The 62471-nt window shown below is 58.1% G+C and overlaps 7 protein-coding genes across 7 annotated transcripts; 3 read left to right on the plus strand and 4 right to left on the minus strand.

Annotated features, from left to right (window-relative positions):
- Nucleotides 1–3086: 3086 nt before the first annotated feature.
- On the minus strand, nt 3087–4172 carry LOC309410317 (chemerin-like receptor 1; the record flags this gene model as incomplete). The annotated part of the gene is made up of 1 exon (XM_082006696.1): nt 3087–4172. The coding sequence occupies one exon, from the start codon at nt 4170–4172 to the stop codon at nt 3087–3089; it is 1086 nt and encodes a 361-aa protein (XP_081862822.1).
- Nucleotides 4173–7287: 3115 nt separating this feature from the next.
- SHMT1 (serine hydroxymethyltransferase 1) lies at nt 7288–11463 on the plus strand (the record flags this gene model as incomplete). The annotated part of the gene is made up of 11 exons (XM_082006898.1): nt 7288–7389; nt 7934–8079; nt 8373–8488; nt 8572–8732; nt 8893–8974; nt 9209–9421; nt 9665–9781; nt 10126–10248; nt 10367–10483; nt 10658–10768; nt 11282–11463. The coding sequence occupies 11 exons, from the start codon at nt 7288–7290 to the stop codon at nt 11449–11451; spliced, it is 1458 nt and encodes a 485-aa protein (XP_081863024.1). The 3' UTR covers nt 11452–11463.
- A 5216-nt stretch (nt 11464–16679) lies between these two features.
- On the minus strand, nt 16680–21702 carry SMCR8 (SMCR8-C9orf72 complex subunit; the record flags this gene model as incomplete). The annotated part of the gene is made up of 2 exons (XM_082006623.1): nt 16680–17133; nt 19349–21702. 2 exons carry the CDS (start codon nt 21700–21702, stop codon nt 16680–16682), a joined length of 2808 nt encoding a protein of 935 aa, XP_081862749.1.
- Nucleotides 21703–22721: 1019 nt separating this feature from the next.
- Nucleotides 22722–34093, plus strand: TOP3A (DNA topoisomerase III alpha; the record flags this gene model as incomplete). The annotated part of the gene is made up of 19 exons (XM_082006698.1): nt 22722–22907; nt 24089–24148; nt 24570–24643; nt 25251–25326; nt 25870–25978; nt 26289–26432; nt 27920–28090; nt 28318–28418; nt 28553–28627; nt 28744–28826; nt 28946–29153; nt 29328–29513; nt 29952–30081; nt 30494–30607; nt 30688–30853; nt 31281–31424; nt 31701–31823; nt 32130–32860; nt 33915–34093. The coding sequence occupies 19 exons, from the start codon at nt 22722–22724 to the stop codon at nt 34091–34093; spliced, it is 3060 nt and encodes a 1019-aa protein (XP_081862824.1).
- Nucleotides 34094–37300: 3207 nt separating this feature from the next.
- On the minus strand, nt 37301–40031 carry MIEF2 (mitochondrial elongation factor 2; the record flags this gene model as incomplete). Its single annotated transcript, XM_082006851.1, has 3 exons — nt 37301–38355; nt 39228–39405; nt 39885–40031. The coding sequence occupies 3 exons, from the start codon at nt 40029–40031 to the stop codon at nt 37301–37303; spliced, it is 1380 nt and encodes a 459-aa protein (XP_081862977.1).
- Nucleotides 40032–40678: 647 nt separating this feature from the next.
- FLII (FLII actin remodeling protein) lies at nt 40679–50123 on the plus strand (the record flags this gene model as incomplete). The annotated part of the gene is made up of 30 exons (XM_082006922.1): nt 40679–40741; nt 41238–41348; nt 42519–42590; nt 42762–42842; nt 43350–43435; nt 43589–43750; nt 43856–43959; nt 44053–44228; nt 44315–44472; nt 44588–44672; nt 44975–45122; nt 45265–45398; nt 45514–45726; nt 45808–45987; nt 46062–46144; nt 46224–46298; nt 46560–46643; nt 46710–46881; nt 46965–47069; nt 47286–47477; nt 47611–47799; nt 47901–48040; nt 48139–48364; nt 48539–48693; nt 48822–48882; nt 48965–49093; nt 49170–49276; nt 49536–49641; nt 49753–49818; nt 49989–50123. 30 exons carry the CDS (start codon nt 40679–40681, stop codon nt 50121–50123), a joined length of 3798 nt encoding a protein of 1265 aa, XP_081863048.1.
- Nucleotides 50124–52238: 2115 nt separating this feature from the next.
- On the minus strand, nt 52239–60524 carry LLGL1 (LLGL scribble cell polarity complex component 1; the record flags this gene model as incomplete). Its single annotated transcript, XM_082006745.1, has 21 exons — nt 52239–52317; nt 52413–52536; nt 52649–52743; nt 52850–52964; nt 53075–53339; nt 53626–53909; nt 54005–54158; nt 54237–54390; nt 54475–54767; nt 54986–55090; nt 55447–55600; nt 55921–55988; nt 56092–56309; nt 56391–56548; nt 56706–56760; nt 56841–56976; nt 57070–57232; nt 57312–57470; nt 57872–58002; nt 58083–58164; nt 60349–60524. The coding sequence occupies 21 exons, from the start codon at nt 60522–60524 to the stop codon at nt 52239–52241; spliced, it is 3168 nt and encodes a 1055-aa protein (XP_081862871.1).
- Nucleotides 60525–62471: the final 1947 nt, after the last annotated feature.

The raw sequence follows: 62471 nt of genomic DNA on the forward strand, positions 1-62471 counted from the left end.
AAGTATCTGAGAGAATGAACAGCCTGCCTCCTAGTTGGGAATGAGGGACTATCACAATTATCACTGTGATAATGAGACACTCTGAACATGAGGGAACTCGATACAACAGGAGATTTCTCTTGGAACCAGTCCCTTGGCAGCCTGAGCAGGTATTGATATCAGCACGGCTTCTCATCACACAAAGGCTAGGGATCAGACCCGGGATGACAGACCCATCTCTCTCTCAAGCGCATCCTGTAATACAGCAATGGCTGTTACCATCGATAAAACATTCGCTTCTCCCTTTTTTCTCCTAACAGTTTTTTGGCAAGTGTTCTCAGGAATGGCTGTCTGAAAGCTTCCTCAGCCCCTTCCCCATCATGCGGGGAGATGTACAGCTTTGTAAATTTTGCTTAGGTGTAATAATGTGCTGCTTAAAGTGGAATCAGCTTCTGGGAGGGTTATTGCAAGAGAGAGAGCAAGCAGCTTGGTTTCGGGTCCAGAGTCGAAGGGAGTGAGCCGATGGAACAGAGCAAAAGGCACATTGGGCTTGGCTGGGATGCCAGGGAGGAGATGGTGCTCTGGAGGTTAGTCACAGTGGTAATTCCTTAGATCACCCAGACACTCTGCTTCAGTTAAATCATATTGTCCCCTGAGAACCCTGTACCCACCTTGGATGTCCAAATGACCCAGAAAATTGCTTTCTTTCCTACCACAAACCAGGTCAATACTTTAAGACATGACCTTCAAGGGTGCCGGGGTGAGGAGAGAAGCGTGACAAGAGTCCGAGGCCTTGGTCCAACACTCTCAGAGACTCTTGTCACAAGGAATTACGTGGGCTCTGCAAACAGATAAGGAAAACCAGAAAGAGCAAACGCTGGTCTGCACAACCTTGACACTGCAATCAATGCTGTAGTTTACCACCAGGAGCAAGTAAATAGCCCTGGAGTTGCATGCTGCATAGCAAACATTGCAGTTTTATCAGGATGACAGACAGCAATTTGTGGCAAAGGGTAAATCTCTGTTCACTCATGCTTGACATATGGATGGTCTTGTCACATTCCCTGTTCTCAGCAGGTTTATGCATGAATTTAAGGTTAAGTACATGCATGCCTGTAGGATCACAACCTTCATTTAATATTGCATGGCCCAGCAGACCCATAATTAATCCCTAACATGTTCAAGTGACAGCTCTCACTTGGTAATGTCATCCGCGCAGAATAGTGAGATATGGGTAAATTCGTAAGTTTAGGCTGGGAGTCAGAGATTTTCCAGCCATCGGAGCAGTGAGCCTCCAGGGCAGGTTTCTGGCAGGATGATCGGGACAAATGGTAGCTTGGGCCATTTTGCAGGCAGATTGGGCAGGCCAGGAGAGGGAGGTGTGATACAGTCACCTGCTTGTTCAGCTTCCTAGGGTGGGGTGGGAATGACAAGTACCTCAATGCTGCAGTTCCCTTTTACATGACCAACATTTTTTACTTATGAAAATTAAAAGCTTTTCAGAGGCTGATCAAGCCTGGGAAGAAAACCCCCACCATCTTCATCCTGAGCAGTTTGCAAATGTGAAACTTGACCCAGCTCAGCCACGCTTACTCTTCTTTCTTCTCCAAACCAATGGTTTTCAAATGTACCAAAAGGTCTGAAAACCAACGGTAAGCCAGAACTGTGAGTTGGCATCAGATTCACGTGGACAGAGTGCCCTGGGCAACTCCTCACACCCAGGTCGAGTCCTGTCTACTTCAGTTATGAGAGTTGGTGCTAATGCCAGCGGTTTCCAAATTCTGAAAATTTAATCTTTTTATCTAGTTGTTCTATTACCAAAGATGAGGATGCTCAGTCAGGTTGGATCAACAAGTGTTTTGTCACGCAGGCAACAAAACAGGCTGGGTACATTTTACTTAAGTTTAATGGGGTTTAATATTCATTCACCAATAGTACAAAATGTCAGATCTTCGCTATTTAAGGGCCAGAAACATTTGAAAGACACACAAAGACAAGCATTGCTCAGAAATAGCTACGCTGTACATCATACCTGAGTAACTGGAGCACAACCAATAATTTGTCCTGCCACACATCTAGGGAGAGAAAAGATGAGTGTCTTACTAGCTAGTCCATACCCTACAAAAATTTAATTTTTGTACGAAAAATGGCTTGCTTTTGTAAGCCACTTCATTTAACCCTAATTCTTTAAAAGATGCCTGTGTAGGAGTGCCTCTGGATGGATCCCACTGCATGTTCAAGCGGCTTTTTAAAAATTATTTTCTTCTTAAGCTTTAGCAGCCCATACGTCACACTGGAATGATACATGGAAAAGGATCTTTGTATTTTCTGTACTGATTAACTTACAAGGGACTTATGGAATAGCTCTCCCCTCTTTCCTCTTCTCCTCTGGACAGCCGAAATGACAGCGCAGCCATACACCTCTGACGCAGCCCTACACCTCTGGCACACCATACACCGCCGGTGCAGCTGCACCTGATTTTGTCCCCTGGTGGAACCTCAGCAAAGATGAGCTGCCAGGAAAGTCTGGCGAGGGCAGGGAACAAAATCTCTCAGTAGCTGGCCCTGTGCAAATGCATTGCAAGCAGGTGAACCCAACAGAGATGCAAACAGGATTTGTCCCCGACTGCCTCCTCCAGGCGCATACAAGGTGACCCTGGGCTGGGCTAGGCAGCAGCTAGCTGCCTGGAGCCCCAGGAGGAGAGGAAATTAAAGGCAGCTCTGCCAGCGGAGTCCCAAAGTCAGCAAACTTTATAAAACTCAGGCTGTGGTTGCCTTCTTGGCACGGCCAGCCAGGGAGACATTTTGCCAGTTATGATGGACCATAGGGGATGGAAAAGGTACAGGGAAACAAGGCAGCCAAGGAAGAGGCACACGGAGTAAAATGCTGCTGCTTGGACCCACCCTGCCACAGCTGCAGAGATTTGTTTAATTTCCATAGTGTATGAAGTCATAGTAGGTTTGAGATACCTCCAAAACATCAAATCACACTTCGTTAGCATGCACGGCCCTTTGCAGCCCCCAGTTCTGCGATCCCAGCTCTGAAATTGCAAAGAAAAGAACTGCCGCCTCCAACGGTGCCAGCAATGCAGCACACCGGCACCCGCTCAGACTCTTGGGACCTCCGCTTCCGAAGCAGACCTGGACTTTCGGCGGCTGGTCAGACTGCCCAGGACCGACTCCTCACTGAAGGCCCCTTCAAAGGTCGACAGGATGGATTGGCGAAACTTCTCCTTGAAGTCAGGCCCCACAAATACGTACAGGATGGGGTTGATGCAGCTGTTGAAGAAAGCAAGGCTGGAAACCAAGGGGATCCCTATGTAAAGGGCCATTTTCATCTCGTGACTGGAAGAGTTTTTGGATATTTCCAGCAAGGAGAAGACGTGATAGGGGAAATAACAGAGGAAAAAGGAGACTGTGACAGCAATGATAATTCTGTACGGCTTCGCAGAGTTGGCTAACTGCCGCCTTTTCAGCTTGAGAGCGACGATGCTGTAGCAGATGAGAATCACCAAAAAAGGGATGAGGAACCCACATAAGAATCGTGTTATGATCATTGCTTTATGCCGCATCCTCCACAGCCTCCGCGTTGCCTCGGATGTGTAATCATCGGACAGTGCAAAATTATTATAGCAGCTGGTGATGTTCCTGGAACTGACCACGGTGTCCCGAAAGACGAGGTATGGGGAGCTGAGGAGGAGAGCCAGGACCCACGTCCCCAGCGCGATCCTGACTGCCAGCTCTGGACTCCTGCGGTTGTGAGACCAGACGGGAAAGGCCACAGAGACGCAGCGGTCCATGCTGATGACCGTCAGGAGGAATACACTGGCGAACATGTTGAGGAACGCGATGGTGCTGTTCAGCTTGCACAGGAGCTTCCCAAACGGCCAGTGGAAGCCCAGGGCGGTGTAGGCGATGCTGAGGGGTAGAAAAAAGGTGAAGATGAAGTCAGCAACGGCCAGGTTGAGGAACCAGATGGAGTTCACCGTTTTCTTCATCTTGAAGCCTGCAATCCAGATGACAAGGCCGTTCCCTGTCACCCCCAGCAAACAGGCGATGCTGTACACCACCATGGAGAGGATGTGCATGCTCTTCTGGAGGCCAGAGTAGTAGTCGTAGGCAGTGGCGTTCTCAGACTGCACAGTGGGGGAACTGGCAGAGAAGGGTGAAGGGGAAGAAGAGACACTCTCCATCATCAGCAAGCCGGAGTCCTGAAATCATAACAGCACACACCACTATTATCTGCAGCTCCTGCACCTCAAGGGAGGTGAAAAACTTTGTTAGCAACTGTACACAAAACGTATATGCAAAGCCAGATTATATGACTTAATATATAATTAATATAAAGTCTTTCTCCATATCATCTGCATCTGCATGTCACAGAAACCACCATGACCGGAGAAACCGACCCAGGTTTTGCTGTTGGTCTTGGTGCTGTCAGAATACCATCTCCATAAACGGCCTACAACAGCAATCCGACATGGGCCAGCCGCAGAACCGAATCCCTCAGCTGTGACAAGTCCTGTATGGATGACTGACAACAAATTAAGGTAGCAAAAAACATCTAGACTGATAAAGATTAAGTTATAAGAGTGTTCCTTCAACATGTACCTTCCAGGGAGATGCAGTCTAGTAGGCAGAACGGTACCCACGGTGTATTCTGGTGGAACCGTCGGCCCTTCAGCCGCAAACCACCCTCCTGCCAGCCCACGATTCTCCTCACCCCTCCGGCTCACCCAGCACCCGCCCCGGCAGATGCCAGCAGGACTCAGCGCCGCACTGCCGTGCTCCTTCGCCGGCCTGCCCGCAGCGGGTGGTCTCGCCTCCTGGTCGACTCCCCTTTGAGACGCTGCTCCTTTCTGGAGAGTGATTCACGCTGCCTCATTCCATTTTCCCATGGCTTGGGGTCACGAGGAATTTAGTAGGATCCCTTATTCCCTCATCTTGTTCCTCAATTTGTGGTGTGCTGATTTAACCCCTGAAGCCCCGGTGGTCACAGGCTCCCTTGGGACACTGGGCCAAGCCCAGCCCACCATCTTGGACTGGAAGCAACAAAAAAACGTGGCCCCTCTCCTGCCTGTGACTCTCAGCCCAAGGCAGCTGCCTTCCCCCCAAGCACTGGGCTGCCCCACCAGGCACCGGGGCTGCCCCGCTGCGGTTTTGGGGGGACAGATGGGGCAGGCTCCGCTCCCCACAGCAGCGGTGCCACGCCGGGTGCTGCCAACCCTGGCACGCCTGCTCGCCTTGAGACATGGCTTTGGCCCGCAGCCCGGCCGGGCGGCCTCGCCGAGCGGCTGGAAGTGCTCCCTGCCTGGTGCAGGGTGGTGGGGTCTCCCCTCCTCTGGCTTATGGGGGAGGCGCGAGGCGCCCCCGAATCGCTGGGAACACCCCAGGGCTGGGGGAGAGGCGCCGGGCCTGCGCGGTGACGGCAGAGGGGTGACGGCAGAGGAGGAGTGACAGCAGGGGGGAGTGACGGCGGGGGAAGGGGGTGACGGCAGAGGGGTGACGGCGGCGGAGCCCCACCCCTCCGGCCCCGGCCAAGGTCACCCTCGCCCCGGCCGCCACGTGCTGGCAGCGCCGCTAACCCCGCCTCGGCGCGGGCCAATAGGACGCGGGGAGGTGGAGGAGGGCGGCGCTGATTGGCCCATACACTTCCGGTCCTCCCCGCCGCCGGCCTACCGGGGCGGAGCGAGGCGTTGATTGGTCGAGGCGCGGAGGGGCGTGTCTGAGCGGTCTAACCTAGACGCGCGGGCTCCCGCGCGGCGGCGGAGCGGCATCGGGATCGGGATCGGGATCGGGATCGGGATCGGGATCGGGATCGGGATCCGGTGCGGCACTGCGGGCGGGGAGGGGCCGTGCGGGGGCAGGGCACGGCGCTGCGGGGTGGGAGGCGGGCAGGCAGCGCTGTTCCCCACCCCCCGCGTCAGGGCAGCGGGGCAGCGACAGCATCTCAGGGATGCGGGAGGTGATGGAGCCGGGATACGGGGGGTGCGAAGCCAAGTGGGGATGGAGCCTCAGGGCTGGGGTTCAGCCCTGCAGCAGGTGAATGGCCAGGGCTGGGCTGGCGTCCTGCCACGAGGGTGGAAATGGGGAGTCATCCTGGATGGGGAGGGGGGAAGCTCTGTTCCCCCCGAGCTTTCTGCAGGTCCGGGAGAGCATTGGATGTGAATGCCGCTGTGACCTGTGCTGGAGCGACATGCTGGACCCGGCTGTCCTGCTCAAAGCCAGAGCGTTGCAACCTGCCCTTTCCCTCACAGCCTTTTTCCCATCCCAGTCCCGCTTTTCTGACAGTGGGGATTCCCTCCCTGCCAGTGAAGCCCTGGGCTCAGAGAGGAGGGCAGCCGAGCATCCCTGCCCAGCAAAGGCAGCGCGCAGCAGGCCCGCACTGGACTGACATCAGCAGCTTGGCACAAGCAAACTAAACGCAATTGCTTAATAACCTGCTCACAGCCCTTCGCTGGCCTTGCAGGGTTAATGGGTAAAAAGATGGATTGTTTGCAGCCAAGACAGAAGCTGATCTGTCACGCCTGCCCAGGAGCTTGTGCTCTGCATTATAATGCTAGCAGCAGTCATACCGATGGGGCTGGAGGGCTGCCGCCAGGCTTGGGCATCACGCGCGCCGCAGAGTCCAGCTGAGACAGCGCTGTTGCCTCTTGGGGCCCATCTCCATGAGCTGTGCTTGCTTCAGCTAGGGCCTGGGGCAGGACTCTGACCTGCTGGGGGTTTGCCCTCACAGCCCTTTCACACAAGGGAAAGTGGATGAGAGGTTTAAACATGCTGGGGAATGCAACGTGCGTTGAAATTGAGGTCTGTGAATATGAGCATCTCACTGCGCTTGAAATTGAACAGCAGTTTTAATAAGATACCCTTGTGTCTCTGAAGGCATTTGCTAGCATTTCCTAGAAGCATGAAGACTCATGGATATACAGGAGCAAGAGGGAAAGGCATTGCTCGTGTTGCTGATACGGTTTGGTCCATGCACAGCTTCACCACGTCCCCAAGCGTCTGGCCAGGCGCTGCAGAGCTGGGTGGGGGGAGCCCAGGCACAGCAGCGATGGGAGAGTATCAGAAATGATCAAAGCACTAGAATTAATGAACTGGTCTTAAATCAGTGAGAGAATCCTGAGAGCACTTGGTGTTTTCCTCTCCCAGAGGGCCCCAGCCCATGGCTGGTCCCTCTGTGTTTCCAGGGAAGACGCAGGATGGGAGCAGGCAGCACGCAGGGATGCAGCGCCGAGGCACCCAGCCCCGCTGCCATCCCACGAAGTCCCCTCTCCGCAGGCAGGTGACCTCGGACCCAGCAGGAAGATGGCAAACTCAATGCAGGGCAATGGGGGCCTCCCCAGTGCAGAGCTCTGGGCCTCCCACAACAGGATGGTAATGGAGCCGCTCGACAGCAACGACCCAGAGGTGAGAGGCCCTTCCCGGCCCCTGCCCAGCAGCCGCTTCATTCATCCCTCAGGCAGCCACGGGGATGCTGACTTCCTCGAGCCAGAGATGTGGCAGGGAGACGGTCCAATGCTAAGCTGGTGGGACCCATCCACCCTTTGTGCCCTCTCTGCCTGCAGCAGGAGGTGGAGAGGGAGGTGCCTGTAACACGGTTATAACTTTGCATCTATTGCTCATACCCCTCTGCTTGAACCTGTAATGCCCACACCAGAGCAGCCGGCCCACCAGCCCACGTGGCAGTTGCCCTTGACTCTCTAGCCCAAATGACAGCTGAATTATCTGGCAGCTTCCAGATAGGTAGAAACCCAAAACATGGCCTGTGACTGGATATATGAACTGTTTGGGATCAGCTGTGCTGAGAAGGGATCTCGTCTCCCTTCTCCAGTACCTTTCCAGGCTACTCTCCATGCCCTGTCCCCTCTGAGGGTGCATCCCCTATGGTGGAGCATCCAAGTCTCTGTGCAGAGCTGGCACGGGTTGAAGCTGTTTCTCTCCCCTCCCAAAGGTATACAGCATCATCAAGAAGGAGAAGCAGCGACAGAGGCTGGGGCTGGAGTTAATTGCATCAGAGAACTTTGCGAGCCGAGCAGTCCTGGAGGCCCTGGGATCCTGCATGAACAACAAATACTCCGAGGGCTACCCAGGACAGAGGTACAGGGCTGGCGCAGAGTCCCACCCAACCCAAACCCTCGCAGGGCAGGAGAGGAAGCACCCACGCTGCCAGACCTCACCTCTGGAGAGGGAGCAACGTCCTTGCGCTGGCAGCCAAGCTCCTCCAGGGCAGGATCTGACCCTCTCGGCTTCTGTCCTTGGCCACGCATGAGACAATCTCAGCAGGGTCACGTCGGCTGCAGCTGCTCTCCTGGTGGCTGCCACATCACCCCAGTTCTCCACGGCTTGGTCACAGGATTTGGTTTAACCCCTGCCTTGGCCTTTACTGGCAGGTACTATGGTGGGACGGAGTTTGTAGACGAGCTGGAAAGGCTGTGCCAGAAGCGAGCCCTGCAGGCGTACCGGCTCGACCCTCAGAAGTGGGGTGTCAATGTCCAGCCTTACTCAGGTAACTGGGCACTCGGGAGAGCCAGGCTGGCTGCACCGGCACACCCCGGCACCCATAACCGGCCTGGTGTGCTCTCGCTGCAGGGTCACCTGCAAACTTTGCGGTGTATACGGCCCTGGTGGAGCCCCACGGCAGGATCATGGGGCTGGACCTGCCCGACGGGGGCCACCTCACCCACGGGTTCATGACAGACAAGAAGAAGATCTCTGCCACTTCTGTCTTCTTCGAGTCCATGCCCTACAAGGTACAGAGAGCTGCTCCAGCGGGAGCCAGGATGCGGTCATCAGAAGTGTTGGTGCCTCTTAAAAGTACAAGTGTCAGGCTCCCGGCACCTCCTGCAGGATGGTGCTGTGGCCAATCTTCACCCATACCAAGGTGGCTGAACCCTCCTCTTCCTCTCTCAGGTCAACCCCAAGACTGGTTACATCGACTATGACCGTCTGGAGGAGAACGCCCGTCTCTTCCATCCCAAGCTGATCATAGCAGGTAAGGATCAAACCCTTACCAACCTCCCTGGTGACACACCCTGGCTGGGGGTGGCTCCCCAAAGCCAGTAACACCCTGGCGAGCTCATGGTTATTGCAGTGCCAGGAGGAGACCTCTAACACATCCATGCTGGCAGGAGCTTGTGTGCTGTCCCCAATGTAGGGCTGGACCTGGAGCTGTCCCAAGGTCCTCGAGCATCTGCTCCTGTCCCCTCCACATCCTGTCTTCCTGCAGGTGTGAGCTGCTACTCGCGCAACCTGGACTACGCCCGCATGCGCAAGATCGCCGACGCCAACGGTGCCTATCTCATGGCCGACATGGCCCACATCAGCGGGCTGGTGGCTGCTGGCGTGGTGCCTTCCCCTTTTGACCACTGTGATGTCGTCTCCACCACGACCCACAAGACCTTGAGGGGCTGCAGGGCCGGCATGATCTTCTACCGCAAAGGTGCCTGACCTGGCCAGGGAGCCAGGAGAAGCGCTCCCCCCAGGCTGGGGAGGCTGCAAGTTAAAGCTCCTTCCTGCTCTGGCTGGGAAGGAGGGAGGGCAGGAAGGTCCGGGGCCTCCTGGGAGCATCTGAGGAGCTTCCCAGGGCCAACCACGGCCCAGATTTGAAGAGGAACAACCACAATCCTTGAGTGGCCAGGAGGTGAAAGCAGCTCGTGAGTGACCCTGCCCTCCCCTCCCACAGGCACCCGCAGTGTGGACCCCAAAACAGGCAAGGAAACACTCTACAACCTGGAGAGCCTCATCAACCAAGCAGTCTTCCCCGGGCTGCAGGGAGGCCCACACAACCACGCCATCGCAGGTACGCACCCTGGCTGCCAGCTCTGGGAATTGGAGATGGCAAAGATGTCCTGGCTGGGCTCTCACCCCCAGCAGCAGCGCGGGTGGCTCCAGCTGCCCCGAGGGGCTCGCAGCCTGGAGAGAATGCGGCAAGGTGCAGCCAGCTTCATCCATCATTGCCCGAGGAGCAACTGGGCAGCAATCCTGCCTTTTGGCTCGTGGCAATATCACCAGCCTGGTTAGGGGAAGGGACTGTCCATCAGTTTGCTTAGCTTCCACAATGACTTCTGCTGGCAGTGCCACACGTCCCCACCACTCTCCTGGTGGGAGGCCCCAAGGACTCACCTGGTCTGCCTTCCTCCCCAGGGATCGCCGTCGCGCTGCAGCAGGCCATGACGCCCGAGTTCAAGGCCTACCAGCAGCAGGTGGTTGCGAACTGCAAGGCGCTCTCAGCGGCGCTGATGGAGCTGGGCTACGACATCGTCACGGGTGAGGACAGGTCTCAGCATCAGCCCTGGTGCAAGCCCAAGCCTTTTTTGCTGCAGTCTCGCGTGGGAGCAGCGTTTACCCCGATCCCACGTCCCCCACCAAACCCCTCTCTTTGCAGGGGGCTCTGACAACCACCTGATTCTGCTGGACCTGCGCAGCAGAGGCACAGACGGCGGCCGGGCTGAGAGGGTGCTGGAGATTTGCTCTATTGCCTGCAACAAGAACACGTGCCCTGGTGAGGGATCCTTGCAAGCTCTGCCATGTTGCTGGGGATGTCCCGTGGTCTGTGCAGAGCTTCCTGCAGGGCTCCCAGCTCCCAGTCCACCCTAGACACTGGGAACCAGGCTGAAATCCCGTGCATGGTGATTTCGGTACCGGCTTTGGTCACGCATGACATGTTCTGGTGCAGGCGATGTCAGCGCCCTGCGCCCCAGTGGCCTACGATTCGGGACACCAGCTCTCACCTCCCGTGGCTTCCGGCAGGATGACTTCCGAATGGTGGCTAAGTACATCCACAGAGGTGAGGCCAGGCCCAGGCTCATGGGTGGGGACACACGGGGCCGAGTCTCATCTCCAGCAGCTCCTGCAGATGAGGAGGCACCGACTGAGCCAAGCTGGGTGGCTTCCCCACCAACTGGCAAGAGAGCACACACACAAGTGAGGAGTAACTGTCCCCCCTGCACATCTGGATGTGGGAGAAGACATCTGGCCACAGCTGGGACCACCCAAGCCCTCCCCACTGCATAGGCAACGGGCTGAAAGCCTGCGCCTTTCGCAGTGTTGTTCCAGCAGCCCTCGGGGGTCCCATGCTGGTTTCCCGGGGCAGCAAGTCCCTTGCAGCCCTGTTCCTATTCTCCCACCTCTCTCGGGGAGCAGCCGCAGCCCAGCTGCGGGGTCTGCAGGGCTGAGCCCGCAGCCCAGCCTCGCGAGCTCCCTGCAGCAGGGCTGGGAGAGCTGCGGGATGCAGGAGCCGGCCACTGAGTGCAGGCAGGGGTTGCGGCTGGGAGGGCTGACACATCTCCCACCCCGGCAGGGATCGAGCTGACGCTGCGTGTGCAGAAGGACCTGAGCCCCAAGGCCACGTTGAAGGAATTCAAGGAGAAACTGGAGGAGGAGAAATACCAAGGGGAGCTGAAGGCACTGAAGGAAGAGGTGGAAGCCTTTGCAGCGACCTTCCCGCTCCCAGGGCTGCCTGTCCTGTAAGGGGAGGCACACGCGCCCGTTCCTGGAGCCATGGAACTACCCAGGACGGCGGCACACTCGCACCCCCAGCCCGAGACAAACGCCCCAGTGCCTTCTCCCAGCACCTCCTTGCTGGCAGGGGCTGTGCTGCAGCAGCGGCAACTTGTTTGGCTCTTCACCTCTCCCCTCCCACCTAGGGCACAGGACCCCCCTGAACACAGCCCCCCCACAAAGAAACCAGCCCTTTCACCGCTCTGGGTTGCACCAGGTAACCCTCAGTCTCACAGCCAAGCTCAGTCCAGTGCTTGCTGGCTGTGGGAGCAGCAGATGAGGTTTAGGCAGGCCTGCCCACGTCCACCCAGACACCCCTGCCCACAGCAGCCGGGAGGGACGGGGGGTCCACCTCTGCAGGAGCCCCACGCCCGCAGCCAGGCGTGCTGCGCTCAGCTGTGCGAGGGACTTCGCCGCTGTAAAAGACTCCCTGGTTTCAGTCTTCACCTTGTGTGCCTTCCAGCCTTCGCAGGCCTTGGCAAGGCCAAGCCTTGTCCCAAACCCACCAGAACAGCCCTCCCGGGATCGCTATCCCATCCCAGCCCGTGTCTCCGGTATTTTCTCAGACCTCAGAACACAAAGCTTAGGTAGAACCATTTTTTAATAAGCACGGTAAAATTAAGAATTTAACCACAATGTATGACAAAAATTATAAGCTTTAAAAAATACAACCAATTTTTTTTTGTATTTCAAAAATATCTGAACCCAAATAAATAATTTTTTTTTTAAAAGTACATTTCTCGGACTAGTCATTTGGTGTTAACATCTGTTAAACTCTTGTGCAGTAACACAGCACGACACTAAGACATGCTTCTTGGATTTCTCCCGGTCACACTCGCTCTAACTACTGACGCAAGCATTCGGCACGCACAGGCACACACACGTAACTCAACATGCAGTAAAAGGATACAGTGCTTTAAAATAAGATGAGAATTCATCACAGCCTCCTCGCAGCCCTAGAGGCAGCTCTCAGCCCAGCCCCATCCCCATGCCGGCAGAGAGGCGACCAGCGGGACCAGGTACCCTGTGTTTCTGCTTTCCAGTTAAAACGCGTCTCGGGGGCCAGCATGTGGTGGGTTTGTGGCCCCTCGACACCGGGGTACAGTCTGTTGCTCTGACATTGTGCTGCTAGGGCACCGCGTGGAGCAGGCACTCTCCTTCAGCCCGAGCAAGCTCGCCAAATTTCCCATCGCACCTTTTTACAGGAGCCTTTCCAAAGCGTTGCCCCAAGACCTGGGTCCTGCACAGCTCTCCATGACGCCGAGTCTGCAGCGCAGGCAGTCACCCACCACCAGACCGGGCGGGCTCAGGACCCCCCACACTCGATAAAAACCAAAGAACTGGCCTAGGGGCAAGGAGTCATCAGCTCTCACCCCTCAAGCGCCTCTCCCACCCCTTACAAAATGGCAAATATTGCTAGAATATAGGCAGTATATATCCCTTGTCAAGGCAAGGCAGCTTTGGAGCTGCTTAGAAGTGATTGCTACTGGATGAAAGTAAATCCGAGCACTATTCTCTGAGAAATGAAACCTGTGTAGGGTTAGTATCGCCTACTACTATGGCTGAGCCTCCTCAGGGTGGGATCTGAAAGCTGCGGGCTAGTGTAGAGTAGAGCCGGGGCTGGCAGTTGGAGTCTCCCAACACAGGAAAGCAGAGGAGTAAGAAAGGGAAGCCCTGCCCTCCCAGCCAGGCAGCAGAAGGCCAGGGGAGACTTTTGCTCTGATGAATTCTCGCTCAGGCTTAAAGCCTCCTCTCCCCGACAGCCAGCAGAGAGAGGAGGGAGCCGGAGCCGGCTGTGCGGGAGGCGGGGGCATGCTGGCAGCACTCACGGAAGCAGGCAACAGCCATGCACGGCACCGCTGGCTCTGGCGGCTGGAGGGTTGGTGCAGGAGGGTTGGTGAGTATTGCACTGCGGCTGCGAGGAACCGGCCCTGCTCATGGTGGAAGGATGGCTGGACAGCAGCGGGTGGTGCAAGACGATGAACACACGTGCCAAGATTCATCGCGGGAGCTTTTAGCGCGAAGATCGTAACCTGTTACAAGCCTGCTAATATCAGAAACTAGTGAGGTAACACAGTGAAGATGAGGAAAAAGTCTTAAAGTGCCGATATAGGGATCTTTACTGTACAAGAGCAGAAGGTCAGACAGAGAAATTTCTGAGCAAAGAGGAATTCAGCTCCCGACCCACCAGCTGCACTCGGGCTCTGCCCGATTTCTGCCGCTGCTACGGGTGCCACAAGCCGCGAGGGCAGGCTGGGCTCCGGCTGTGCTGAGCTGCCACAGCCCAATGTAACTCCCCCTCTCCCTGGGTCCGAGCTCAGAGGTTACCCTGCCGTGAGCCAGCTTTAGGAGGACAAGGGCTCCAAGGCCTGTTTCCCCACAGCTCCTGCTTAATAGCAGAGCTGCAGATTGCACAGAGCTCCCCTGGAAAGGCAAAGAAAGCCCTCGGGGCATCCTCCTAAAGCAGAGCTGCTTTGTGGCAGAGACACGAAGCAGGTCAGGCAGGTGGTAGTGCAAGTATTGCTCAACACGGCCTTGAGTACCAGATACTACAGATTGGATAGAGGGACGACAGCGGTGAGTTATTTATCCATTTATGAGCGCAGCTGAACACCACAGGTAGAGACCACTGTGACTGAGATCAGCCAACACTAATCGTTGATCCCGCTCTGCGCTGTCGGCCTGGAGGAAGACATAAGTGAGTCAGCAGGAAAAAAGTTCATCCCTCCCTCCTCAAACCCAAATAACGTCAGGTTCGTTTTCCAGCAGGAAACAAGCTCCGGTGAGGAGCCCTTCTCCAGAGCTGTGGGTTGGGCAGGACATGGAGCTTGGGTCTGCCCGGTGTCACCTGCATCACTCATTTCCTGAGACGCCTCTTCCCCCAAGGAATCTTGCCTCAGCTTCAGTGTGGAAGCTGTCCAGGTACACACGAGTCAACAAGGGGACACCCCAAGTCACTTCAGAAAACAGGCGCTTTCGATGGACACAGAAGCCTTTCACCAGCAGACCAAGTTCACACATGACAGGAGGGCACAGTTAGGAAAGGAAAAGGCCTTTAGACATCCTTTGAAGGTGTGCAGCCCCGCGCACAGGCACGCCGCTCACCTTCAGCAAAGGTGACGCTATCCTGCTTCACAATTGCGACCTGAAAACACCATCACAAGCAACTCCTGACCTCAGAAATCCCTCCAGAGTACCACGAGCTCAGCTTGCCTGGCTGAGCTGGCCTCCCCATTAGCCACCAGAAACAACACCATCATTTAAAATACTCTTCCTGCCCTGTTGGTTTATACCTCCCGCACTACCCCAGAGAGCTCTGGGCGAGAGAAAGAGGTGGCAGCGGTACTGAAGCGTGGATGCTGGTGCCAGACAAGAGCCTCCCCAGGGAGCCTCCTTGCCTTCGGGACACAGGTTTCAGAGCAGCGCGGTTCTCACAGCAAGTTTCAGTGGGGTCTAAGCCATGCTGACGAACCCCAGTCTGTACACAGAAACTTTCCAGGGCACGGAAGGAACATCATGTTCATCTCCAGCACTGCCTCACACCAGCACAATAAATAGAGGTTTTAAAAAAAAAAACAAACCCAAACACAAACCCAAAGCAAACAATGCTTCAGCTCATCTTGTAAGATCTCAGCTGTTCTCACCCTATAATCAGAAGAGCGATATAGAAGAAATAAAACCAAGGTTATCTTTCCTACAGCAAGGCTTTGCTTGCTTAGAAGTATCACGGGGTCTGCTACTGCCACACGGCAGCGGGCAGAGCAGACCACAGCCCGGGACCGGTGGCCAAGGAGCAGCATCTCCTATGAGACTCCAGAGGGAAGCGCTGTGCCCAGGCACAAAGCTTTCAGCACTGACAGGAACAATCTGGGAGTGTCACCACACTGGTGGCACCACCTTTATGGCACAGGCAGCAGGACAGAAGCTTTGAAAGGAAAGTCCTCAGCATCCAGGCTCAGAGAGTGGCCGTTCTGCCCCGTCCAGAGCTACCCAGGAGTGTCCTGGGAGAGGTAGTCGAGACAAAACAAAGGCTCGGCCAGAAGCAGCATGCAGCGATGCTGACCCTGCTTTACCACAAAGCGCAAAAGTCAACTCCCCAACAGAAAAAACCCACCAAAAAACAAAAGAGAAACTATTATGGAAACAACATGGAATCCAGTACATTCATCCCCCATCTTTCCTGAGCACTAGGATCCCACCAGCCAGGCAGCCTGCTCTAACAGCTTGCTGCCTCACAGCATAGCTTCAGCTAAATTGCACTGTTCATTTCCCCATCACAAAAAGCACCTAAAAATCAGTGTGTCCCCCACTCTGTTCAGTTCCCCTTGTTCCTTCAAAGGCCACCCTTGACCTCACATGCTTTCAGGGTTACCAGTGTCCCTCCCACCCTTCTCAGAGGTCACCCAGCAAACAGGGTGTGACAAACTGACAAGGCACAGCGCTCTACATTCACAACAGCGGGTGCCTCGGTGCTTGCTGGTGTTAAGGAGTCCTTCCACGTTCAGATTTTAACAAAGCTACGAGAAACTGGTAAACGCTTTCTGGAAAAAAGGACGTGTGCCTCCACTGCACTCCCAGCCACCCAGGAACAACTTGTCCTGGGAAGTGCTGGGAAACTCAGAATGCAGGAAAGGACACACCATCCGCTACTGCTGCGCACAGACAGGTAATCACAAGCTGCCACCCTGCCAGGGAGCTTCCGAGCTACACTCACATGAGACACTAGTGGATTAAAAAACTTCATGCGGCCTTTACGTCTCCCCTCTGGTTACCACCCTGGCTCCACAGAAGGGACCTACAGCATTTAGGACTCTGGCAGAAGCGTGCGGAGCACTGCGTTATTTTGGGGGCTGCATGCAAGTATTGATCCCCAAGACAGCCCACCTCTCTCTCCATGCCATAATCCCCCTGGGATGCTGCCGTGATACACTTTAAAAGTTAATAGTGCCCCTTCTAACATTTTAAAAACAGAGTGCCTGGTGTTGTATGTGATGGAACATCTACGTTCTTGGCTACAGGAAACCACACAGAAATCTGGTCCCTTGGACACCGATTTCTGTGCAGCAGAGACGCTTGCAAACACATCGGCTTCTTTGCCCCTTCCCGATGTATGAGAGCTACTGCAGACAGCATCAATGTCAAGCACGGATGATCTTTGTCAGACACTGAGTACGCAGGCAGACAGCCCACACACGAGGCTAGATTTTGTACAAAAAGCTGGGAACATAGTCAAATCTGAGCAGAGGGTTCATCCCTTGGCCGGGTTCCTGAATGTACTGCAGTTTCAGCAGCTCAGCTAAATACTGTACAATTTTGATATCTTCATTGGCAAGGCCCAGCTGAAGCTTCAGAAAGTTCATCCTGCGATTCACAACGGATTCCTCTGGTTCCCTTTCACTGATGGGAAGGTGCAAATGGTGGCAGAAGGTGAAGAGGAAGGCTTTTGAACACAGCTGGGTGAGGATACTTTGGACGTGCATATAGTAGGTACTTCCTCGTTTGATCTGCGTGCGGTGGTCTGCCAGCCGCGACACCAAGGTGCCTTTGTAAAGCGGGCAGCGGAGAGTCTTACTGTCGGCGTCCAGAACACTGACGTACCGGCTGTATCGGCTCAGGGCGTGCAGCACGTTCACCCCAGCAGGCGACGCCATCCTGAAACAGCAAGGAGAGAGGTCATGGCTGGAGGGGACCGGATGGTTAAGCAGCAGACTGTGTCCCTGCCCCTATATTGCATGTACTTTCCCTCTAACTCATGAGCTGGTGCAAGAGCCTTTGCAAGCAAATGAAGTCTAAAACGGAAGAGAATGGCCAAATAGTCTCTGCAGCCTGACGGATCCCAAGGAAGTCTCGACTCCCTGGATCCCCACATGCACTGATCCGCACCGCGGGTGCGCTACTTCATAAACCACCGCGCTTTGGGGCAGCTTCCTCCCTCGGTGACATGAGAGAGAATGATAAGACCTCTCTGGTGAACAGAAGCAAATCTTGCAGCAGCTGGTAGCTTCTGGATGTGACAACAAGGACGCAGCAACCCAAACCAGACACTCCCCGCCCAGGCCTTGCCAAGAGCTCCGCTTTCCCCTCACATCGCTGTTTTGGGAGGGAGCTGCTCCATGGTTGTCAAAGCCCTGAGCGGAGCAAAGCCTTCTGCCCTTCCTGCAGAAAGGGAACCATCCTTAAACCAGAATATTCCCTGGCTAAGCCTGGGCATTTTTCACTCAGGTGCAAACCCACAGCACGCTCACAGCATACAATTATCCAACAAGCCTAAATGAATGTTATTTAAATGCAAATTACAAGCCTACGCAAACTCTACCTTCTACTCCTCATTTCTGCATGGTTAAAGTCACTTGGTTGAGATACAGCTCCCAGCCTCAAACCAGGAGCCCCAGCTGGTGGTGTAAGGGCTGCCCCTGTGCCCAGGCAGTGTCTGGCCTTAGGAGCCACAGCACCCTTACCAGAATAATTAATTTAGCTTGCAAGTTGCTTCCCAAAACCCTTGTACAAATGGTTTGCTGAAAGCACCCACATTAAACTCAACACTTAATTAACATTCCACAGAGGACAATTTAAATGATTGACCCAAGTTACAAGCAGTTAAAAAAAAAAAAAAAATTACTTTTGTTTACAAAAATTGCATCTAACCACGAACACTGAGCAACAAGTAAACACTTGGAGCTTTTAAAAACCTCACCGACAGAGAAGTTTGGGAGCAGCTGTGGCAGAGCTGTCATCCTGCCCCACAAGCACAGAAATTAGGGTAAACTCACATCTTAGGATTATTTTGTCATCCACAATGCAATACTCAACAGCCCATAAAACAGATTCCTGCATTTTGATTTTCATGCTGCTCAGAAACAGTCGGTCAGAAGCTATTCCAGCCCGGCTCTAAGCAATGGGCTGCCACTCTGACTCACGTTTTCCATGTCAGTGACAACAATGGCCATGCCCTGTCATACCTGCACCCGAAGCGCCAAAGACATCCTGGTAACACACAAAGAAAATCCTTTTCATAACAGCAATGGAGGCAGGGTCAAAGTCTTGAGAGCTGAGCAATCGCTATTTGCTAATATAAACTACGAAGTCACATTCCAGGACTGTGTGTCGGGGAAGGGGTGCTTGCTTTTGTGACGGTCCTCACCCTGAGCAGAAGTTGCCATCTCAACTGCAATTCCAACACCACAGCCTGCACAAGTTCTGCAGACTGTTTTTCCCACGCTAAGGCTTGTTATAAATAAGTCTTTGTCCATCTGCAGCCCCTCAAAGGGAGCCCAGCAGCTCTGCACCTCTGCCCTTCCCCACAATACCCGGCCAGCACACCCTCGACAGCACAGCCCAAGGCGCTAGCACTCCAATTTCTGACCTACCGATCTCATCGACAGTGCCTCATCTCTTCATCGGGATCCACAAGGAAAAACCCTCCCCATATCAAAGCATCCATTTCAAAAACAAAATTCTAGCTAGAAATGTCAGAAGAGTTTTGGCAGGGGGCAGGGAAAGCAGAGCAGACAAGGGGACTCCAGGACCAACCAGGAAACCAGCAGGACTCGTGTTTGTTCTGTGTTTTGTCAGGCTAAGACCTAAGGGGAACCTCCCGTCCAAATAACTAGTATGAACGAGGCAGCAAGTGGCCAGCAGGTATTTTAAGAGATTAACTTGCAAGTGAGGCTGGATGTAAAGAGAGAGACAAATCTACAAATCTGTCCCCTTCCACAAATACATCCCATAAGCCAAAATTCATGGCAGCTGCATAGGTAATTAGACAGAGACCTCCCCTGTACACAAGTTCCCCTCTGAAATCCTCACTTAGAAGAAGTTTTTATCATGCACCTTGACAGTGATAAGCAAACAGAGCCTCGATATTTACCTCTGGAGTCCAATCAGCTTCCATCTCTGGAAATCCACAACGTGCAGAGGGGAAGTGACCCAGTGCTTCACAGGCTTGGCATAAACGCCGCAGTTCGGCACAAAGATGGAGAGCGCCGTCACAAGCTTCTTCACTATCACTTCCTCTTCCCCCAGCACGATCAGGGTCCTCCCGCTGAGCAAGGAGTAGATGGCGGGGTGAGCGAAGGGGTACTGCCTGATGAACCGCAGTGCGTTCTGGCCAGCCTTTTTTTTGTGCCTTTCACTCGCCTGACAGGCGAGATGAGCTGGAGAAGGGGTCCTGTCAGAGCATGTGGAAGCAGCGCTGCTGATATAGCTCGTGGAGTCCGAGCACTCATCCAGGCTGCTCTTACTGACCTCCCTGCAGCCTGTCAGGTAGCGCGAGTCAAGCTCGTAGGGAAGGAGCCCCCCTGAGATGCCGTCGTGGGAGGGGAAGGCCCCAAAGCTCCCACGCAGCCCCTGCTTGGCCTGATGGTACGGCTGCGGAGGGATCCTGACCACCCCGTCCTCATCGCAGGGCTTCTGTCCCAGGACAGGCAGAGGCTCGAGGAAGTTGGGACTCTCCTTCCCAATACAGCAGGCAGAATCAACCTGCACTAAGTTTTCGTGTTTTGAAATGTCCTCCTGCTCGTCAGCGTTGTCTGGGTTTAGTTTAGGGGTGAAACGAAGGCCTCCCTCTTCATCATCCACATAAGGTTCCTCGTTAATGGCACTTGGGTAGCTCGCTTTGAAATCTTCTGGGATGAGTGACTCGGAGGGACACGTGCTGAGAACCTCGATGCTGTCCTCGCTGACGGTCCGTCGGCTGCCCACCTTGCTCCTGCCCGCCTGGGGACTGGGGCTGACAGGTAGGCTGGCCTGGCTCTCCGATTTTGTCAAGCCAGATGCAGACTTCTCCGTTCCAAGAACCTCGATGCTTTCACCGCTACTGATGCTGCCTTTAATATCTGCATCGAGATAGTCCAGGTTCTCCTGGTGTTCAAACATCATGGACTCGGTCATTTTGGGTTCTTGAGAGTCCTCGATTTCCTGCTCCATCTTGATGGGCACACACTCCACACTTGACTTGTAGGATCCCAGGTTGATGACCACTTTAGGAGCGGAGGACTCTTCCGAACACTTTCTATTGACGGCATCTTGACTGAGCCCCTGGCAGCCTCTGTACTGTTTTTCAGGTGGTTTTTCATCCAGAAAAGATACATCCTCAAAGAGGAAGTTAGTTACGCTTTGTTGCTTTAAGAGTGCCCTACTGATCTGGTCTGTTAGGAGGTAGCACACATCACCTCTGAAAGTCCTCTCAATCTGATGCAACTGGTCAAGGGTTTGGGTGAAAAAATAAATATCGCAGAGTTCCTCCAGTGTCTTCAGCTTCTTGTCAAAGCATTTGGCAGACTTTGCTTTGATAAGCTTAGGGGTATAGGACGGCACGTGGGCATAAAGGTGCGTTTCACCAGGCTCAGCAAGTTCGGAGGTAGTCAGGTCCTGATCACAGCCTGAGCTGGCCTGATCCAGCACACACTCTGGCTCGTAGGGGTGGAAGTCAGACTCCTTCAACTTCCTGTAGGGATACGACCTGATTTGTTTCAGCAGATCTTGGTGCTCGATGATAGACTTCTCCACGCTGGCCAGCTCGTTGGCCTTCTCAATGGCTTGGGTTGTGTAATACCCTTTGTCATTGGCTTTCTTCTGTATCTCAGTTTCGTTGTGCAGGACAGTCCTGGTGTAGTCAAGATCTTTCAGTTTCTTTTCCAGTTCGTTTGCAAAAGCTTTCCTGTTCCCTGTCTTTAGGCATTCGGAGGCTTTAGAGAACTCAGCGGAGAGTTCCTGAAATTGCTGCATGATTTTGTGCTCGTCAGCAGAAATGTAGGCCATGCAGAAGGGCCTCACGAAACCCCTGGCTTCGAGGTCATACAGAGTCAAATGGTGGACGTAGGCAAAGGCCCCTTCCTTCGAGTCCCCCAGCACCACTTTGGAGTCCTCCACGAAGTTCAGCTTTGGGTAGGCAGAGCCGGGAGGGTGCCCCACAAAAGAAGCCTGGTAATCCACAGACATGATCCGAAGGGAAAAATAATTGAGATCAAAAGTGCCCGACACTTTGGCGTCATCGGGGATGGTCAGGAGGGGCTGGGGCCCCACTTGCTCCGAGAACTCAGAAATGAGGATGAAGTCCCGGGTGAACTTGGAGCTGGCAACCTTGGCCCAGGGGTTGACGCCGTGGCTGGCGAAGGGGAAGAGCGGCACCGAGTACTCCTCGGGCAGGGGCGGCTCGCTGCACAGCTCATCCTCCAGCTCCTCCTCTCTGGTGAAGGCCACCACGTCAGGGGCGCTGATCATATTTCCCGCAGGAGGGGACCGACATGGAGCAACGAAGCCCCCCCGGTCCCCACCGCCACCGCCGGGCCCCGCGGGAGGTCCCGCCGCAGCCCCAGCCCTGGCCCCAGCCCGCCCGCAGCCGGGCCCCCGTCGCAAGCCCCTTCTCCCGCCGCCGCCTCACGCCTCCGCCATAGTCAGGAACCACCAGCCCCACTGCCTCCGTGGGCCCCGCTCAGCCGCCTCCCCTTACGGACGCCGCAGCCCCGCAGCCATCTTGGGGTCACATGACGCCGCGACCTCTCACCCCGCCACCCGGAAACGAAGCCACAACCCACCCTTTACGCTTTGCGGCTGGGTTTTTTTTCTTAACCTATGCCGGCCCTTGGTGTTAATTAACCCGGGACGGGCACGGCGGCGGGAGGAGATAGCAAAGCGGGCCGGCATGGCACGGCTGAGGGACGCCGCGAGGCATCTTGGGAGCTGTAGTTTTCTCCTGCCTCTATGGCTCTTTACGGCAGGACGTAACGGCGAGGGAAAGCGCGCCGCGTCCCGCCGCTCTTTGCGACAAAGTGAACGCGGGACTGAGGGCAGTGAGTGAGGAGAGCCCGGCCGGGGGAAAACCGGGGGGTCAGCGGGGGGGAAGGGGCTGCCCCGGGTGGGGGAGAGCCCTGCCGGGGGGGAAGGGGCTGCCCCGGGTGGGGGAGAGCCCGGCCGGGGTCGAGGGAAGAGGGAAGTGCCAGCTCCGGCCTGAGGGAAGGCCTTGGCAGGGCGGGAGGGGGTCCTGGGGCGGGCAGGACCCGCCGGGTGGCTGTTGCTGATGGGGGGAGAAGCCTTCTTCATCTCCGTGCAGCTCTGAGGGGGGCTGTGCCGCGAATGGCGCCGGGGCAGTCGGGCAGAGGATGACTTAGCCCGTTTAAAGGCTGACCAGGGCCGTGTGGGGAACATTCAGCCATCGCTCTCCATTCTGGGCAGGATCCGGCCCCAGGGCAAGGACACAGCAGCATGCCTGGGCCCCGCGGGAGCCGTCGCCGTCTCTTGTGATGAACTTTCAAATGAGGCTCTTTGCTAGCTGCGGGGTCAGGATGCTGCCGCAGCCCTGGCGTCTCTTCTCCCGGGCTGCGGAGGATATGGCATTGCAGAGGATCCGGAAGGTCCTTTGTGTGGCTGAGAAGAACGATGCTGCCCGAGGGATTGCGGATCTGCTCTCCAACAGCAGAATGCGACGGGTAGGAATACACCACATCTCGTTACCGCTTCCTGATAGCCGTACAGGTCTGGCTTAGTTGGCTGGAGAGGGTCAGCTCACCAGGGCCACCGTGCAGCACAGTCCTGATCTTGGTTATAGTCAGTGACTTGTGTAGTAGCCCTTGAGCCCACTCTGCAGAGCTTGGCACGGGCAGTTTGCATCAGCATGTGCAACGTTTTGCACTGGTTTTGTCTCTGGCCACTTCTGACTGTGTGAGGGTACAAGAACAGCTTGCTTTTGTGGACAAACACCACTTGCCCATATGTATTTGTGAGTCTTGGACTCCTTTTCCTTGTGACTAAAGTCCTGTTAGAATTTTGCTCCTGGACTGCCTTCTCTGGGCACTGAGCTCCACAGTGAGGGCTCCCTGCATCGTTCCTGGCTTTGCAGTGTATGCGAAAGGCTTCAGGAACTGAAACCGTCTGTTGACGTGTATCTCCCAGTCAAAAAGCGCCGCTTCTGCAGCGTCAGCAAGTGTCAGGTGTTTACTGAAGTTCACGTAATAAAGCAAAGATGGCCTGTAGTTTGGAGAGGAGGAGTTCAAAGATCTCTCTGCTGCTTTGTTTTGTGACCTTTAAAGGTTTGCATAATTACTTGGTATTTCCATGCTAAGGAACTAGAAGGTGCTTCTAGGCCAGAATTATATTTGAATGAAAGGTGTTACTAAGAACTTGAGTGCTGACAGTCCCAATCAAGGGAGATATTGTCCTGCTACTGTAGAAAAAGCAGCAAACGCCCAATCTAGAAACTTCCATGAGTCTCAGTTAGGTGGAGGGTAGTCTTGGGGATCAGGAGCTGGAACACTAATTGTCATTGGGAGCGGGACAGTTGTTTGTCAGGAATATAATTGGCCAGACCCATTAAACAAATCTGTTCTTCACTGTTTGTTGTCACTATCCATGGAGAGATAATCCTGGCACCCCCTTCAGGCATGGTTTAAAATACTCTTATGCTGGAAAGCACCATTTCACTGTCTTCATAAACGACACGGGCAATTTCCATTCACCTCAGCTTGCCTTTGTGTTTTGGCTACAGTACCTGGTTTTCATTTGCCCTGTGTTTCTCCATGCTCTGCCGTATAACAGCATGTATAAAGTGAGGTGGAACACATTTGGTTTCTGTTAGCAGCCAGAAATTCAGCAACTTTCCTTTTCCTTCTAGCGAGAAGGGTTTTCCAAGTTCAACAAGATCTATGAATACGACTACCAGATGTTTGGCCAGGTAGAGTTTTCTTTCATTCTATTGCTGGATTAGAGAAGTGTAAGATACTAATTACTAAAAGCTATTTGTCAGAAGTTACGAAACACATATCCAATGATAGGGACTCTTTGTCCAAAGATGAAGTCAGCTGTTCTTTTCTCAGCTCAACCACTGACTTGTTTTGTTGCTTTAAGTCTTTCAACTTTCTGGTTTTATATCAGTCAAAAATATGTTGCTGTTTAGAATTGGGAGCTTCCTACAAAAATTGAGGATAAGGCCATAGCTTTAGCTGTCAGCAGAGAGAAGAGCTTGTTATGATATTTTAGCATTTAGGAGGGAGGTGTCACTGATCGTGTAAATTGAGAACTGCATCAAGATCTTGGGGCTCTGGGTAGTTTTTAGCAAATGATGGGCACTAATTACCTTGCTCTGTCTCTTGCAGAATGTTACTATGGTGATGACATCCGTGTCAGGACACTTACTAGCTCATGATTTTAAGCTGCCATTTCGCAAGTGGTTAGTACTTGGTGCCCCTTGGCGGGAATGGGGGCTCTCATATTCTGCTTTGAACCCTGAGCTGAGCGGGGCACTGCGAGTTCGAAGACTAGGGAGCAGGGAAGGACTCAAACATTGTGTGCAGAGCAGCGTGATGAGTACCAAATTTTATATAGGCTAGCTAAAATATTGTTTCAAATTACTGTCTTCAGAGCGCTAAAAAACCCCAAAGTCATAATACTGGTTAAAGTACATGAAGGCAAACCCAAGGAATTAAACTGATTCCAGATCTCGATTGATGTTTGTGTGTTTTGTTCAGCTAGGAGTTGCCCTGGGAAGTGAGGTGCTTTCTCTAGCTTCCCCCCATTTGTCCTCTGTGCTTAAAATAAGAGAAGTTGCTTGTTTAGGGCTTCCTTCCAGATTTGCTGTTTCCTCTGGTTGCTTTTTGGTTCTGGTGCTTTTGAGTCTAACTCAGCATTTCATGTGAACTCTCTAAGACAAGGCCCGTAATAAAATATATTATTAATTCCAGTGCTTGAACAGCACTTCCTCACAAGACAGCACCAATTAGTGTCTCACCTCATATGTTTTAGTTTTTGTTATGCACACTTTATCTCCTGTTCACCAGGCACAGCTGCAACCCTCTAGCTCTTTTTGATGCTGAAATCGAGAAGTATTGCCCTGAAAATTACAGGGATATCAAGGTACGTTGTTTTTAAGAGTTTCCCTGAAACTCTGAGTTCAGAGGTTAGTTCTACAAATATTGCCTCAGACAGAAGGACGATTGTACCTTTGTCCTTAACGTCTGAGTGCTTGGAGTTTAGCAAATTCCTCCTGCATTTCCTAGGACTATATATGCTGTTCATTTGTGACGTTGAAAGTCTCCTGCTCATGTATAATTAGTGCAGTAAAGGAACAACTACTTTGCTAAAAGTAGAAATGTTTTTTCGAACAAGGTGGAATTGGTAGTTGCGTCTCAATTTTATAAAAAAAAGACATTTTCAGAAAACAGATTGTGGTACAATTCAATCCAAGCCATGCTTTTTAGCAGTTAGATGTAAATAAATGACTCAATTCTTTTGAAAGCTGCCTAATCTCATGAGAGACACAATTACAAAATGTTATTGCAACAATCTATCTCTATGGATACACGTTGCATTTAATGTTCAGTTAGTGAGTCATTCTAAAATTAAGTGACAAAACAAGTGGCCTGGTATGTCTCACTCTGCATTGTTTTCTCATCTCAGAGAACCCTTGAACGAGAAATCCAGCAGTGCCAAGCTCTGGTGATCTGGACTGACTGTGATCGAGAAGGAGAGAACATTGGCTTTGAGATAATTCACGTTTGCAAAGCTGGTGTGTAGAGCATCTTCTGCATCAATCCGAGTTCCGTTAAAGTGCTGATTTAACAGATCTCGCAACAGAGGCATATCTGCAATCTTACTGTGTCCAGGTTAAATGTGTTGACTGTAGTTCCGATAAATATGTGGCTCTGACAGACCATAAATGTATTCAGCTATTGGAAAGCTATAGAATAGGTTGACAGCATACTCTTTTGAAGATAGCTGTTCATTAGTTGCTCCCTTCCATTGGTGTTTGAGTCGCTCTTTGATTTCTTCTTTTTTTTCTTTTTTTTTTTCCCCTTCTTTTTTTGTGTGTCTGACAGTAAAGCCAAACCTCCGGGTTTTCCGAGCCCGTTTTTCAGAGATTACGCTTCATGCTGTCAGAACAGCCTGCGAGAACCTCACTCAACCAGATCAAAAAACAAGTGATGCTGTTGACGTCAGGCAGGAGCTGGACCTCAGGATAGGTATGTAAAGACGTGCCGCAGATGAGAGCGGGCTGCTAGGCCTGAGCTTCTGCAAACACCCCTACTAAAGGGAAGTGAGCAAGAGTGTGGTAGGTAGGCAGGGGACAGCTTTGTTAGCACCACATAGCTTATTGTCTATAAATACTTGAATTCCCTTAGACTGCTGTACAAACGAGGTAGCTACCCATCGGGCTTTTCCTCGCTTCTCGTCTAACCACATTGAATGCACATTGTTAAAGCCCAGCAAGGGGTGTTTAGAAATCATCTGTTGCCATATCCTCGACACAAGACAGAAAGGCCCTCTGTAGTGTCGTAAATCTGATTTTTAGATCAGATACAACTAAATCACATCTCATGTTTTACTGGAAACATGCTCTTTGAAGCAAGTGTTAGGTTTATAGCTCATGCAGCACTGACAGCCTTCTGCTACTGTATTAAAATTACAGAATCACAGAATCACAGAATCACTAGGTTGGAAAGGACCTTCAAGATCATCAAGTCCAACCATTAATCCAGCACCACCATGTTCCCTAAACCATGTCCTGAAGCACCACATCCACATGTTTTTTGAACACTTCCAGAGATGGCGACTCCACCACCTCCCTGGGCAGCCTGTTCCAATGCCTGACCACCCTCTCAGTGAAGAAATTTTTCCTAATATCCAATCTAAACCTCCCCTGGTGCAACTTGAGGCCATTTCCTCTTGTCCTATCACTAGTTACTTGGGAGAAGAGACCAACACCCTCGTCGCCACAACCCCCTTTCAGGTAGTTGTAGAGAGCGATAAGGTCTCCTCTCAGCCTCCTCTTCTCCAGACTAAACAACCCCAGTTCCCTCAGCCGCTCCTCATAAGACTTGTGCTCCAGACCCCTCACCAGCTTCGTTGCCCTTCTCTGGACACGCTCCAGCACCTCAACATTCTTCTTGTAGCGAGGGGCCCAAAACTGAACACAGTATTCAAGGTGCGGCCTCACCAGTGCCGAGTACAGGGGCACGATCACTTCCCTACTCCTGCTGGCCACACTATTCCTGATACAGGCCAGGACGCTGTTGGCCTTCTTGGCCACCTGGGCACACTGCCGGCTCATGTTCAGCCAGCTGTCAACCAGCACCCCCAGGTCCCTTTCCGCTGGACTGCTCTCCAGCCACTCCTCCCCAAGCCTGTAGCGTTGCATGGGGTTGTTGTGGCCAAAGTGCAGGACCCTGCACTTGGCCTTATTAAACCTCATACAGTTGGCCTCTGCCCATCGATCCAGCCTGTCTAGATCCCCTCCTATATATTATAATTCTATTATATATTATTATATCTGCAAAGGGGTTAGGGTATAATATTAGGGTATAGAATAATATATAATATTATATTATAGTATCTGCAAAGTATTAAAATTAGAGTAAAATTAATACTCAGTATTAAAAAGAACCATCTGAAGTGGTGTGATTATCCTTCAATGTTGTATTCAGTTCTGGTGTCCACTTTGTTTTCTCAGGTGCTGCCTTCACCAGATTCCAGACACTGAGGCTCCGGAAGATCTTCCCTGATATTTTAGCAGATCAGCTGATCAGCTATGGTAGCTGCCAGTTCCCAACGCTGGGGTTTGTAGTTGAACGCTTTAAAGCCATCCAGGCCTTTGTTCCTGAAGCCTTCTATAAAATAAAAGGTATGCTTGGGGAAAGTGAGTCCTGGGCTCCATCTTAAAGGGTTTGACATGTTTAAAAAGGGAAAACATCAGGGCAGCAAACAAACTATGCTGCCGAGGTGGTTTCCTCTTCCTTTGCCATGACCACTAAGCAGTGCTGAAAGGTTTCCCAACAGTGTGGCCTCACTGCCTCTGCTGTATTTCCATTGTATTACTGCTGCATCACTCAGATCTGTTGTTCCACACAGTGACGCATGACCATGAAGATGGCAGTGTGGTCTTTAACTGGAAGAGGAACCGGCTCTTTAATCACACCGCGTGCCTGGTCCTTTACCAGATGTGCATGGAGGTAGGAAAGCTTGTAAATAGTTGTATAATCTAGTATCAGCCAAACATTTCCTTCATCTGCCTTGCTAGAAACGTTTAAAGAACAGTTTGTATAAACTCAAAGGAGATTTTGCATTTTGCTTCCTCTGTGCTTAGGATCCAGTAGCAACTGTTGTTGAGGTTGGGAGCAAGCCAAAGAGCAAGTGGAGGCCCCTACCCCTGGACACTGTGGTACGTTTGAACTATGCTGAAAGGACTTAGCTGAAAGAAGCTTTGAACAGATATTTTACTCACCACTCTGAATTATGCAAAAATACTTTTTTTTTTCCTGGCTCCTCACAACACAGGAACTTGAGAAGCTGGCTTCCCGCAAACTGAAAATAAACGCAAAGGAAACCATGAGACTAGCAGAAAAACTCTATACTCAAGGGTAAGAAAGCAAGACTTGGCTTGGTAAACTTACTTCTTTCAAAAGTAAATGGCCTTTAGTCCAAAACGGGAAGCATCTTGGAGCACATCTTAAAGTGCTCTTCTGTCTTTCTTCTCAAGGTTCATCAGCTACCCGCGAACTGAGACCAACATTTTCCCCAAGGAGCTGAACCTCTCTGCCTTAGTACAACAGCAAACACAGGACCCAAACTGGGGAGCATTTGCACAGAGGATTTTGGATCAGGGTGGGCCAACCCCTCGGAGTGGAACCAAATCAGATCAGGCTCACCCTCCCATTCACCCCACAAAATACACTGCTAACCTGCAGGTGAGTTTAACAAAGGCAGAGATAACTGGGTCGTTTGTATTGCTTGATAAATAAAGATAGAGGTCTTAATAATATGGTCATTAACACACTATCCTCACCTGAGATCTCACCAATATTTCTTGATATCTCATTAACACAGGAGGACACTGACCCTCTCTTACTGTTTGATATTAGGGCAATGAGCAGAGACTATATGAATTCATCGTGCGCCATTTTTTGGCTTGCTGCTCTCAAGATGCCAAGGGACAGGAAACAACTGTGGAGATTGACATTGCTAATGAGCGATTCATTGCTCAAGGACTAATGATCCTGGCCCAAAATTACCTGGAAGTCTATCCCTACGAGAAGTGGAGCGATAAGGTAATACCCTTGAATAACGTAGATGGGAGAGGATAAATTACCTGGTGTTTAAAGTTGCACTTCACTGCCAACTTCAGACCCCTCTCCAGAACGTCCTTTGACAATTTGTGGCCCACTGGCTGTTTCACTCGGAGCCATGTCTGCTGCAAACCTGTGCAGCTTTGTTGTGCCAACTTTGAATAGATCCTTCCTCTTCTGTCACCATAGCAGAGACCATACAGGGCTGTGGGGTTGACTTTACTCACCAAGAGGAGCTGCAGTTGGTCCTCCGTCATCTCTCTGGCAGCTCATTACTGGCTAATCCTGAGGACCCTGAGACTGGATCGCCTCCAGAACAGGATGCTGCTCTGTTACTGCATTGGCCTGCTGTTAGTGTGACATTTTGTCTTCAGTGAATGGACCGGAAGGCAGTTTCAAAGAGATTCTCCTTCCCTTCAGGTTATCCCACTGTATCAGAAAGGGTCTCGCTTTCAGCCCACTACAGTGGAGATGGTGGATGGGGAAACCAGCCCTCCATTGCTCCTCACAGAAGCGGATCTCATTGCTCTCATGGAGAAACATGGCATTGGTCAGTATTGGCAGCGTGGCCTTTCACTCTTGGGAGAGCTTTGCTCGCAAGCTTCTTAACTTCTCTAACACCAGTTCTGTCCCACCCTCAGAGCAGGGAATTCTCTAAATGTCACTTCAGACAGGAGATCGCTTAAATGTACAGAACAAAGGGATAGCAGAGACCTGCAGGCAAAGCCCAAAGATCCTAAGGAGTCTGCAGAGTGCTGTCAGTACCGAGGGAGATGTGCAGTTTAGGGTCCAGGATGTGCCTGCCACCACTTTGTTGGCCTCAGTGCCAGTGCAACATGAGGGCAGTGCTGCTCCCAATCATAAGTTGTCTCCTTGTCTCTTTAGCACCTTGCACTGTGCACTAGGCACAGGGGAGAACGCTTCTTGGCACCTTATTCGACTAACAACCTGTCTGCTTTCAGGGACTGACGCCACTCATGCCGAGCACATTGAGACGATTAAGACACGGATGTATGTGGGCCTTACAGCGGATCAGCGGTTCCTCCCAGGCCACCTGGGCATGGGGCTGGTTGAAGGTAAGGGCAGTGCCAGTTAGGAAGATGGCAGGTTCCTTCCTTGTTCCTTCCTTTCGCTTACCATGCAGTATGTTCCTCAGGCTATGATTCCATGGGCTACGAGATGTCCAAGCCTGACCTTCGAGCTGAGCTGGAGGCTGATCTGAAACTGATCTGTGAGGGGAGGAAAGACAAATCTGCAGTGTTGCAGGAGCAGATCCAAAAGTACAAGCAAGTCTTCATCGAAGCTGTGGCCAGAGCCACCAAGTGAGTCCTGTCTTTGCCCTTTTCTGTTTGCTTTGCTGTTCTGGGAGGTGCTGGCTTCTTGTCTGGGGCTCAGCCTGGAGTAGGATCCCATCACACTTTCCCTGGATCTCTGCCTGGTGTGTGTAGGCATTTGCATGGGAAGGGATGACTCTCAGCATGGCACACTGTCATCAGTTAGTGCCAACTAACTGCTCATCTTGGTTTAAATCCTTTAGCTTAAATTCAGAGCTGGCTGAAGGAGATGGCAACATGCACTGACCTCTTTCACATTGCACCCACACCTAGCCTGCTCCAGAGGCATGGTGCTGAATGAACATACTCCTGGAGAAGCTCAGAGGGGCTGTGTGGAGGGCAGCAGGCGCCAATTCACTGCCTGAGTGCTCTTTGCAGAGGAGAAACATAGGATGCTCTGCTCATTTCTTTATAGGTTGGATCAAGCCCTAGCTCAGTATTTTGGAGAAGCCACAGAAATTGCAGAACAAGAGGAGGTCTACCCAGCAATGCCTGCCTCTGTTCGGAAGTGTCCACAGTGCAACAATGACATGGTTCTGAAGACCAAGAGGAATGGCGGGTCGGTGATCTTCTCTGTTGTAGAAAGTAGCCTTCTGTGTTGGTTTGTGTCTCTCTAGGCATTGTTTGTTTACTTCCCCTCTGCAGCAAGCATGAAAATTTGAGCTGCAGCTAGCTAACTCCACCAGCTACCTAAACTGAACCTCTTTCTCAAGTACGTATTTGCCCTTGAAAATTGTTGTTTTGACAATTTCTGACTGTTAAGATGACAGGAGAACAGATCACTGATAGTCTTGACTTTGCCTCTTCCTCATCCGGTGCCTTTGTCCCATGGCAGGTTCTATCTCAGCTGCACAGGCTATCCAGCTTGTAAAGTTGCAGTCTGGTTTCCTGATTTTGTGCTGGATGTGACCAGGGACGAGAGCATCTGCGCTGTGTGTAAACCACATCCAGTTCACAGGTAGGTCATACCAGTTATCCCTTGGGGAAACGCAGCCCTCAGATGTTACATGCTAGCTGTCGGGGCTAGCCATGGACATGGGCTAGGCTGGGCAACCATTTTCTGTTCCAGTCTTGGAAAGCTGGAGCAGCAGTCTCATGTCTTGGAGATAAGAGGGATTGGGGAAACTGGTATAAGTATAGCAGAATTTTAAAACAAAACAAACAAAACCAAAAAAACCCGAACATAGAAATTCAAGTCCAAATCAAGGTTTGTTGATGAGAAGTTATATGAGCTGTGAGACTTGTATTTTTCCTTTACTTTTAGACTGAAGTTTAAATTTAAGAGAGGCAGCGTTCCACCTGTGATGCCCCTGGAGTTTGTTGGTTGCATCGGAGGCTGTGATGAGATGCTAAAAGAGCTTTTGGACCTGAAGTACTTACACAGGTCGTCCCAATCCGCATCGTCGGCCAGCCAGCAAGCTAATCACTTGCAGGTCAACAGCTCCTTTAACAGAGCTTGTGGTGAAAACAGGCACGTGAGGGGGACCGCAAACCTGGCACCAGGACATCTACTCCCCTCGAGTTCAACAAGAACACCCAGGCCTGCTCCCTCGGCTGCTCCAGATGACAGGAACAACGTAGTGGTGTGCAACTGTGGGAACGAAGCCCTGCTGTTAACTGTGCGCAAAGAAGGGCCAAATCAAGGCAGGCAGTTTTACAAATGCAGTGCCAGTACCTGCAACTTTTTTCTCTGGGCTGATCAGCAGTCAGAGGACAGAAGCAATGCAGCTCCGCAGGGCTCTGTGCTGCCCCAGCTCTTTGCAGAAAGGGGCCCAGCAGGATTTCAGCGCCCAGGAGGAGGGAGAGGCCCTGAGCTCTTCAGAAGCAATGGCTCCGATGCAGGAGGCGGAACAGTCTGCAAGTGTGACCAGCCAGCCGTCACGCGCACTGTCCAAAAGGACGGGCCCAACAAAGGGCGGCAGTTCCACACCTGCTCTAAACCCCGGGAGCAGCAGTGCGGCTTCTTCCAATGGGCAGATGAAAACGTGGCACCAGGTAAGGCTGGGCTTGGTGTGAGACGCAAGGGTTGGAGGCTTTTCTTGAAGTGAAACTGAACGCGCTTCTCGTACGTGCGTAACACTACCACAGCATGACAGCTCTTGCAGCAACTTGTACACTTGACAGACTTCAGGTTTGTCTTTAGAACATCTGTCAGCAGCATTACAGCACTTGAAATGTTGCTTGTAACAACAGAGTCTGGCTTACCTTTCCAAGTGCTAGCAGACTACGTCCTCATAGCACACACCTGCTGAGTGCCGAGCAGGATGCTTTGCTTCTACGTGCAGTAAGCTTGAGCATCTGTCTGTCACTCACTGGATAAAGCCCAGCACTCTTTCCAAGAGTCTCCTTGGGAATTTGTCCTCCCAAGTTACAGCGCTCAGCTTTGTGAGAGCTGTTACTGACCTGGTACAGAGTTCAAGCAGTGGCACCACTTTTGGAGATCTTAAACCCTATTCTGTCATGCCAGGGCAACTGTGCTACTCCCTCTGCTCTAGTTTAGGAATGCAGTGAAAGGCCAAGTCTTTCTGAAGCTTTGATCAGAGCTGAGAGACTGAGTGTGGCTGCTGTGGAAAGATGCTGAAAACAAGTACCCATAAAAAAAAATAAATCACAAAATAAGGATGCAAAAGAAAGAGCACTGATGCAAAGGGACAGTAACTACAGAAGTGGAGATGTGGTCTGAGAGAGATCTTCAACGCTGGCCACTTCCTCCTTAGACATTTGGGCCTAAAAGGGGTAGAATCAAGTTTTCAAAATTACTTAAAAACAAGGTTTCTTCTGGCATGTTTTGTTGTTTCTGCTTCAGCTGTAGACCAGAGCATGCAACTGGGCAGATCAGTTTCCCCTGTTCTCTTCCCACATTTCTCTAATGCCACAAGACAAATAGGTAACACTTAACTGTTTAGACAAATCTGAAGCAAGTGTAGTTTCAGGAATAATTTGAGCGGCTGGGATAGTAAAATCCTTGACCTGCCATTTTGAACTTACCTTCTGTTTCTCACCTACTTACATTTTCAAAGGTATTTAAATGCTATTTGTTTCTCTCTAGGGCCTTCTGGAGATGCCTCATTGAACCACTTTGGCAGCAGTGGATATTCAAGAGGGGTGGGAAGTAAAGCCAAGCGACCAAGCAGTCTCTCCTCGGGAGCCACTGCCAAGAAACCACGGACCTGTAGCATTTGCCACCAGCCTGGCCACACTAGGAAAACCTGCCCTCAGAACCACTGAGCCTGGATGGACATCTCTTGAGAGCCTGAAAGGTTGAGGTTTGCAAGCTGCTGCAGGAGCAGCTACTGCCGAAAGGAACTGAGTCTAGAAACAACTTTTTGAGTGCTTTCTGGAAGGGCTCATTGCAGGCTGCTCCTGCCAAGGGATACCACCCTCACGCATACATTATGTGCCTGGGCAGCAAGGGTTCAACAAGCCTTTGGTTTCAGCTGCTCTTCTGCTGAGGAGATTGAGATAGTCTAAACATTTCAAGTAAGCATTTGGAAACTGAATCTGCAGAGAAGACAGCACAGGATCTAATCCACCTGCAGCTCCTGCCATGGCAGTGGCTGTATGCAGCCTTTCTAGTCAAGGAAGAGCTGGATCGTAGCCTCTAGAACAGACACCAGGGCTGCTTAGTCCCTGGCTTTCCACAATGTGGAATTTTATTTCTAAGTTGACGTTATCTGAGCAACGTTTCCCTTTTTTTGTCACAGCACCACACCCCTTACCTTGGTTGTCCCTGCTGGTGAAGGAGGACTGGGTGCAGAGAAGCTGGATCTGGTGCTTGCCCCGAAAGGGAAGCTCAGCTGCAGTGTTCAGGACAAGCCTTCATTTTAGACAATTCCTGAATTTGAAATTGTGTTCTTCCTCAAACCTTGAGACATGCCTCTGTGATGTCACTAGTTAATGGAAGTTATTTTTGTCAAACTAATAAGTTACTTATTAAAAGATTATTTAATTTTTAGATGTGATGCAGTGACATCTTCACTCTGCCTTATTATTTCTTCCAACTTAAAATAGTTAAGCTATTGCTGTAAAAGCATCCTTTCAGATCTTGCTTTTTACACTCACTGGAGCAATACAGAAGCTTTCTTGGCAGAAACTCCCTGCAGTTATTCAGAAGTGAGCTGCGGAGCGATAGGGAAAGTGGTTTTATCTCACCAGCTGCATCTGCTGTAGTGATGCTGCCCAGGGACAGACAGACAGCTGGCTGAACTGAAGGGAAGTTCTGTTTTCCTGCACTTAGCTTAGACTGAACTCCCTGGGAAGCCAGGCTACCTCTTCCCTCGCTATTGGGGCTTCCTCTAGATGGCACAGAAAGTAGATCTACAAGATTCCTGTGTCCTCTTCTGCCAGAGCACAGCATTCCATTTTTCCCCCAGGGCCTCCGCTGCTGCTCGGGACCCTACTCCTTTGGGACACAGAGCAGTTCCCTGGCGTCAGGACCAAGGTGACATGCAGCAAGCGGAGCAGCCAGGGTAGGCAGGAGACTGAAGCACTTTCTACAGAGTAGCTCAAAGCAGAGGAGATCAACAGCAGTACAGGTTCACTTTAAGCTCTGCGTGAGAGAGAAGGGAGCCTTCAACTCGGCAGCAGTCCATCACCATGGGGCCTAAATGTAGTTTAGGCGAGGAGAACTCAGGTTGCATTTCCCTGTACCCCTCACTCCCACGATTAACAGCTGTGGCCTAAAAATACAGACCTGCCAGTTAAAATAACAGGATTACCAGGCTTTGTAATGTAATCATTGAGCTGGCAAAAGCCTGGCAGAAGCCGGGCCAGCAGCCTCTGAATGGCAACAGCAGCAGAAAGCATTTGTGTAGCACACAGACACGAGGTTAAGCGTTGCTGATGGCAGCAGCCATTACCAGCTTTCCTGGTCTAACCCTGGTTAGCGTTCAGGCAGCTGGGTAAACGGCACAAGCTCAGCGTCCGGATGGCTCACGTACTGCATCCAGGCACACTGCGGGCATAGGGGCTTGGAAGAGGAGGAGAAAGGCTGCGCAGGATGGGGTCTCACCACCACCAAGTTCTCTGCACAGCAAGGGGGATGCCCTGGGCAGTGCTGGGTGGTTCTCGGGCATGCCACCGCAGCTGGAGGATTGCTCCAGCCCTTATCACAGGATACAAAACAGAGCTGACAAGAGAGAACCAGTATACACAGGGGAGGTTTATTCTCATCGCTAACACCTGGGAAGTGGTTTGGAGGAGCAAACTAAGTCATCTTCAGACTGGGAGGAAAAGCACAGGGTATTATTTTCCTCCCATAAAAAAGACAATAGCTGTAAAGAAAACTAAACCACAACAGGTGCTCACACTGAAGTCCATAGGATTCCTCCATCTCCACCAGTGTGCAAAACCAGCTCTTCGTCCCCATTAAATATAAGAATATATTCCTTTGCCCTGGGACTACAGCCAGAACCAAAGCCTACTAGCAGCCACTCAAAGGAAAAAAACAAAACAAAAATACCCAAACAAAACATAATTTCTTAATAAAAAGCGTAAACCACTTCAGTTCTTGCAAGCGCTCAGAGCATCATTCCTGTCCTATTTTCCCACCCTATACCACAAGGCTCCGGGGGAACAGGACCTCAAGACAGCAGCAATACGTGGGTGAAAAGGTCACTGGACAGACTGGAAGGGGACACACAGCCCCGCTACAGCCTCCACCAAGGGACCGATGCCAGGAGCCTCCCAGGAGTCAGCAGCTCTCTTCCCGCCACTGCCTTTTTCGGGACATCTTCCAGCAAAACAGCACTGTGGGACAAGGGCCACGAAGCCCCGGCGCCGTGCTAGAAGCACGCCCATTCCTCGGGGCAGAGCCGATACCGGCAGAATGAAGAGGTAGGGCTGAGCTCGCCCGTTTTGGTGGCTGAAAGGGTTTCCAAAGAAACCCACAGCCCTGTTTGCTATGGCTGTACCTTCAAATGCCCAGACAACCACCCAGGTCATCGCCTGGGCAATATCCTGCAGACAGATGAGGCTCCCACCCTGTCCCAAAAGCTGTCCAAGGGGACACTGCACCCCATGGGGTCTGCCGGGTGCAAGGAGCTGCTCCCCTCCAGCTCCAGCCGGCCTTGAAGCGTGAGGGAGGCCCAAGAGCCGCGACAGCAGGCTGGGACAGGCAGAGGACACTGGGAACCGCAGAACAAACATGCTTCATGTCGGTTCGCAATGCCCAGCGGGCAGGACTCACCTGGGGGTACTCAAGGTGTGGGCTGCACTCACCCCAGGTTTGGTAGAGCCTCCCAGGGAAAGGCTCCTTATGCCAACACCCACCTTGGCTCAGGCACGTTTTATTCAGACAGAAAATATGTTTTTTCTCATAAAGTGCAAGAACTTTGCCTCTTACTGACTAGTCAACTGGAAGCATCGCAACCCTCACAGCGGGGAGCAACAGACAGGCAAGGAACACCCTGCGTTGGGGAGCTCCCAACACACTGGTCATTTCTCCTTCAGCAGGAGCTCCGGCTCAGATATGGCCTGGTAGAGCATGAAGCCCATCTCATCGATTTCCTCTTCCAACAGCTCACAGAAAAGGTTGATTTTGGGGTTGAAATAGGAAGGCAGGACCCCTTTCTCCAGGTAGCCTACCAGCTCTTCAAGCACCTGCTGGAACCTGTCAGCAAGGCTTTCTTCTGCCCAGTCCGAACTGGTAGCACTGAGGTGAAGGATGACGTGGGTCAAGGGGCTGCCGCTCAGTTTCTGCAGGGCGGGATGGCTCTTGCAGACGCCGTTCAGGATGCGGAGGCAGTGCTGCCGAGCCCCGGAGTCACCAGCATCCAGCTCCTTCATCTTCGAGACCTCTGCCCTGTAAAAGCTCTCAAGCCAGAGGTTTTCCACCATCCCTTCAGGAGGAACAGCCAGAAGAACTTTGTTCTCCATTTCCACCACCGGGAAGAGGGTGATGCTCAGCTCGACCTGATCGTATTTGACTTCCAGCTTCAGCTCCTGGGAGGCCACGACCGGGTGGATGACGCTCCCCAGCAGACTGCCTATGGCAGGCCAGTTGATGGAGGCCACCAGCATCTTGTGGAGAGTCTCATTGAGCACGTTGGAGGAGAGGTACCGGCCCACCATGAACCTGTCCCAGGGGCTGCACCCACGAGGGAAATACTCCAAGTCAGTCCTCTTGATCATCCAGTACTGGGGGTTCCTCACCACGGTGTCCTCTCCCGGGATGAGGCTCCAAAGCGCTGCATCAAGGACCACTGGCAGCATGAGGTAGACGTGGTCAGCTGCCAGAGCCCCGAGGCCATCAAGCAGGGGACCACTGAGGAAGAGGCTGCTGAAGGGCAGCTCCGGGCACTTGCTCCGTAGGAAATTCTGCAGTTGGGTGCAGATGCTCCTGGCCAGCTGCAGGACGAGGGATGCTTGTGCCTTGGGCACGGCCAGCCGGCTGCTGTAGTGGGAGAGGAGCTTCTCCTGAAGCGTGAGGCAGCGTGGAGGGCTGGATTCGACACGAGGAGTCTCCAGAGGGGCAAAGCAGACCCTGGGCTCTGTGAGACAGGGATGGGGCAGAGGGGAGGGAGAAGTTACAGCTCTGAGCAGATCATCTGCACCATAGAGCAGCAGCTTCCCCTGCCACAGCCGAGGGGGAGGCACGAGCTGGGTGCCCAGCTCTTAGCCCACCTCTCCGGACACAAGGCTGACCTTGCCAAGAGGGCCACCACCGAGTCCTCAGATGTTCACAGCACTTCTCAGACAAGGCAGAGCCCAAATGAACCTCAAAACCTGACAGCATCTGGCCTCACCCCCCAGCTAGAGATGGGTAAACCAGGCTAAGCAGCAGCGGCTGGGCAAGGGACTCACTGCCAGGGTCCCGAGTCTCAGCCCCACTGTTTGCCCCTGCCATGCTCAGGCAGATCCAGCCTGCCCCGATGCCTGCCTGATCGCTCGAGTCCTGCCAACGATCTCACACCGGGTGCTGTATCTCAGGACCTGCCCTGCACCGAGCTGGGCTGCCTTCCCACTTGGAAAAACGCCGTCTTTGTAGGCAGCCGGACAAGGCAGCCTTTGTCTGTGGCGGCTCACGAGCGCACCTTCCTCTAGGCAGGGCTGACCCAGAAAACAAGTACAGCAGACACTGGTTAAGAATAAACAAAGCCCCAACAGCCTCCACCACGCCACGGCAGCCAAGATGCCCAGGACAGTATTGGAGGTGCTGTGACTGCAGGCATTGCCTAAAAAGGGGCTGCGGCTCGGGAGCCTCCCAGGAGGGAGGGCACAATCGAGTCAGCTTTCCGGACGCGGAACTAAAAATAACATGGAGGTCCCAGAAAGCAGGGAGCAGCAGCACAGACGGCCTAGAGCAGATCAAGGTGATCTTCCCGGCTGCGGCAGGAGCCGGCACGCACACCGTGAGCCTCACCTGGCAGCGGCGGCCGAGCCGGAGTGAGCAGAGGCTCGCTGAGGTCTTCCCTTCTCTGCTTCTTGGGGGGTTTTGGCGTTGCCTTGATTAAGGCCAAGTCCTGCCAGCTCTCCTCCAGGGTCTTCTGCTCAGCTTTGGGATCGCCTTCATCACGAGGGCTGGTGGCTCGGTCTATCAGCTGGAGGGAAGGAAAACCAGCGTGGACAAGTTATTATCGTTGTACCATTTCCCCACGGTCACACTCTGAACTAAGGGGGACGACAGCTCCTCTGGTACACGCATGGGGAGACACAGCACCTTGCAGGACTTCTGCTAGCAAAAATATACAGTTTAGGGGACCATAAAGATGTGCATTATCTTCCTGGAGATTTTAAGGGGAAAACAGTCAGGTGTCCAAACAGGAATTAGGCCTGAGGTGCCTTTTTGGACATCCTGAACCCACCAAACACACAGCTCAAGGCAAACGGGGTGCGGGGCTGCACGTGTCCCCGCAGGGTGGGAGCGGGCAGCTCCATTCTCATGGCACTGCCGCTGGCACTGGTGACATTTCTGCCCGACTTGAGGGACCAGCTCCAAAGGGAGCAAAGTGGCTCTCCTCCATGGGCTGGCCAGCCTCTCCTGCCCTCCAAGCCCCGACGGCAGCCGCGCCAACCTTACCCGCTTGACGGCCAGCGTGGCGATGGCGAGCGCAGCCGCGCCACTGACGCCCAGCACCAGCCTGGCGTTGGCCAACAGCAGGTCGAGGACACTGCCCAGCCCGCTGTCCTCCTGCCGCTTGCCCCGCTGGCGCGTGAACTCGGCCATGGTCGCCCTGCAGAGCGGGGAGAGGAGCAGCGGGGTGTCACCCCGGGAACCTGCCTCCCCCCGGGGGGATGCCGAGCCTGCAGGACGGGAGTTTTTTGGGGGAACGGGGATTCCTGTGGCGCCCACCCCGCCGCTCCCCTCCACCTCCGGGGCAAAGGCTTCCCCCGCCGCCGCCGGGACGCCTGGGTGCGGCGGAGGAGCAAGGGTCACCCCGGAGAAGGGTCGCCTGCTCCTCGCCCGGCCCGGGCACCGCCGCCTCGGGGGGACCCGGCGACGCTGGGCAGGGGGAGCTGTACCGCGGCCCGTGACCCCGGCGGGGACCGGGACGGAGACTCCCGCGCTGCGAGGGCAGACGGCCGGACAGCGGGCACCGGCCGGGGCGGCCCCGGAGCCCCGACCCGCCCAAGGGCAGGACCGGAGCGGACGCCCCCGCCCGCACTCACCCCCGCGGCCAGCGCGTGCCGGCGCGCCCCGCAGCCCCCGGTGCGGGCCCAGCCAATGAGGGCGCGGCGCGGCTCGGCCCCGCCCACCCGCGCTCGGAAGCAGAACCTGGCGTAGGCGTCACCACCGGGGCGGGGCCGAGCGGGGAAGGGGGCGGGGCGGGGCGGAGCCCGCGGCCGCCGGGTCCTTCCGCCGCCAGCGCCGCCATGGCGGCCACCGGGGTCCTGCCCTTCGTCCGCGGTGTCGACCTCAGTGGCAACGACTTCAAGGTGCGGGGGGGAATGGGAGACACCGGGAGCGGGGTGAGGGGTGACAGCCCGGCCCCAGGCCCCGAGCGCTGGGCGAGGCTGGGCCCGGCCCCGCAGGCTCAGCTCGGTTCCCCGGGGCTGGGTGCTGTCTCCCGTCCCGGTGCGTCTGGCCCCAGAGCGGGGGTGCTCGTCTAGGGGCAGCCCTGGCCCCATAGGCACTATAGGGCCTGGCAGTCCCTGACCCCTCCAGCCTCTACAGCTGGGCAAACTCCACCCTCCGAACCCACGGGGCCCCAAAAAGCCGGGTGATGTTGGCCCCCCAGCTCCCAATCCCACAGGACTGGGCGCTCCCGCCCTCCCCAGCTCCCAGTCCCATAGGACTGGGTGATGCCAGGCGTCCCCCCCCGACCTCATAGGGCTGGACAGACTGAGGTCCCCAGATCCTCACCCCGTGGGGCAGGTGGTTTTCTCACCCTCCTCCTCCTCCTCCTCCTCCTCCTCCTCCTCCTCCTCGCAGGGCGGCTACTTCCCAGAGCACGTCAAGGCGATGACCAGCCTGCGCTGGCTGAAGCTGAACCGCACGGGGCTCTGCTACCTGCCCGAGGAGCTCGCCGCCCTCCAGAAGCTGGTGAGTGGCACGTTTTGGGCAGGGGATGGGGCTCGACGGCTCCCACTGGGGCTGCGAGCTCAGACGGGGCCCTGCGCGGCGGTGTCGAGAGCCTGGCGCCTGGCAGCCTCGTGGCTCATCGGCGGATGCTCTGGTGTCTAATAATAGGGCTGAGCTACGACGTGTGGTTGAAATTGGATGCAGGAGCTGTTAGGAGTGGGGTTGAGACAGGCTTGTATTCGGTTTCACCTTGTTTTCCTAGAAAACCAGACAAAAAAACATGCTTAGATCCTCTGCCCTTTAGCAGAAGGGAAGGGAAGGGTGAAGGTTTAGTACAGGGAGGATTAAGGTTTTGGGGCTTTTTTTCCCTCCTCCTTTGCTAAAAGATTTAAAAAGCAGTAGGTGGCAGCTGCCTGGCTTTGTTTTATGGGCAGCTCGAGTTTTGTGCATGACCAGGCCCTCGGTGGAGGCCATGGCTAAGCTTTGCTTTGGCGGTGAGCTGTAGCACGTTACAGACATCGTTAAATCGGTGTCAGACAAACATAACGCTTTAAATGCCACCAAATGTCCTCCTCACCATGCCGGGTGCGCCCTGCTCAGCAGCAGCAAGTGGGGAAGCCCTCCGTGCTGCTCGGAGCCACGCTCCTGCCAGGCTGGCCAGATGCTCGGGGGCCACGGCTAGACTTAAAACCTGGCATCTTGCCCTCAGTCTGCCAATTCCTCATTTTGCTGAGCAGGTAACAGCCGGGGCCGGTGATGCCCAAAGGAAAACAAAAATTTCCCCTGGGCCCTCCTCCAACCTTGCTGATCCCCATGTGCCTGCCCGTTTCCAGATCGCCCAGTGAGAAGCGTTTCCAAGAACTGGGGGCTGTTTGCTCGGGGGCTGTGTGGGACTGCCGCAAGCCACCGCGGTAGCAGCCCAGAGCACCCTGAACCCTGCAGCAGGGCTGGGGAGTCTCAGCCAGGTCTGCCTCAAGCAATGAGGGGTGCGGAGGCGCGCTGGAGCCAACCAACCCGTTTGAGACTGGGAGCATCCCAGCAGCCTTGTCTGGGTCAAGGCTGAGCTCACCCCATGTCTCTGCAAGCCCCCGACTATCCCGGGATTGAGGAGCCCCCACATCAATGCGGAGGCCCGACCGCTGCCCCACACCAGCCCCTCTCTCTGCTCACTTGTCTGGGGCTTCCCTGCAGGAACACCTCTCCGTGAGTCACAACAGCCTCACCACGCTCCACGGCGAGCTCTCCGGCCTGCCCTGCCTCCGGGTGAGTGTCCCCCTCATGCATCCTGCCTTCATCAGGGCTGGTGTCCCCAGGCACCTCTCGGCCAGCCCCTGGCTCTGGGGGCACACGAGGATCGTCCCTGGCCACCCCAGCGGGCTCAGCACCCGTAGAGCCGCTGGGTGGCCGTACTCACCTCTCTCTCTCCTCTTCAAGGCGATTGTGGCTCGTGCAAACAACCTGAAGAACTCGGGAGTCCCCGATGATATCTTCCAGCTGGATGATCTCTCAGTGCTGGTAGGTGCAGAGTCTCCTCAGCTAATGCGAGAGCCAGCTCAGACCCCTGGGTCCCGATTCTGCACCTCGGTGGCCCCTCGTGCTCCTTGGGGGAGCACAGTGGAGCCGAGGAGCATCTCGGGGAACGGTTCAGGGAGTAAATTGGGGCTCAGCGCTGCCTGGCTCCCTTCGACATTCGGGTGCCCAGGCCATAACTAGCTTCCCCGCAGCAAGGGCTCCTGTTCCCTTTCAGCAACAGTCCTGACCCCATGCCCGCGCGCTGGGGAGGTTGGCTGCGGGCGGGGGGAGCCTGTGGCAATGCCTCCGTTAAAGGCTGATGCCGTGGCTGGGTCCCCCACCTGCTCATCCAGCTCCTGCTGCTGGGCACCGCAAGGTCCAGCGGCAAGGCGCAGCGTGGCTGCGGGCAGGCCGAGCCCCTGAAGATGCCCCTTGGTCCTCAGGTTTGGGTGGTGGTTGCTGGACGCGGGGCAGAGCGTGATGCCTGCTTTGCTCTCCCATTTGCCCCAGGACCTGAGCTACAACCAGCTCACAGAGTGTCCCAGGGAACTGGAGAATGCCAAGAACATGCTGGTCCTCAACCTCGGCCACAACAGGTAGGGCCAGGCCAGGGCAGCCATCCCCCTCTAGCCATGGCCACCTCCATCCCACCCCCCTTCACTCTGGGTCCTGCTCTCTGCCCCTCTCCAAGGGACAGCCAGGGCTGGTGCAGGTCCCAGGCAGCTCTGAAGAAGCCCATATCCCCACAGCATTGAGGCCATCCCCAACCAGCTCTTCATCAACCTGACGGACCTGCTCTACCTCGACCTGAGCAACAACAAGCTGGAGAGCCTCCCACCGCAGATGAGACGCCTGGTCCACCTCCAGACCCTCATCCTCAACAACAACCCCCTCCTGCACGCGCAGCTCCGGTAAGGCCCCGTTTTCTGCGCTGGATCCCACGATGCCGGGGCTGGGCCAGGTGCCTGCTCCAGCCCTGACGCTCCCTCTGCCCCGTGGTTCTCCGTGGCCTATAGGCAGCTCCCGGCGATGACAGCCCTGCAGACCCTCCACCTCAGGAACACCCAGCGCACGCAGAGCAATCTGCCCACCAGCCTCGAGGGCCTGGTGAACCTGGCAGGTAGGATCGGGGCACCCAGCCCCGTAGTGCACAGGGCCCTCCAGGGGCTCTCTCAACTCTGGTGGGGGTCTTCACCCCATTGTCTTCCCCCAGATGTGGACCTGTCCTGCAACGACCTCAGCCGTGTCCCCGAGTGCCTCTACACCCTGGGCAGCCTGCGGCGCCTCAACCTCAGCAGCAACCAGATCATGGAGCTGTCTCTCTGCATCGACCAGTGGACCCAGCTGGAGACCCTCAACCTGTCCCGCAACCAGCTCACCTCCTTGCCTGTAGGTCCCTGCCCGTACATGGTGTCCCTGCCCTGGCCTCCACGATGCCAGGCTCTCCCTCACCACACCGTCTCCTCCTTCCCCAGTCGGCCATCTGCAAGCTGACCAAGCTGAAGAAGATGTACCTGAACTCCAACAAGCTCGACTTTGATGGGATCCCCTCAGGCATTGGCAAGCTTGCCAACCTTGAGGAGTTCATGGCGGCCAACAACAACCTGGAGCTCATCCCCGAGAGCCTGTGCAGGTAGGGGCAGGCCCCAAGCTGGATCTGCTCTGACCCTGAGAGGGGACACAGGGGCTGTGCAGTGACAGGGTGTCACCCTGGCCTGGCCCTTCACCAGCATCTCTGTGTCCCACAGGTGCTCCAAGCTGAGGAAGCTGGTGCTGAACAAGAACCGCCTGGTGACGCTGCCGGAGGCCATCCACTTCCTGACAGACATGGAGGTGAGAGCCCAACACTCCCTCCGCCTCGCGCTGGGTCCACTGCAGCCCCAGCGTGGCCCTGGGATCCCAGGGCTAGAGGGTGGGATGGGGTGAGGTGAGGACAGCGAGTTTTGGGGCCAATACATGCAGCCTGGCACACCGTTCAGCCCAGGCAGGCGGTAGGTTCAGGGCTCCCTCCACATCCCCTCTCGCCTCACCGAAGCCCAGGGTGCTCTGGAGGTCTCCCGTCCCACCCCACATCCTCAGCGTCCCCGTGAGCCTGTGCTTCAGAGCAGCGCGGTCTCCCGTTCCCTCCTCGGCAGATCCTGGACGTGCGCGAGAACCCCAACCTGGTGATGCCCCCGAAGCCGGCAGATCGGACATCGGAGTGGTACAACATTGACTTCTCCCTGCAGAACCAGCTCCGCCTGGCCGGAGCCTCCCCAGCCACCGTCGCGGCCGCCGCGGCAGGTAAGCATGCGGGGACGTGGGGGACAGCCCCTGCCTCGGGCAGCACCCTGGGAGAGGCTGGGAAGTGAGCCGTGCCCCTCGGCGTGCCCCACGCAAGGCATGGGTGCCCTGGCTGCCTCTCACCCTGCCCCCATGTCCCCAGGGAGCGGCACCAAGGACCCGCTGGCCCGCAAGATGCGGCTCCGGCGGCGCAAAGACTCTACCCAGGACGACCAGGCCAAGCAGGTGCTGAAGGGGATGTCGGATGTGGCCCAGGAGAAGAACAAGAAGATAGAGGTAGGGTCTGGGGTGGGAGAGGGGCCCCGAGCAGCACCGCATGCCCCCGGCCCACCCCAGGCACCAGCAGGGACCCAGTTGCCCCCAGCTTGGTGACCTGTCCCCATCCCCGCAGGAGAGCGGGGAGGCGAAGGTGCCAGACCTGAAGACGCGCCGCTGGGACCAGGGCCTGGAGAAGCCGCAGCTGGACTACTCGGAGTTCTTCAGCGAGGATGTGGGGCAGCTGCCCGGCCTCTGCGTCTGGCAGATCGAGAACTTTGTGCCCACGCTGGTGGATGAGGCTTTCCACGGCAAGTTCTACGAGGCCGACTGCTACATCGTGCTCAAGGTACCCAGGGAGAACCAAGGGTCCCCCATGTCCCCAACCCGGGGCCACGGCCGTCCCATCTCACCCCCTGTCCCTTCCCAGACCTTCCTGGATGAGAACGGTTCCCTCAGCTGGGAGATCTACTACTGGATCGGGCAGGAGGCCACGCTGGACAAGAAGGCCTGCTCTGCCATCCATGCTGTCAACCTCCGCAACTACCTGGGGGCCGAGTGCCGCAGCATCCGGGAGGAGATGGGGGATGAGAGCGACGAGTTCCTCCAGGTGAGGCCGACCCTCTGCCCCCACCATAGCCCCCAGCCCTGCCTCTGCCGCCCTGACCCCCTCCCTACCCCCAGGTCTTCGACAACGACATCTCCTACATTGAGGGTGGCACGGCCAGCGGTTTCTTCACCGTCGAGGACACGCAATACGTCACCAGGTACCGCTGGGGCCAGGGGCTGGGAGGAGGCGTGGGGCAGGCAGTGCCCCCCATCCCACCGTGGCCGTCTCTCCCCCAGGCTGTACCGTGTCTATGGGAAGAAGAACGTCAAGCTGGAGCCAGTGGCACTGAAAGGGACATCGCTGGACCCCCGGTGAGCAGGGGGAGCGGCCAGGGGACACAGGGTCCCTGCGGAGGGACAGCATGTTGGCAGGGTCCAACCCAAGACACCATAGCTGCAGGTCTGGGGTGAAAATCGGCCATGCCCGTACCTTTCTGCAAGGATGTGGGTCCAAACCCCACTTGGCAGCCCCAGCAACTGCGGCGCCCGGCTCCGCAAGGACCCCGGGGGTGGGGAGGACGCTCGGTGCACCCCGCTCTCTCCCGACTGTCCTCTCACCTCTGTATCCACCAGGTTCGTCTTCCTCCTGGACCACGGCCTCAACCTCTTCGTGTGGCGCGGCAGCCAGGCCACGCTGAGCAGCACCACCAAGGCCAGGTAGGGCTGGTCGGGGGGCTGGGGGCGCGGGGAGCCCACCTGCCATCTCACCCGCTCCCGCCACAGGCTCTTCGCCGAAAAGATCAACAAGAACGAGCGGAAGGGCAAGGCGGAGATCACGCTGCTCGCCCAGGGCCAGGAGACCCCCGACTTCTGGGAGGCACTGGGGGGGCAGCCAGAGGAGATCCGGCCCTGCGTCCCCGATGACTTCCAGCCCCACAAGCCCAAGCTGTACAAGGTGGGGAGCTGCCGTCCGTGGGGTTGTCGGCACTGCCGGGGCCCTGCAGCCCCCCCTCACCCGTGTCCCCGTCCCCTCCGCAGGTCGGCCTGGGCCTGGGCTACCTGGAGCTACCCCAGATCAACTACAAGCTCTCGGTGGAGCACAAGAAGAGGCTGAAGGCTGATCTGATGCCGGAGATGCGCCTGGTAGGATGGGGCAGGGAGGTTCTCCCAATCCGACCAGTGAGGCGTTTCATGGCCCCTCTGCCTCCAGCTGTGCCCTGGGAGAGGCAGGTTCGGCCAGCGGGGCCCCGGCTGGGGGATGCTCTGCTCTTCCCGTCTGTCTTTTGGGAGCAGGCAGGGCGTTTTCCAGCTAGGGAAGCCCAGAGGTGCCTGACCCCCTTTTCCCTGCGGTGCCCTCAGCTGCAGAGCCTGCTGGACACCAAGAGCGTGTACATCCTGGACTGCTGGTCCGACGTCTTCATCTGGATCGGGAGGAAGTCGCCGCGGCTGGTGCGGGCGGCGGCGCTGAAGCTGAGCCAGGAGCTGTGCGGCATGCTGCACCGGCCCAAGCACGCCATGGTCACCAGGAACCTGGAGGGCACCGAGTGCCAGGTAGTGCACAGGCACGGAGCCCTGGGCAGCGGTGCCGGGGAGGGAGACGCGGGCTCAGACCCCCCCCGGGTGGGGTGCCGGGTGCCAGGGAGGGTGCCGTGGCCCAGGGTGCAGTACTTGCTCTGCGATTTAGGTGTTCAAGTCTAAGTTCAAGAACTGGGACGATGTCCTGCGCGTGGACTACACCCGCAATGCCGAGACGGTGCTGCAGGAGGGCGGCCTTGCCGGCAAGGTCCGCAAGGACGCCGAGAAGAAGGACCAGATGAAGGCTGACCTCACGGCGCTCTTCCTGCCCCGCCAGCCCCCCATGCCCCTGAGCGAGGTAGGGCTGGGGACCGTCCCGTGCGTCCCCCCACGGCCCTGGGCCGGCTGCCGAGGGAGGGGCTGGGTGGCCGCCGGCTGATGGAGCATGTGGGGCCACAGGCGGAGCAGCTGATGGAGGAGTGGAATGAGGACCTGGACGGCATGGAGGGCTTCGTGTTGGAGGGCAAGAAATTTGCTCGCCTGCCCGAGGAGGAGTTCGGCCACTTCCACACCCATGACTGCTACGTCTTCCTCTGCAGGTGAGACCTGGCTCGTCCCCTCTCCGGGGCTGCTGGACCACCTCGTCCCCCCATCTCCCTTCCCCATTCCTCACATCACCCCCCGTTCCTGCCCTCAGGTACTGGGTGCCAGTGGAGTATGAGGAGGAGGAGGAGAAGAAGAAGAAGAGTGAAGGCAAAGGGGAGGAGGAGGGTGAGGAAGAGGAAGAGGAGAAACAACCTGAGGAAGACTTCCAGTGCATCGTCTATTTCTGGCAGGGCCGGGAGGCCTCCAACATGGGCTGGCTCACCTTCACCTTCAGCCTCCAGAAGAAGTTCGAGAGTCTCTTCCCCGGCAAGCTGGAGGTGACCCCACCGTGTGCTCCTGGGGGTGACACAAGGGTCCCCCTACGCCCTCTCTGCCCCCCAGGCTAAGGGCAGGGGATAGCAGCAGCGATGGGGAAGGGCGATGGGTGCAACTGGGGCTTGGGGTTGTGTTTGGGGGCTCCCCATGACCCTGCTGACACCCACCCCTGCCAGGTCGTGCGCATGACCCAGCAGCAGGAGAACCCCAAGTTCCTCTCGCACTTCAAGAGGAGGTTCGTCATCCACCGGGGCAAGCGGAAGGACAGGGCCAGCCCGCCCCAGCCCAGCCTCTACCACATCCGCACCAACGGTGGGGCCCTCTGCACAAGGTCAGCCCTCCCAGGGGCTGCTCCGGGCCAGGCAGCACCCACGGGTGCCAGACTCCTGGTGGGGTATGTGCTAGTGGGCACAACTGCCTGATCTCTTGCTGACTGTGCCTCGTGGGCTTCTTTTCTAGGTGCATCCAGATCAACACTGACGCTGGTCTGCTCAACTCAGAGTTTTGCTTCATCCTCAAGGTACTGCTCATGGCTGAGCATCCTCGGGGATGCTCGGCCACTTGCCCTGCTCGGGCAGCCCTGACTCTCTGCGCTCCCCCAGGTGCCCTTTGAGAGCACGGACAACCAGGGCATCGTCTACACCTGGGTGGGCCGGGCAGCTGACCCCGACGAGGCCAAGCTGGCTGAGGACATCATGAACCACATGTTTGACGACTCCTACAGCAAGCAGGCGAGCAGCTGGGGGCACGGCGGGCCTTACCGGGGGCTAGCGACGGCCACGCTCAGCCCTGTCCCTGCCCTCGCAGGTCATCAATGAAGGAGAAGAGCCTGAAAACTTCTTCTGGGTGGGCATCGGGAGTCAGAAGCCCTATGACGAAGACGCTGACTATATGAAGCACTCACGGCTCTTCAGGTGGGTCCCAGCCCAGGAAGGGCTGCTCCAGTCTCTGCTGGTCCCCTTCATCTCATGCTGGCCTTCACCAGGGGCTCGGTCCTCCCAGGCTCGCCAGGGCGTGGCTCCCCGTGACAGGCAAAGCCCCTCTCCCAACTCGGTCCATCTGTGGGCATCAACTGGCTGAAACAGCTGCTCCACCACATCCCTTTCTTCTGCACAAGCTGAGCCCTAACACACTCATGCCTTTGATGCAGTCCCCTTCTGGCTCTCCCCACAGGTGCTCCAACGAGAAGGGCTATTTCTCCGTGTCAGAGAAGTGCTCCGATTTCTGCCAGGATGACCTGGCTGATGATGACATCATGCTGCTGGACAACGGGCAGGAGGTGAGCCAGGGGCGTGAGGTCGTCCTGTGTCCCGATCCGGGGGCAGCACGGCAGGGGCCGGATCTGCCAGTGGCTCCATTGGCTGAGCCCGCCTGCACGTCCTTCCTGCAGGTCTACATGTGGGTGGGCACCCAGACCAGCCAGGTGGAGATCAAGCTGAGCCTTAAGGCGTGCCAGGTAGGGCCCGCTGCTGGGAGCAGGCAGGATTTGGGCTTCGTGTCCCCTTGGGGCCCCGATCCTGCCCCATGCACGGCGGTGCAGAGCTGCCAGCAGCCCCCGGGCCTGGGAGCAGCCAGCCCCTGAGGTGGGCAAGGGCCGGGGACCCCCATGGCTGTGCTCTGCCCCAGGTCTACATCCAGCACATGCGCTCCAAGGACCCCACGCGTCCCCGCAAGCTCCGGCTGGTGCGGAAAGGCAACGAGCCCTGGCCCTTCACCCGCTGCTTCCATGCCTGGAGCGTCTTCCGCAAGCCGCCCGCCTAAGGGCCGAGGGCACCCGGCGCTCCGGTTCCAGCCCCCCGTGGCACAGCCGGACCCCCAGCACCCTGCGCTGCCGCACACGCCTGCTCCCAGCCAAGCTTCAACCCTTGGAGCCGCTTCTCCCCGAGCTGGGGCCAGTGGGGAGCACTGGGGCTGACCCGCTGTCCCCCCTTCTGGCACGGGGCCCAGCTCAGCCCCTTCCCTTCCTGGGGGGCATACGGGGCCGTGCGGACCCCTGTTACACCCTGCTTGGGGATGCTGCTGCCCCAAACCAGTGCTGAGCTCCCTCTGCAACTGGGGGATAGGAGTGTTTCCCAGTTTGGGTGGGGGGATGCTTTGCTAAAGAGCACTGGGCAGGGGCCTGAGGGGCTCTCAGCCCTGGGCCTTACAGCCGGCCCCACTGTCCTGGGGGCCAGACCCCCAGCAGGGGCCGGCCCATCGGTATCATATCAATAAAGGCTGCACTTCTCACCCCAAGGCCGTGCCAGGCTCTGACTGTGCCCATCTTGCTCCCAAGTAGGGTCGTTTCCCCCCCGCCTCAGTCCTACTCCACCACAGCTTGGGGGGCTCCGGCACCCACCCAGCTCCCCTGGAGGGGTGCCGGAGGCCGGGCCCCCAGAGCCTGAACCTGCACAGCCCTGAACACCTGCAGCCCAGGCCGTTGATATTAAATGCTTTTATTTTCAATATTAAAAACCAGTATTTTTAATAACTAAACAACGCTAAATTCATCTTACCAAAAACAAACAAACAAAAAAAAACACAAAACAAAAAAAAAAGGATGAGGTGGGGGGGGTTCTACCAGGGACACTACAGCCCCCGCCCCGGCAGGCAGTGATGGAGCCCAGGGCAGCGCTGCCTCGCCCGGCCCCCCCCCAGCCACACACGTACCGCAAGAGAGCCCAGGGGGCCCGAAACCACACCGGATCCCCAAAAGGAGAGGGACAGGTACCGGGCTGAGCCCCGGAGCCACGTAGGGACAGCCACCATGGGCCAGGGGACAGAGCCAGCATCGCCGCAGTCCCCTGCGAGGACGAGGCCAGGCTGGGGAGCCCACGGGGGCTTTGGCACAGTGAGACCCCCAGGGTGGGGCAGCCCCATGCCCCATCTGCCCCCCGCCACAGTGTGGCTGAGGGCCAGGAGCCGGCATGTCCCCCGCAGTGTGATCCCATCCCAAACCCACCCGTGGCAGGAATCAGTGTCAGAAAGGAGCAGCAGGCACGGAGCCCAACCTGGAGAATAGCCCTTGGAGAAGCCACTAAGAGAAAAAGGCCACCTGTGACCCCCCCCACCGTGCCCCTCCCCGGGCTGCTGAGGCCCTCCAGTGCCCACCTGGGAGCCGGGGGTCCACACCGGGCTCCCCTGGCAAGGGGACAGTCCCTGTGCGGCAGCCGGAGCCTCGCGGCAGGCAGGGGACGGGGCTGTAAACTGCAGGGAGCCGGGCATGTAAACACAGAGCGGGGCAGGGGGGCCATGCCCGGGGGCTCCCGGCCCCCCACCTCCCCGAGAGACCAACACCGGGGGACAAAGGGGATCCATGAGCCCCAGCACTCCCCGTGGAGCCGGGGAAGCAGCAGCATCCCCCGGGAAGGGGGCTCTGGAGCAGGGGACAGTGACACTCAACCGTGTACATATAAAAAATGAAAATTATCTTCCCCGGGAAGAGTTTGTGCACCACGGCCCCCCGCTCAGGGCCGGCGGGGGGCCGGGGCCGGCGGCCGGGCAGGGAGGCGCGGGGGGAGCGTGCCAGAGCCGGGGCGTGCCGGCGGCCGGCGCGGATGTTAGAGAAGAGGCGAGTCTACGTTACGCGGGGAGGGGGCGCGGGGGGGTCCAGTCGAGTCGCGCATCCCGGGAATCCGAGCACCAAGATGGGCCGGGGAGGCCGCGGGCACCGTCGCTGCCTGCGGGTGACGCAGCCCCTGAGAAGGGGATCCTGGGGGGCCCCGGGACAGGCTGCCCCCCGGCTACCCCCTCCTCTACAGGCCCCAGGGACCACAGCCCTGTCCTCCCAGCGATGGAGGGGGATGCTGGGGCACAGCGGTGGGGTCCCAGCTCCGAAGCCCATGGCACCCCGGGCTTTGCAGCCAGACCCGCATCCCCACTGGCCCCTCACGCACCTCACTTGATGAGGATCCCCGCGGGCCGGGCCTCGTCCTCGCTGGCGTTCCTCAGGTTCCTCTCCGCTTCCTCCGAGGACCTGGGGCAGAGCAGGGTGAGAGGCAGCCGGGGGCATCGCCGCGACCCCTCGGTGCTGGCCATGGGCGCTGGTTACACCGCGTCCCCCCCACTCACGCCAGAAAATCCTTCACTTCCTCCACGGTGATGTCCCCGGTGGTGTCCAGCGGGTTCTCCATGCTGCTGTTGGGGGAGTCGATGGGGCCGGGCGAGAAGGCGGCCGGGTGCTCCTCGGGGGACCCTGGGAAGCCACAGAGACGGGAGGGCTGGGGGGCAGCCGCGACACGGGGCCGGCCGCGGAGCGGGGCCCAGGGGGACGCGGTGCGCGTGGTGGGGACAGGGCGATCACTCACGGTCGCTGTCGGTGGGGGAGTGTCGGCCCTCGGGGCTGCGTGGGACGTGGGTGCCATTCGCCTGCGGCAGCTTCGGCGTCACCGTTGAGCTGTTGCTGGAAGGAAACATGAGGAGAAGTTACTGCTGGAGCCGGTGCCACAGGGCGGGGGTACAGGGGTGCTGCCGTAGCAAAGCCCCCGTGCCCCCAGGGCACGTCCCACCTGAGGCAGGAGGTGTCCTGGAGCCGGGCGACCTCCAGCCGGCACAATGGCTCCGTCACGTTCCTGGCGCTCAGCGAGAAGCGCTCGAACTCGGAGGGCGAAATTAGGTAGAAACCTGGAATGGGGGAAAGCGCAGAGGCTCAGGGAGGCCCCGCGGGGCTGCAGCCGGTAACAACGTCCCATCTACGAGGGACACTGCCCCCAGCGCAGGGCTGGTGCCCTCACCCTGGCCGTGCTTGGTGAAGACGCAGGAGGCGATGCCGCTGATGTCCTCCTTGCGGATGCAGCCATAGTGGACCTGGGGCCGCAGGCCGGGCACGGTGAAGATGTGGATGTCACCCAGGTTGGTGAGACAGGCCAGGCAGTTCTCCAGCCGCTCCTCGGAGACGGCGCTGGCCAGGCTCACCAGGGCCACCTTCCGCACCCGGCAGCCCTCGTGCGCCGTCAGCTTGAACTTGGTCTTGGCGCTCACTTTGGGCAGCGTGAAGACCTGGGTGGGGCGAGAGGAGCCAGGTTCCAGGGGGGAGCAGGAACCTGTGGCACTTTGGGGGCACCTGAGCAGTCTCCTACCATGGAATTCCTTGGCAAAAGGGCAGCACCTTCCCCTCAGAGCTACCACCGCAGGGCCAGGCACTGGAGTGCTCCAGGACCTGGCCGGTCACCCCCAGGCCCATCCCTGCACCCGGAGTGATAGGGACACCCAGAGAGGACATGGGGCATGGTGTGGGTGGTGGGTCCCATCCCCACCACGGCGGGACACAGAGCCCCACACTAACCTTGAACTGCTCCTCGGAGGAGATGAGCATGGAGTGGCTGCCCTGCATGTCGGGGGCCTTGGCCAGGTCCCGTGAGACCTCGTAGGGCTCGGGAAGGGGATTGCCCCGTCCGTCCAGCACCGCGATGGCCACCACCGGTGCCCGGTGCATCAGCTGGATTTCCTTCCCCAGCACCGCCTCCACCGCCCGCTCCGAAAACTTCTCCTGCGATGGCACCTCCAGGGCGTAGGCGAACACCGAGCCAGAATTGGTCCCTGCCCACATCGTGGGGCCGTGGTGGGCGGCTGCGAGGACGGGAGCAGCGTCAGAGCCCCCTCCCCACAGCGTGGCACCAGCCAGACCCAGCTCGGGGGCTCTTCCCGGGGCGGGAGGGTCTCACCGTCTCGGAGGAAGGTGTCGGCGAAGTAGAGGCACCGCACCACCCCCGAGAGCGAGTCGTCAGCCGAGCGGGGCTCTATCCGCCGCTGCACAGGCGTCATCTCCACCTCGGGGGGTCCTGCCTGCTCGGCCAGCTGCGCGTTGGCCTCCTGTACCTGGGGAGGGGGACGCGGGGGTCAGCCCCTGCCTGGGAGGGACGAGGAGCAGCCGTGGCTGCCCCGCTCCTTGCCCACCTTGCTGGAGGGGCTACTGGCATTGAGCCTCTTCTTGCCCGACACCCGGCTCTTGCGGATGCGGCGGAAGGATTGCCGCAGGGACTTCTTGAGGGACTTCACGCGGGACAGGGGCCCCTCCATGGCCAGCGAGTCATTGGGGTGCAGCGTACACCTGTGGGTACCGACTGCCGCTCAGTGCCCAGACCCCTGCCATGTCGGTCTGGAGGGGTCCCCAGCACCGAGACCCTCCCCATACCTGGCCAGCACGGGGTTGCGCCGGTAATAGTCGAAGAGTCCAAAGCCGTGACTGGTGCCGAAGGCCACGAGGTTCCACTCGGAATGGAGGGTGACAGCGGTGACGGCGGCGGGGGGCACGCACTGCACCAGCACGCTGGGCTGGAAGCCAGGGGCGAAGGGCAAGGGCCCGTTCCTGGGGGCCAGCCGGTCATGGCCCTTCCAGGTGAAGCCCTCGCGGTCCTGCAGCAGGTCCACTGTGGCCACGCTGACCGCGTGCTCCGACTTCTCGTCACTCAGCTCCATCACCAGCACCTGCAGAGGACAAGCACGGATGGTGGAGGATGCATGCTAGACACCCCCAGGGACAAGCCACCCTGCTGCAAGCCGGGGGCTAAACCCTGCGGGTAGGAGCCCTTCACAGACGGGCATGGGGGTCTGCAGGGCCCGAAGCCCCATCCCGTGCCCTGTCTGCCCAAGGGGGGGAGCCGAGACGTGCCCAGCAGCCCCTGCTCTGCCCCCCACCACACTACCTGCCCCGCTGTGCCGGCCACCACCATCTTGGCTGTGTACTTGCAGAGAGCGATCTTCTGCACGCCCAGGCGCGGGTCGTCGCTGTAGGGATCAAAGCAGCCCACCTGCGGGAGTGGGGGTGTGTGTGGGTGCCTTCACACAGCCGTGGGGCAGTCCGCCAGTGCACCCCCATATCCCCCCACCAGCTGGCGGGTACCGGCTGCGGCGCACGGGCTGCTCTGGGCATCACGCCCGGGAAAGGGCTGCCCCCACGCGTCCCCCGGCTCTCCCCCCCTCGCTGGGGCAGACCCACGAGACAGGGCACGCAGAACAAGCGTCCCTTGTGTCCCCACGGGACGTCACACAGCAGCTGTGCCCCGAGCCAGGGGACACGTCCTCGGGGCACAGCCGGGACGGCTCCGGCAGGTGCAAGGGGAGGCCGGGGTCCGCAGCAGTGTCCCCCCCACCCTGGGGACCTCACCTTGCGGAAAGGCGGCCACTCCTCCTCGCCCGCCTGGTTGAGGCTGTCGTTGTGCTCACAGTCCGTCTGGAAGATGCTGGCGGTGCCCAGCTTGTAGAGGGGCTTCAGAGAGACCCCCGAGGCGTCCCAGAACCGCACCGTGCCGTCCTCATGCCTTGGGGGGGACGGGGAGGCCCTGTTAGCGTGGGGCCCTGACCTCTGCCCGGCTAACAAGAGCCGCCTGTGTGCTGGCAGCCACCGTGCCAGAAGCAGGGGGACGGGGGGGGGCAATGCAGCGGGTCACACACTTCTGTCCAGCCATCAAGCTGAACAAGAGGGGGGCACAGCCCACCCAACAAGCGTGGCTGGAGTCCCCCCCACCCCATCCCACTCCCCCACCGCAGGAAGGGTCTGAGGACCCCCATCCCCTCGGCACATTTCGGGTTTCCCAGAACCTGCAGCCAGTTTCCCCCTCCCTGCAGCCAGGCCACTCACCCGGTGAGGAGAAGCCCCCTCTGCGTGGGCTCCTGGGCCAGGTTCTTCCCCCCGTCGATGGGCCAAGCCTGGAGGGAGGGATGGAGCAGACTCGCAGGGCGCAGGGGCAAGCGTCACCCCTCCAGCAGCCCGTCCTGCGGGGCTCGGGGAGCCCCCCTACCCACCACTCACCGCGGAGGAGAGACGGGGGCTCTGCTGCTCGCCGGCGCTGATGATCCTCTCCCAGAGCTTGAGGGGCACGTTGGAGACGTGGCAGGAGCAGGTGATGGCGGAGGAGTGGAGCGGTGCCAGGTACGGGGCGGGGATGGTGGGCCAGCCCGGCGTCTGGAGGTCGATGGCCACCAGCTCTTCCTCCACCAGCACCACGAGGGCACGGGGGTTCTCGAAGCCTGGGGAGGGGGGAGATGGCTGCTGCTAGCGGAGACTCCCCCTCACCACCCGCCCCCCAGGGCTGCCCCGGCGGGACGTACCTCCCTCGGCCGCCTCGGCGCTCTGCACAGTGAAGAAGTCAATGACGCGGGAGGTGAAGTCAAGCGTGGCCAGGGTCTGGCCGTGCAGCACGCTGACGCAGTGCCGGTCGCCATAGCTAGCCCGCGGCATCCCCCCGCTGAAGATGATGAAGGGGTTCCTGTGGGGAGATGAAGCAGCCTCCATCAGACCCCAGACCCTGCAGAGCATCTTCCCCGCAGCCCAGGTGTCCCCCCCGCCCCGTGCCCATCACCAGCCCAGCCCGGCTGCCGGACGGGTGCACGCCGGAGCAGCCCTGCCGCGCCGCGGGGACGTACCCCGACTCGCAGGTCCGCCAGAGAATTTTGCTGATGGCTTTGCAGGGGAAGGGACCTGCAACAAAAACACCAACCCCGCGGTTGCAGCAGCGGGATGAGACGATCAGCCCCCAGCCCCAACAACCCTCCCCGTACCGTAGGGGATGGTGGACATGACGGGCTGCTGGGTCCTCTGGCCGGCGCCGCTCACTGCCCACACCATGTACCCGCCGTCGCTGTGGGAGCTGACGATGCTCTTCCCGCTCTGCTCCCAGGCCAGGCTCTCGAGCTGCTGCGGGGGCACACGGGGGGCTCGACACCTGGGACGGGGAGGGGAGACGGGCACGAGGCCACAGCCCCGCCAGCCCCCCGCCATCCCCGGTACCTGGTTCCCCAGGAAGAGGTGCTGGACGGCGCGCGTGCTCTGCTCCCAGAGGACCACCAGCCCTCGGCTGTACCCGATGAGGAGCCGGCTGCTGTCGTGTGGGTGCTCCTGGATGGACTCTACCGGCCCCAGCGCCTTCCCGCAGCGGTAGTCATCGGGAACGCTGCGGGGGACACACACACAGAGGAGGGTCGGGGGGGCTGGGAGGGGTGGGGAGGGGGCGCGGGGCCGGCGGGGCTCACCTCTGCAGGATCTCATCCGGGAAGAGGGTTTTGTCCTCCAGCAGCACCAGGGCGGGCAGGGCGAGGAAGTACACCGCGCCACCCTCGGTGCCCAGGCAGGCCACCGCGCCGGCGGAGGTCAGCAGGACCACCGTCACCCGCGTGATGCCGGGGGAGCAGCTGGAGGGGGAGTGGGGCACCGTGTCAGCCTCGTGCTGGGCCTGGGGGAGCAGCGGAGAGACCCCAAAGCTCCCCTGCCCCAAGGCTGCAACCCCATCCCAGTTGGTCCAGGGGGACAGGGACAGCCCCCGCGCTAACAGCAATTAGAGCCACTAATTGCCCCCGGGCCCGGCCAGCACCTACAAAAAGCCCAGGGCCGCGCTCCCCCGCCCCGCCGCAGCACCCCACTTGGGATCAGAGCAGCATCCCGGCAGGAAAACCACCGCCGAGGGGACCTGGGCTGCGATCCCGCCCCGAGCGGGGACGGCTGCTCCCACGCGCTGTTCCCCGCCAGCACCGGTATCGCTCCCGGCCGCAGCCCCATGGTGGGGGGCGGCTGGGGACCCCACCCCCAGACAAACTTAGCGCTGTCGGACCCTGGGCGTCCCGGGAGGCCGAAGCTGTGGGTCTCTTCCAGGTGGGAGCAGCCCTCCTTCTGGCAGACCTCCCAGAGGTGCAGCGTGTTGTCATCCAGCAGGGAGAGGAGCCAGCCCTGGGGAGGGGGACGGGACACAGCGGGGTGCGTGGGGGGCCGGGGAGCTGCCCCCAGGCCCCCCAGGGACACCCACCTACCTGGCCGGGGAGGAAGTGCAGCTGGGTGACGGTGGCCGTCTCTTTGTGCAAGCCCGTCAGCTCCACGCCCGGCGCGCCGTATCTGAGGGGGCCGTCAAAGAAGCAACGAGGGTACAGCGCCAAGCCCCCCCCCCCAACTCCAGTGAACACCCAGACACCCCCCCCAGCCGCCCCAATTCTCCCCAGGTCACAGCTCTGCAAGCAGGAGCCAGTTTAGCCCCAGGCCACCGGGGCCGAGCATCCCTGGCAGCACCCCGCGCCAGAGCCGGCCTCCGCACCACCGTCCCTCGGGATCCACCTCCAGCTGGGATGCGGCGGGTCAGGATGCAGCCGGCACGCGGCTGGGGCGGGCGCGCGAGGGCCAGGCCGGCTCCTGCCCTCTGCCACCCCCGTCTTCCTCAGCCGCAGGGCCAGGGCCAGGGCCGTGCAGAGGCACCGCAGCCCCGGCCAGCCCGGCAGGCACTGGCAGCAGGGTGGGGTTCGGCATGCGCCGGCACAGCCTCACTCACCCGACTGGTCCCGGCTCCTCCACCGGCAACGCCGCTCAGCAGGAACCGGGGCAGGATCCGCGCGGCAGCTCCAGCACCGCGTGGTGCGCCCCGACCCGGCACCTCCCCGACACCCCCGGACCCAGCGAGCTGCTTCCCCCAGCCCGGCGTCGCCGGTGCACGGCGCAGCTACGGCTTGGCATGCCGTGTGCCGGGGGTTTCTGTCCGCCGGCCCCCATGGTCCTCGCCCCCGGCCACCCCCCCGGTGCCCGCGGCGCGAGAACCGGCCCGGCGGCTCTGCCCGGACCAACAGGCAGGAGCTGTCTGGCCGCGCCGGGCACAGCCGAGCCGGCAGAGCCAGGCCAGAGCCGGAGAGGCTTTGGCGAGGCCAGACAATGGGGCGTGCGACGGGGAGCACGCAGCGGGCGCCGGGTGCCGCAGGGACAGGGGACGCCACCCATCCTCGCTCATCCTGCGGGCTTTCCCCACCCAGTGGTGCCACCGGCCGAGAGACAGGCAGCCCTGGGCGCAAGTGGCCGGGGAACGTCGGTGGCGCCAGCTCACCGCGATGGGGGTCCGAGCCCAGGGACCCCCAGCTGCCCCAGGGGAGAACCCAGGCTGTGGCAGCCCCTTGATGCCGGGCTGTCTGCAGTCGGATCCACCCAGCCCGGCCAGGGAGCACCCATGGGTGCCCCCACGGGTGCCCCCACTAACCAGCAGCACCAGTCAGGCCAGCTCCAGCTGCCGCCTCGCCTGGCCCAAGCTTCCCCAGCACCGTGAACCTCCAGAAGCATCTTCTCAGTGGCAGCCGGAGCGGGGCCGGGCGGCCACCGGGCGCAGTGCTGCGGGCAGGACCGTGCCGCCCCACTGCCAGCCCCGAGCCGGGTACCATCCCAAAAACATCCCCATAGAGGATGTGCAGGGCACCGCAGTGCCCCACAACGGCAGCTCCACAGCCCCCGGGGGGGTTTGATCCAGGGGTGGCCGGAGCCAGCACCCCATGGCGGGGCAGCCGAGCGGAGCGGCCGGCGACATCGCGGCCGGGGCTGGCACCGGGGCGTCCCCAGCAGAAAAAAAACCCCACGCCATCTTTGTGCTCCGGAGGCGGCGAGCTGCCGGTCTGGGGGAGGGGGAGCGTGGCGGGGCCCCCCCTCAACCCTGACCCCAACCCCGATCCGGGCACAGCCGCCCCCCCCGCACGCCCACCCCGCATTCCTGCGGCGCGGGGCCCCCGAGCGCGGGCCGCATCCAGCCCTGGCCGCCCGCCAGCAGCCCTCTGAAGTCTCCCTGCACGCCGCCGGCAACAAAGCCCAGCCAGGCCCCGCGTCGTCGTGTGTCCCTCCCCGCTCCCCACCGGCCCCCCTACCCGGGACCGGGCTCGGCGCCCGCCGCAGCCCCTCACCCCGGCGTCAGGCCGGCTGGAGGCCCCACTGCCCCTCGCGGGGTTGGTCCGGCAGCCGCGGCGTTGCCCCCCGCCAAAGGCGATGGTGGCCGAGGCCGGGGCGGGCAGGAGCCCCCAGGATAAGGGAGGTGACACTGGGAAGCACCCCCCGCCCCAGAGAGCTGAGCCCCGCGGCTCCCCCGGCGTTCCGGGCAAGGCGGGGGTTTCCTCCGGCCCCCCCTCGCCGGCCCAGCTGCAGCCCAGCTGGACGGACGGACAGAAGGACGCCAGCAGAGCGGAGGGGACGAGGCACAGCCACGTCCCCCGGGATGGGGGCAGCCGGGTGCGGGGTGTGTGGGGGTCCTTACCTCCTGCCTTCGCGGGGGGAAAAGGATACAGCTTCACAGCTCCCGCCTTGGTGCCGATGGCCATCACGCGCAGAACCGGGTCGTAGGCCAGGGCGCTGGGCTGGCTGGGGAAGCCATGCTCCACCGTCTGCCGCGGGGACAGGCAGGTCAGAGCCGGGACCCCCCGCTCCCGGACGCCCCCATGGCCCCATCCCACGGCTCCCATCCCAGCCGGAGCTTCATCCCCGCAATGGAGGAGCATGAGGATGCTGCCTCATCCCCTACTGCCACCAAGGGGGGGTCCCCGGGGAGGGGGACACCACTCTGCACCCGATTTCCTCCTGACACCCCAGGACAGACCAAACCCAACAGCCACACCAAGGGCCAGGATAGGTCTGAGCTTGCATGAGCCCCCCCATCCGGCATCTTGGGGAAGGGACCCCCCACCTAAGCCCCTGCCCAAGGAGCAGATGCCCCTGGAGGGGCGAGTGGGGTCCAGCTCAGCCCCCACCACGACATCCCCGGGGGTCTGCAGTGCTGGGCAGCAAAACCAGGCGAGCGGGACCCACCAGCGGCAGGGACGTCCCCACCGGAGCCGCGTGCCGCCCGCGGGCACCTTCCCAAGGAAGTCCCGGCCGGCGACGGCGTGCCCAGGCTCGCCGGCTGGGGAGGGGCTGCCCGCCTGGCAGCGGGGGGACGCGGGGGGCAGCCTGGCCCGTGGCAAGGGGACCGTGGGGCTCCCGGGGGAGCGGCCCCGGGGGCAGCTCAGCTGAGCGGCGACGGCGCGATCAGACGATACGGAGGCTGCCGGAGCCAGACTGGCCGGATCCTGACCCGGTCCCTTTGTCTGGGGCGGCCGAGAGGCGCAGCGGGGCGGCTTTTCACACCCGGCAGTGCAGCCATCGTCACCCCCTTGGCCCCCGCTCCCCTCCAAAGGGCCACTTTCAGAAGCGTGCCAACGTCCCCAGCCCACCCAGGGGGTCCCAGCCCAGCTGGGGGGTGAGCGAGCAGACGCCGGTGGGTCCCTGTCCCTGTGGCAGCCCCACGCAGGGTCACCCCAAATTCCCCCGGGGCACATGCCGCACTGGAGGATGGTGGCGGGAGCTGGGACAGCAGCAGCATGGGGACATCCCGGCGATGCTTTAGGCTGGGAACCAATATGACAATCCCAGTAAAGATCCTCCCCAGCTCCCCCACGCCCCAGCCCCATGGGGGGACCCCACTGGCAGCCCCCCACGCGCAGCCCTTCCTCCCGCTCGGCAGCGGGGCCGCATCCGGCAGGCTGTGCCGGCGCGGCCAAGGCGTGCTCCCAGCCAAATTACTGCAAATCCCAGGCAGATCTGGAGCTTGGGAGGAAAAACAACCATTAATGGGAGGCAGGTGGGCAGCCGGCGGCCCCCACGCCAGGCCAGCCAGAGCGGGGCTGCTCCCCGGCCCCCCAGGAGGCCCCATGAGTGCTGACCCCCCAGGGCGCCTCCTTGATCCTCCCCAAAACTGGGGGGCTCTGGCTGGGCTGAGCCTCGCACCCCAGCCAGACCTTCCAGTGGGCTCTGCTCCCCCTCCCCACTGCACACACCCAACACCTCCCAGCCCGGCCCCGCCATGGGGTGATCCGGGGGTCCCTCCGGTGCACCCCACAGTCCCCACCGTGAGTCTGGGAACGGGCCCGATGCCGGCGCCAGGATGCTGCCGAAGGACGGACAGATGGACACGGTCTGGGCTCAGCCGCGGCCGCCGTTCTCCTGGCCCTGGGGCCAGGGCAGGAGGATGGTCCCGACAACGCGGGGCTCCCGAAACGGGGTGCACCGAGCACCCACGGGCACAGCCCGTCCTGCCGGTGCACCGAGGGAAGGGTCCAGCACCCGAGGGCTCGCAGGGTTCCCCCCAGTCGTTGAATGAGCCCGGGGGGGCTCCTCAGCCCGGCTGAGGGGACTGAGCGGGAAACCTCCCCAGGCCAAGCAGTGGGCCTCCGGTGCCCCCGGCCCCCCAGAGACACATCTCTGGGGTGCAAGGGGACCCCACGCCCCCAGCCCCAGGGTGGTCACCATGGCCCCTCCTGCTGACGTAGGGGTTCCACACCTCCCATATCCCAGCCCTGGGATATGGGGTGAGGGTTGCAGCCAGGGATGCCCTGGGGCCGGACAGGATGGGGGGCTCCGGGCACCCCAAAACG

This window comes from Phaethon aethereus (genome assembly GCF_964289735.1).
Source record: "Phaethon aethereus genome assembly, chromosome: 15".
NCBI classification, from domain to species: Eukaryota; Metazoa; Chordata; class Aves; order Phaethontiformes; family Phaethontidae; genus Phaethon; species Phaethon aethereus.